Source organism: Schistocerca serialis, chromosome 2 (genome assembly GCF_023864345.2).
Source record: "Schistocerca serialis cubense isolate TAMUIC-IGC-003099 chromosome 2, iqSchSeri2.2, whole genome shotgun sequence".
NCBI lineage: Eukaryota > Metazoa > Arthropoda > Insecta > Orthoptera > Acrididae > Schistocerca > Schistocerca serialis.
In genome coordinates this window covers 659488227-659560315 of record NC_064639.1, presented here as the reverse complement: position 1 = coordinate 659560315, position 72089 = coordinate 659488227, and positions in this window count along the sequence as shown.

The window sequence follows — 72089 nt, the reverse complement described above, 5'->3', positions numbered from 1 at the left end:
GAAAAAGACTAATTGAGTTCTGTAACAAGTTTCGGCTAGTAACAGCAAATACCCTGTTCAAGAATCACAAGAGGAGAAGGTATACTTGGAAAAGGCCGGGAGATACGGGAAGATTTCAATTAGATTACATCATGGTCAGACAGAGATTCCGAAATCAGATACTGGATTGTAAGGCGTACCCAGGAGCAGATATAGACTCAGATCACAATATAGTAGTGATGAAGAGTAGGCTGAAGTTCAAGACATTAGTCAGGAAGAATCAATACGCAAAGAAGTGGGATACGGAAGTACTAAGGAATGACGAGATACGTTTGAAGTTCTCTAACGCTATAGATACAGCAATAAGGAATAGCGCAGTAGGCAGTACAGTTGAAGAGGAATGGACATCTCTAAAAAGGGCCATAACAGAAGTTGGGAAGGAAAACGTAGGTACAAAGAAGGTAGCTGCGAAGAAACCATGGGTAACAGAAGAAATACTTCAAATGATTGATGAAAGGAAGAAGTACAAACATGTTCCGGGAAAATGAGGAACACAGAAATACAAGTCGCTGAGGAATGAAATAAATAGGAAGTGCAGGGAAGCTAAGACGAAATGGCTGCAGAAAAAATGTGAAGACATCGAAAAAGATATGATTGTCGGATGGACAGACTCAGCATACAGGAAAGTCAAAACAACCTCTGATGACATTAAAAGCAACGGTGGTAACATTAAGAATGCAACGGGAATTCCACTGTTAAATGCAGAGGAGAGAGCAGATAGGTGGAAAGAATACATTGAAAGCCTCTATGAGGGTGAAGATTTGTCTGATGTGATAGAAGAAGAAACAGGAGTTGATATAGAAGAGTTAGGGGATCCACTATTGGAATTTAAAAGAGCTTTGGAGGACTTACGGTCAAATAAGGCAGAAGGGATGTATAACATTCCACCAGAATTTCTAAAATCATTGGGGAAAGTGGCAACAAAACGACTGTTCACGTTGGTGTGTAGAATATATGAGTCGGGCGACATACCATCTGACTTTCGGAAAAGCATCATCCACACAATTCCGAAGACGGCAAGAGCTCACAAGTGTGAGAATTATCACACAATCAGCTTAACAGCTCATGCAAGGAAGCTGCTTACAAGAATAATATACAGAAGAATGGAAAAGAAAATTGAGAATGAGCTAGGTGACGATCGGTTTGGCTTCAGGAAAAGTAAAGGGACGAGAGAGGCAATTCTGACGTTACGGCTAATAATGGAACCAATGCTAAAGAAAAATCGGACACTTTCATAGGATTTGTCGACCTGGACAGTCTAATGAGTACACAGTATGGTTTGAGAGTAAATCGGAGAAAGACGAAGGTAATGAGAAGTAGTAGAAATGAGAACAGCAAGAACGAAGTCAATGAAGTTAAGCAATTCTGCTACCTAGGCAGTAAAATAACCAATGACTGACGGAGCAAGGAGGACATCAAAAGCAGACTCGCTATGGCAAAAAAGGCATTTCTGGCCAAGAGAAGTCTACTAATATCAAATACCGGCCTTAATTTGAGGAAGAAATTTCTGAGGATGTACGTCGGGAGTACAGCATTGTATGGTAGTGAAACATGGACTGTGGGAAAACCGGAACAGAAGAGAATAGAAGCATTTGAGATGTGGTGCTACAGAGGAATGTAGAAAATTAGGTGGACTGATAAGGTAAGGAATGAGGAGGTTCTACGCAGAATCGGAGAGGAAAGGAATATGTGGAAAATACTGATAAGGAGAAGGGACAGGATGATAGGACATCTGCTAAGACATGAGGGAATGACTTCCATGGTACTAGAGGGAGTTGTAGAGGGCAAAAACTGTAGAGGAAGACAGAGATTGGAATATGTCAAGCAAATAATTGAGGACGTAGGTTGCCAGTGCTACTCTGAGATGAAGAGGTTAGCACAGGAAAGGAATTCGCGGCGGGCCGCATCAAACCAGTCAGTAGACGGATGACCAAAAAAAAAAATCGACAGAACTCATGGTTTCTTCGCGGCATAACAGTGCCCCCCATCGGCCTGCGTCCGTGGCGCTGTACATATTTCAAACAGCTGACCGTCTGGATGGTGGTGTATCGGGATACGATCATTGAGCTGGTGTAACAACCAATGTACTTCATTTGACCACGTGACGCGTTCCGGTTAATCCTCGCTCGAATCTTGATGACGTCATGTCCGCGCAGTTGCAATTGGTGACGTCGTTGGGTTAATATAGAAGGACGGCTGAATGGTGTACGTCGAAACACTTGTGTCTGCAACAGCAAAGTACTCTGACGTCAGATCTGCCAGTGATCGCCACCTATCCTCCTTTACAGAGTGGTAATCCTCCAGCGTCCGCGTTGTCTGATGGAGTGTGGACGGCCAACATGATGTTGGCTACTCGTGATCTCACTAACGTTCAGTCTATAGACGCCCACGACGGCGGCACTCGAACAGCAGTCCAGTTCTGCTATTTCCGAGATGCACAGGACCATAGCAAGTTGTCCTTTGTCCAAGTCGCTTACGTCAGTGGATTGTCCCACTCGCGGCACGACCCGTCGTTTGAGCGATTACCCATTCGTCACTGCTCCGCTTACGTGCCGCTACTAGGCAGTAGTCACGATAGCAGTGAGCAGCGCTTGTGGTATTGAGCTCACCAGTCTAGTTGTCTACTCCTATCCTACATGTGAACTGAGAGACATACAGTGGTCCGGCAAAACCGTATTCATGGCTGAATCAGTCCTCTACGGTAATGGGAGAAAGAAGGTGACTGCAACATCAAAGTTAACGTCCTACTATATGGGTTTATACCTGAAGTCGTATGTCAATCCATCTCCGAAATTCACTTTTTGCAAAATCTGATCTCTCATTTCTCTTCCATATGAGCACAGAAATACAGAAGTGTAAAAATAACCATTAGTTGTTCACCATAACATGAATTTAAATCTGAATTTTTGAATCAACTCATCTCCGAAATTCGCTTTTTATAAAAGAGGATCTTCCATTTATCTTCCATATGAATAGAATAGGTAGAAGTATAAAAATAATCGTTAGTTGTTCTCCACAAAGAGTTGTGAAGAAGGGTCCGTCTGGTCAGGGTAGTTTTGCTCTTTCCACACAACCCCTTCTAGTCTGTATTAGAAAATTACACGTCATGTTTCGTCGTGAACTAAATGGGTGGATTTCTTTTGTTACTGAGTATACGCTTTGCCCATAATTTCGCTATTAACTTTCAGTAAGCATATCTGGAGTTGCTACTTTTATTGTTTCGGTAGCACAATGTCTTTAGGTAATAACTGGCGACGAAGGCTCAACAGTTCCGACCGGCCGCCGTGTCATCCTCAGCCCGCATGGGTTAATGCATGCGGATATGGAGGGGCATGTGGTCAGCCCACCACTCTCCCGGCCGTATGTCAGTTTATGAGACGGGAGCCGCTACTTGTCAATCAAGTAGCTCCTCAATATACATCACAACAAGGGCTGAATGCACCCCGCTTGCGAACAGCGCTCGACAGACCGGATGGTCAGCCATCCAAGTGCTAGTCAAGCCCGACAGCGCTTAATTTGACGGGAACCGGTGTTGCCACTGCGTCAAGGCCGTTAGCCTTTACATAATAAAAAAAAATAAAAAAACTTTTAATCATAATTGTCTTAATATAATATTTAGTTATTGCTTGACGTAAAGATAAAAATATTTTCACTGTGTGACCACATAATGCAGAATGTTGGACTCATAAGAACTGTACGAATGCGACCACTGCCGCGAAGCACTCCACTCATGTGTAAAGTTATCTTTCTACTGTTCAATACGGTAATCATCTGACGAATTTCTTGTGTCATTCCTCGCTCAGTAACGAGTTTTCGAACAAATAAGTAGCTTCATGTGTAAACAGGTATTTAATGACCTAACAATAACGTACCACAGAGCTCTGAAGTTCATCTTACAAAAGTCTGTGTAACTATCGTAACAATATTTGAACATTATCATTCCCCAGGGGTACACAAAGATGGAACAGCCCTCGTCAATAACTACAGCTTTACAGCGGCAACACAATAAATATACTATTACATTGTTTCATTCTGCGTACTCTGAATACCCATTTATCCTCCATAGCTCTAAATAATTAAGCTGAGACGCAGGAGAAGAAAGTGAATAGCTTTTCTGTAACGTACAACTTGCGAAGTGTTCTTTTATTTATCTCGTCATAACATACAAAGAAAATATCCTGCAGTCCTTATTAATTGGACTTGTAGGTCGCATCAAAGAAATGCAGATTATACCTTCCACACTCGCTTATGACAGATGTTAATTATACCTATATTCTTCAATCCTTACTGCCAGTTTATTAACTACGACAGTGGTCATAGAATTGATTATATTTATTGCCGAAGCACTCACGAATAAACGATGTAGCGTTTAGATTCAATAGCTGAACGTCGAATTCATGAAAAGAAATGCAAGAAACTAATCTAAAACTACACAATAAAACACCTGAATCGAAACATTACCTAATAGTCTCCATAGTGTTTTCAGTAATTAGCTGAAAACCTCGAAGCCACTGTCACTAAGAAGACATAATGTAGATTCATTCATCTCTTTCAGTCAATAGAAGAGCTTTCTATATCAGTCATGATCTTAGTATTGATAACACCGGAATAACTCATGTCAAAGACAACGACAATGGCTGCAGCAAAGATGACGCTGAAGCTTCGTAAGTTCCCCGTTACTCCGTTTGCACCTACTTCAAGCTCAAGTTTCAGATTTAATTATAGTCGCTTTGTGGAAAATTAATATCCGACCACTTTTGTTGCTGTAAAACGTTCAAAGACGGTTTTAAAAACTTATAAAGATACGGGGAAGTACAGCTTCATCACCGACAGCTCGTTCCAATTTCCTATCAGGCATTTAATAATTTGAATTGGCTGATGGTACCCCGCTGACACAGATTAATTTCCGACCAAAGCGACCTAAAATAGCCCCGCGGCAATTTCCTGTCGGTGCACAGCCGGCATTAGGTACTTCCACAGCGACGGCGTGTCTGTCCAAGGGCTGTAGTTTTCTCTCCCACGCTTCAGGAGCTCCGTACTGATGATATGGCAGTCGCAGAGCTTGTCAGTATGAATGTACGGAAAATGCGCTCATGTTACAGAAGACGCGGCTCGCCACTGTACTGTGGAGAAATCCACAGTTCCGCAACTAAGCAGCTTGTTTCACAAAGCTTCCAAATGTACAGAGTAATTACAGAGTTTGCAATTCAGTACATGCAGAGCAAGATTTTCGCAATTCACTGAGAGCTCCTACGGTATTATTTCCTTAAAGTAGCGATTTCGGTGACATGAAAGTCACTAAAACTGAAATTTTATGAACTTAGATTCCTAATCATTGATGGGATGATAGCCATCATACGCTGAGTTTGCAGCAAGAAAACGAAAACAAAATTATTAATAGTGACGCTGATGATAACAGCGAATTGTAACACTAATATGAAATAGTCGGAAGAATTTCTTATAGAAATCCAACGTTTCATCCTCAACGGCAGAGGACGTCTTCAACGCCGATTTTAGCCTTCAATTTTTCTTGACTGTCTGGCTCACTACCGACTTTAATAGAATTCTGTTGTCATGTGCTCCTCTGCAGAGGCGTGACGTCACATGTTTCAGAAGTCCGTGCGCAGTTGTTCGTCGTCAGTTATTGTCAACTGTTGCTATCACCCTATTGTGGAAGAAGGGTACACATGTCCTTCAGCACCGGAATCCATATATGATTCAGTTCTCACCATCCTCTTTCCGATAAAAATTACTGGGTGTTTAGTAAACTCTTTGTCTCTCTCTTTAGCCTACCATGGTATTCGCTTGGGGCCGACAGTACTAGAGTCTTGTCAGATCAAATCCGTTGATCTCCTGGATGCCAAACGTGTTCCACAACAGCTGAACTATCTGCCACGGTGGTCATGGGTCCTTCAAAGAATCTTCAAGCCCTTTGAAGATGTGCTCAGATGATGGGGCCGAAACGTTAGCATTCATTTAAAATTCATCAGACCACGGCATCATAGCCCAGAATGTCTTAATCAGTGTGACATCTTCCGCCGTGCTGTAAATATTTGTATTATCTAAGTACTGAGCACCTAAAACAAATAAATAATGTGTCATATAAAATGCTTAAATTACTATAATGAGTATGAGGCAGTATGGCAGAAACGTTCATTGTTATTAGCATTTAATGTATTTTATGAGATAAGGCTGCTTACACTGAGGAATATTTTAGTGAGAACGGCACCGGTAGATGAAGCTTACTTATTTATTTTCGTGTTGGCGTATATTAGACAAACATCTCTTCCAGACCTCAACCATTATGACAGTAGCGGAGAATTTCCTTATCTCGATCTTGGGCATTAATAAGTATTAAAAATCATAACGGGCTTTCAGTATTGACGGTAATATTTGATCTGGAAAACGAAAGAATAAATTGTTTCCTGTAAGCATTTAATTTTGTCAATATAAACAACAGTGTGGTAAGGGTAAGAAGAAAATACCTCAGTCTGCCTAAGAGTGATCTACTGTGTGTAGAATGCAAATTTCCATGACCGTGATTTGCGCTGTATGTGAATTTTGTTGTGTGGGCATTATACCCGGGCCCTAGGTAGTAAGAGATGAAACGACAGGCACATAAATATGCCTGAGACAAATTCCTAATTCCCATGAAACTACATTCAACAAGTAATCCACTGTGTTCTGAGGAAAATTTTTCTTCATTGTACCCTTATATTTTTCATTAAGCAGGTTGTTCAAATGTGTGTGAAATCTTATGGGACTTAACTGCTAAGGTCATCAATCCCTAAGCATACACACTACTTAACCTAAATTATCATAAGGACAAACACACACTCCCATGCCCGAGGGAGTACTCGAACCTCCGTCGAGACCAGCCGCACAGTCCATGACTGCAGCCATTAAGCAGATTACGTACTTGAAGTACGGTTCAGGGTGATTTATAAAAGACACACCTACGGCTGTACTAATCTCTTCGGTGGGCTTTAACTACTATTTCGTGTATTACAAAACTTTCATCTCAAATAGAAGTCAGATCGTGGCCAATTTGCCGAAAATGGTGGATGTTCTAAGAAATCGTCCAACTAATCCCTCTGTTTTCCCACTGTCAAACGACCTACTTCGACAGCTGCATGAACCTATTTTTTGAGGCGGGGGGGAGGAGGGGAGTGGGGTAGAGGGTTGCTGCGAGCCATCAGGACTCATCTCCTGTGCCAACCTCTCAGAGCGTCACTTTCTCCTTACGCCCTCTGTCTTCCTTCTCAAATTTAACAGCCTACAGTTCTCATCAGTACCACGAAATTTACTTGCTGATTTCGTAATAGACGTTTCACATCCTGTTCTCTCTTCTTTTCTGTTTTCCATATGTTCCTTTCGTCGTCGGTTCTGCCCACAACTTCCTCATTCATTATAATACGAGTACGCCTGTCATTATTTGTCTGTGGCTCAATATCTCAAACGCTTCGATTCTCATTTCTTTCCGTTTTATACAGTGCATGATTCAACTCTATACGATACTGGGATGCAAACATACATCCTCAGAAATTTCTTGTTCAAATTATAGCTAACGTTTGATACTAGTACACTTCATTTTGCCAGGAACTCTGTCTTTGACTATGCTGGTCTGCATTTTATGCCCCCCCCCCCCCCCTTAACCCGTCCGGTTAGCCGAGCGTTCTAACGCACGGCTTTCTCGAGTGGGAAGGAGCACCTGGTCTCTGGCACGAATCCGCCCGGCGGACTTGTGTCGTGGTCCGGAGAGCCGACCAGTCTGTGGATGGTATTTAGGCGGTTTTCCATCTGCCTCGGCGAATGCGGTCTGGTTCCCCTTATTCCCCCTCGGCTAAACTATGTCGGCGATTGCTGCGCAATCCACGTACGCGTACGCCACCATTACTCTACCACGCAAACATAGGGACTACACTCGTCTGGTGTGAGACGTTCCTGGGGGAATAACCCTGGGTTTGGTGTGGGGCGGCGGAGGGGTGAAGTGGACTGTGGTAGTCGTCGTGGGGTTGTGGACCGCTGCGGCTGCGGCAGGGACGGAGCCTAACCGTCATTTCCAGTTCCCCGGTTAACATACAATAGACTACAATTCAATGCCCCCCCCATGCCTCGTCCATAATTTTGGTTCAAAGGTCTCAGACTTAATTCATTTCGCCTTCTTCGATGTCTCCAGTTTTGATGTAATCATGATCACTACTCTCATTTCTGCTACCCCTCACTGCCCCCATATTTCTTCATTGTACTCTAAGTCAGTAGTATGTGCCGAGCAGACTGTTCATTCCGGTCCATGTGTCCTTTTATTCTTTCAATGTCATCTGGGAATCTTATCATCGACGTTCTTTAATCCTGACATTTAACTCCTCTCCTGAGTCTATCTCTTATTTCCGTAATTGCTTCTTCGATATACAGATTGAAAAGAAGAGACAAACGTTGCAAACCCTGTCTGCAATCCTTTTTAATCCAGCACTTCCTTCTTTATCTCCACCCTTATTTTTCGTTCTTGGTTCTTATACATATTGTATATTACCCATCTTGCCCTATAACTTACACCAGTTATTCTGAAAATTTCCTTCATCTTTCTCCATATTATGTGGCCTAGCGCTTTCTCAAGGTCGAAAAAGTTTATGAAGGTATCTTGATTTCCTTTAAGTCTTGCTTCCATTAACAAGCACAAAATCAGACCGTCTTTCTGTTACCTATACCGTTCCAAAAGCCAAAATTATCGTCATCTAACAGTTCCTCAGTTTTTGTTTAATGACCTGAACATATATTTAAAAAAGTTCCCATTACAAATATCCCCTGCGTGCATTTTCGTAAAAATCGTGCAGCAGAGTAATACTTGTAAGATGGAGATTTTTAGTGTTCCGTACCTCCAATGGAGAAGACCAAGCCATTACAGGACCACTTTGTTGTCCGTTTGTGTCTCTGTCTTTTGAGACCCCTTTTTCTCAGGAATGGTGAGAGGTATTAAGCTGATATTTACGCCTTTTGGCGGTGTAAAAAAATTAATCTTTTAAGTCAATGTAATCAAATGATGTCACCTTTTATGCCACATGTTTTGAGGCAAACGAACTTATCAAAGCTGTAGGGTACTTTTGATGGAATCATGAAATTGAGCAAGAAGCTATGTTTCGCAGTACAAGTAAAGTAAAATATCCAGAAAATCCTTAAGTTCTAATTGTGTTACACAAGTTCTTTCATATGCCTGCTTTTGTCCGTCTGTCCGTCTATCCGTCTGTTGAGGTCTCTTCTTACCAGGAAGAGGCAGAGGTAACAAGTTGAAATACGAGGGGCGTTCAGAAAGTAAGCTCCGATCGGTCGCGAAATGGAAACGACTATGAAAATCCGATAAAGCTTTGCACAGATGTGTTGGGTAGTGTCTCTAGTATAACCCCAGTTAGCATCACGTCGCTCTTCTCATTTCTGAGCTCGCAGTGAGTGCGTAAAGATGTCTAGAAAATAGTGTCTGCCGCCAAGTACGAGGGCCTGGTGAGAAATTTCGCCTGAAGCTATGCAGCTAACATTACATAACTGTCGTGCTGTTTCTTCTTCAAGACAATTCTCAGCCGCATTCTGCAGGGGCAATGAAGATGCTCCTGCATCGTTTTCAAATGGAAATGTTGCATTACACACAATACAGTCCGCAATTGTCTCCCCCTGAGTTTCATCTCTGGTCACATGAACCGCTGTCTTTGAAGAGAACATTTTGACACAGACAACGAGGTGTAGGCCAGTGTGGAGAATTGGCGGAAAGCACTGGCGGCTGCCTTCTATGATGAGGCTATTGAAAAGTTGGTACAACGCTACGACAAAAGTCTAAGTCAGAACGGCGACTACGTAGAGAAGTAGCTGAAAGGTGTAGCTAATTGTTAGAAGTAAAACATTTCTGATGTTCACTGTGGTTTCAATTTGGCAATCAATCGGAGCTTACTTTCTGAACAGGCCTCCTATATCTCATATATTAAGGCCTATAACTCATGGGCATCGTAAAAACTTTAAGCTTTTAAGTCAAGCCAATCAATAGATACGGCCGTTTATGTCACATATGTTGATACTTGCAAACTCTCTCGTTAAATGCTATACATGAAAACCGTCATCTAGTCAGACAGCTGCGCGGAGTGGGCGCGCGATTAGAGGCGCCATGTCATGAATCCGGCGGCCACTCCCACCGGAGGTTCTAGTCCTCCCTCGGGTATGGGTGTGTGTGTTGTTCTTAGCGTAAGTTAGTTTAAGTGGTGTGTAAGTCTACGGACCCGTGACCTCAGCGGTTTGGTCCCATAGGAATTCACACACATTTGAACATCTAGTCAGACAGCTCACGATCAATGGAAATATATTAGACCTTGTAGCTACAAATAGGCCTGAACACATCGACCGCGTCAGTATAGAGACAGGAATTTGTGCCATGAAGTCATCAAGGAGACTATGCTTATTAAAGCTGGTAAATCAGTCAAGGAGGCTAAGCGAAAGTTCTGCTGGAAAGTGCAGATAATAAGTTGTCAGCATCTCACGTAGACATTGAATTGACATCATTTAATTCCAGTAAGATGAATGTAGAGGAATTATGGATCAAGTTTAAACGGACTGTAAATCCTGTCTTGGAGAAGTATGTGCCGAGTAAGTGGATTAAGGACGGAAAAGTCCCACCGTGATTTGACAACGAAGCTCGGATACACCTGTGGAAGAAACGGGTGTTGCGTTCTCGATTGAAACGCACAAATTACGACAGGCAAAAGTTAGTAGACATTCATGCAGCTGTTAAAAGACCCTTGCGCGAACTGTTCAAAAACTACCACCGTCATACTTTAGGAAAAGTCTTGCCGAGAACGTGAGAGAAATCACTAAGTCAATCTAAGGCTTCTATCCAGTCATCCGTTGACCAGTCTGGTATGCGTTGTTCGCACTCTAGGAAAACAGTCTCGCACGTTTGCATTGTGCTATTGGATAGTGCGGTCTCGCACACGTTTTACGCAACACGTTGCCGAAATTCACACAGCTAGAAAAACTGTCTGTATGTTGTAACCTCCACCTCACTTATCGACCTTAATGACAGTGAAAATTTAAACCGTGTGCACCTAATGGAAATTTGGGAAAAGCCATCGTCACCGAAGTTAATTTGTCGGTAAAGAGGGAAGAAAGGGTTACATCAAAATGAAAGGAAAAATGCAAATGCAAATGAAATTGGTGGTAATTAATTTTGAGAAAAGGGTAAAATTAATAAAGAAACTAAATGTGCGGGCGTTACGTTAACAATTAGTTGGCGTTAATTAGATATTTGAGATTTGGGGAAAATTACGGTCGCCAGTCCTATGGTCAACTACTATAATAACTGAAAATGAGAGATTAATGCACATATAATTAGCACTAAAAGCGTGGCAACTGAAGGTTGACACGTGCTGTGTGAAAACTGAATGTTTATCAGAAGTAATAAATTACGCTACACTCTGACTTAATTTATCAAAATCATTAATAAAACTGAAAAATTGAAAGTTAATTTAGTGACTGAAATTAATAGTGAACTTTGTTTCTGAAGCACTACGAAATTCAATAAAATAAGGTTAGCCTTGGGCTACCTCAACAATCATTTCAAAAGCTACTTGAATCTACGCAATTCAGAAATAAGAGATTTTACTTTGAACTTGAATTAAATGATTCTGAACAATTAACAATAGTAAAATTTAGTACGTACCAAGCTGAGCTGCAGTCACAGGTAAGCTAAAATATAGTAACAAAACTCGCACTCTTAATTTGTGCTTGTGTAATCTAAATATCGTAGCCAGCTATGAATACCTTAAAACTATGAAATTAAAGCAGTGATATGGAATAATATTTCTTTAATGCTGGCGTTTGAATTTCAACGACACTTGGGTTGTTTATGGAAAAGGAAGGGACCCTGCTTGGTAAAGCAATTGGGACAATGAGCAACAAAGGTTCATGCTAAGTTGCTGTATTTTGCTAATGAAACAGTTTGAAAAGCTGAGGTGTGCCATACATTTCTAAAAATTTACGTGCTTCCAGCCTTCCTTGTTGGTTGATTGAAGGTTTGAAGCCGTCGGTCGAGGAGGTGGCGACAGTCACTCATTGTCGGCCGTCGCTGTTGCAGAAGCTGGATGTTGGCGCGCCTTCTTCTCGACGCGGTCACCAGGCGAAACGGGCTCTTGATGTGCGCCAGCTAATGATTCCCGTCCGCGACACCGTGTCAGAAACTATTATAGCAAGTCGAGCGCAATTACATGCTGCCAAATCACGAAAGTGCGGCAAATCGCGGGAGCGTCACTCAACACACCTGCTCCAAGGCCCTACTCCCGCCAGATTCCCACTCTGCCCGCGCTCCACGCGGCAGAGTTAACACTACCAAAGATCCTAAACACTGTGGTTCTCCCCACGACCTACAGATGTAATCGTTCGATAGCATAGTTTTCCCTATGCCAGACCCAGCGTAAAAATACAAATAATATTTACAAAACAAACAAATTATACATCGACATAAATGCATATATATATATATATATATATATATATATATATATATATATATATATACAAATAGTAAAACAAATGCAATATATAAAGACACAGAAATGTCATATCTTCAGGTAACAAAATAAGGAAAAAATTATAGGACAATAGATGGAAATAGGAGGATATGCATTTCCGGCGTTACAATGGGTTCTGAATGTCTAATTTTGGAGACGACATTTACTACAATATTATGTACTAATCAATACCCACTCCCCCCTATGATCCATGGACTTTGACGTTGGCAGGGAGGCTTGTGTGTCTCAGTGAAACCGATAGCCGTAACATAGGTGCAACCATAGCGGAGGGCCACCTGTTGAGAGGCCAGGCAATCGTGTGGTTCCTGAAGATGGGCAGCGGCAGACTTTCCGGCAGCTGCAGAGCAACAGTCTGACTACTCAGACCTTGTATCATAACCAAAACGGACTTGCCGTGCTGCTACTACGAACGGCTGAAACCAAGGAGAAGCTAGAGCCATAATTTATCCCGAGGCCATGTAACATTTCTGTATGTTTAAATTCTCATGGCATGCTCGTAGGTAAAATATTCTGAAGGTAAAATAGTCCTACATTCAGATCTTCGGACGGGGAGTACTCAGGAAGCAGTCGTCACCAGGGGAAACAAAACAGGCTTTCTATGAATCGGAGCATGGAGTTTTGGAGTACTTAATCAAGAAAGTACGTTAGAAAATTTAGAAAGGGAAATGGATAGCTTAATGTTAGATATATTAGGAGTTACTGACGTTCGGTGGCTGGAGGGACAGCGCTTCTCGTCAGGTGATTACAGACTTATAAGTACAAAATAAAATAGGGACAATCCAGGAGCGGGTTTCATAATCGGTAAGAAAATAGGAATATGGGTAAGCTGCTATAAACAGCACAGTGAACGCAGAATTGTAGACGAAGTAGACACGAAGCCCACAACACTAAAGTAGTGCTAGTTTGTATGCCAACTAGCTCCGAAGATGACGAAAAGATTGAAGAAATCTATAATTATGAGAAAGACATTACTCAGTTAAGGGAGACGAAAACTTAATAGTGGTGGAGGACTATAATCTGACAGTAGGAAGGGGAAGAGAATGAAAAATAAGAGGTGAATATGGATTGTGGGAGAGGAATGAAAGACGAAGCCACATTTATTCATAACCAACATTTGGTTTAAGAATCTTGCACAAATGTTGTATACGTGGAGAAGATGTGGAGAGACCGTAAGGTATGAGACCGATTACATAATCATAAGACAGAGATTTCAGAAGCAGGTTTTAAACTGTAAGACATTTCCAGCGGCAGATGTGGACTCTGACCTCAATTTATTAATTATGAACTGCACATTAAAACTGAAGAAACTGCAGAAAGGTAGGAAATTAAGGAGATGGGACTTGGATAAATTGAAAGAACCAGAGGTTGTGGAGAGTTTCAGAGGAAGCATCAGGTAACGATTGACAAGAACAGGGGAAAGGAGTATAGTAGAAAACGAATGGGTAGCTTAGAGAGATAAAATCGTGAAGAGAGCACAGGATCAACTAGGCAAAAAGACAAGTCCTTGCACAAATCCTCGGATAACACAGAAGGTCCTGAATTTAATTAATGAAAGGAAGAAATTATAAAATGTCGTAAAAGAAGCTGACGAAAGAGAATAAAAACTCAAAAAATTTAGACTGACAGGTAGGGCAAAATGGCTAAACAGGTATGGCTAGAGGGCAAACTTAAGGATTTAGAGTCATTTACCACTAGGGACTGGATAGATAGCTCCCACAGGAAAATGGAAGGGGCCTTTGGAGAAAATAGAAGTAGCTTTATGAGTACCAAGATAGCAGATGAAAAATCAGTTCTAAGCAAAGAGTGAAAGCCGAAAGGTGGAAGGTGTATGTGTACAGATTTTACACAAGAGAGATGTACCTGAGAGCAATATTATGGAAATGTAATAGGACGTAGATGAAGATTAAAGGGGAGATACTGCGAGAGGAATGTGAGGAAGGGCCGGAAGACCTAAGCGGAAACAAGGTTCTAGGAAAACGAGGCATTCCGACAGAATTGCCGAGAACCTTGGGAGAAACAGCCATGTCAGAACTTTTCCATCTTGTGTGTAAGATGTACGAGAGAGGAAAATTGCGCTCGGACTTCAAGAAGAACATAGCAATTACATTTATAAAGAAATTAGGTGTTGAAATTTGCGAATATTACCGAACTATCAGTTTAATAAGTCATGGTTGCAAAATACTCAAACGAATTCCTTACAGAAGAATGGAAATGTTGGCAGAAGTCGACCTCGACGAAGATCAGTTTGGATTCCGGAGAAATCTAGGAATACGCGAAACAATACTGACCCTACGACTTGGTTAAAAAAAATGGTTCAAATGGCTCTGAGCACTATGCGACTTAACTTCTGAGGTTATCAGTCGCCTAGAACTTAGAACTAATTAAACCTAACTAACCTAAGGACATCACACACATCCATGCCCGAGGCAGGATTCGAACCTGCTCAGCTCCAGACTGCAGCGCCTAGAACCGCACGGCCACTCCAGCCGGCTCTACGACTTCTCTTAGAAATTAATGTAAGTAAAGTCAAACCGACGTTTATAGCATTTGGTTTGTAGACTTAGAAAAAGCTTTTGACAATGTCGACTTGTAATCAATCTTTAAATTTCTGAAAGTAGAAGGGGTAAAATATAGGGAGCAAGTGGGTATTTGCAACTTGTACAAAAACCGGAGGACAGTTGTAAGAGTGGAGGGGTATGAGAGGGAAAGGAGTGAAGCAGAGGTGTAGCCTATCCTTGATGTTATTCAAACTGTACTTTGAGGAAACAGTAAAGGAAAACAAAGAAAAATTTGGAGCAGGAATTAAAGACTAGATTTAAAATCTTCAAGGTTTGCGGATTACATCGTAATTCTGTCAGGACAACTAAGAACGTGGAAGAGCAGCTGAAGGAAATGGGCAGTGTCTTGAAAAGAGGGTGCAAAACAAGGATAATGGAATGCAGTCGAATTAAATCAGGTGATGCTGAGGGGATTCTATTGTTAAAGGAGACACCTAAAGTTATAGATGAGTTTTGCTGTTTGGGCAGTAAAATAACTGATGATTGTGTTGTACAAGTGCCGGATGTCAGTCTGTGCGGTGAAGTGCATTTGGTCGGTCAGTACTGGGCTGGTTAGTGCTGTTTGCGGATGATGCTGGAGTTGTTGTCCGAAGATGTTCCACATGTGCTCGACTGGAGACAGATCTGGTGACCGAGCAGGCTAAGGCAGCTTACCGACACTATGTAGGGCATGTTGGGTTACAACAGCGGTAGGTGAGTGATCCGTATTTTGTTGGAAGACATCCCCCAAAATTATGTTCATGAAAGGTGGCACCACAGGCTGAATCACCAGGTTCATTTACAAAATTTTCAGTCAGAGTGCGTGGGATAACGAGGAGAGTACTCCTGCTGTCATACGAAATCGAACCCTAGACAATAATTTCAAGTTTAGGTCCAGTGTGTCTAGCCAACACATGGACATCGTTGGCACTGATGCCTAAGCAATCTTCATCAGAAAATACAACTGACCTTCACTCTGCTGTTCAGTGAGCTTGCGATTGATACCGCTAAAGTCACAAGTGGTGCTGGTTTGGGGTTAGAGAAATGCATTCTGCAGGGGTCTGGCTCGCAGCTGTAACTGATTTGTGACAGCTCTTCTTGTCACTGTGGTGACAGCTGCTGCTCAAATTGGTGCTGGAGATGCAGTGCGATAAGCCAGAGTTCCACGCCTAACACGATGGCTTTCCTTATCGGTAGTGTCACGTGGGCGTCTGGACACCGGTCTCATTGCGACCGTACATTCTCGTGATCACCACCGCCAGCGATCATGTACAGTGACTACATTCCTGCTATCTCGTTCTGGAGAGTCGCGGAGAGACCATCCGCTTTTTCGAAGACCTATTACACGACTTCGTTCAGGCTCAGTGAGGTGCTGATGATAGCGTCTTTGCCACCTTAAAGGCATTGTTGACCAACGTTAACTCACCACGTCAATCTCGAAAGTAAGTAAAGCTCACGACTGTTATAGCACGTATTGAAAGCAAAGCTACTAGCGGCACTCTTATGTCAATGGTACGAAATCTGAACAGACATCATTTTTCAGATGCAGAAACTCGCTTATCATCTTTCGTTTATGTCGCACAGTTCCTTCAAAGTGCTGCGGTTTCTTCCATTAGTGTTGATTTAAGTGTGAGAAAGTCTTTTCTGAGAGAATTTGTGTGGAGTGTAGTCATGTATGGAAGCGAAACGTGTGTGATAAACAATTAGACGAGAAGAGAATAAATGCTTTGGAAATGTGGTGCTACAGGAGAATGCAGAAGATTAGATGGTAGATGGCGTAACTAATGAGGAAGTACTGAAGAGAAATGAGGAGACAAGAAATGCGTGTCAGAATTTGACTAAAAGAAGGGACATACCGTGAGACATCAATGGGTCGTGAATTAGTAACTGAGGTAAGTGTGGGGAGCAAAAATCTTAGAGAGAGACGAAGACACGATGAGAGTAAGCAGATTTAGAGGAATGTAGCTTTCAGCTGTTATTCGAAGGAGAAGAAGTTGGAATAATGGCAGAATAGCATGGAGAGCTACATGAAACCAGTCTTCAGACTGAAGACCAAATCTACAAAAATTAGTGAATGTACCTTTTTCAATCAAGTGGTATTTTTAGAACTATCTTGATCTGTATAGTGCTGCATTAATCTTTTATGTCTGAAACGTAAGTTTTACGATTGTATTTGAACGCAACAGTGTTCAGCCTGCCTTCACTGTCTTCTGCTAACTCACTCCTCTGCTGCCTTTCACCCTGATAAGTATAACTGTTATTTCATCGTTCGACAAATGTAACCCCTCAATTATCACTACCACAGTCTGCAAAATCTAGTCTCTAGTCCGTAAATTCGTCGCCAAGGAGTTCTACTCTCATCACTGTTTTTCACAGACTATAGTGGGAGTAATTTGCCTCGTCTTTGTATCGCATCTTCATAGTCGTCGTTCCAGCCACCACTCGCTCTAGAACTGGGCGTCGCTTGCTGACGTCTCGCGGTATGTGCCTCCTCCCCAGACATAGGTCACTGTCGTCACTCATACCATCAGTCGCCCGTTTTGCAACTTCGTTCTCCCCTCATAATTGTCCACATCCATCTCATCTTTCAGATAATCTGTATTGTCCCACAGCATATGTGAACAATGTACCATCACTTCAACAGAATCCTGACAATAGAAAACACTTCAACGTTCGTCATCTATGCAGTCCATTCCTCAGTCACTACCATGATAACGAGATCCCCCAGCCATCAGTTTTCCGCCCATCCTTCCTTCCGTTCATATCTGTACCATTGTGCCTCAGCGTTTCTCCTATGCAGCAGCCATTTCAACAACACCAGCAACAGCATAATGAACACAACGTGGGCCCAGACTTCGTATTGATGGCCGATAATGCTCACTCAACCTCAAAGGGCGGCTGATATTTTCTTAGAAATGGAAGATCATGCACGTATGGCATGTCCTGCTCACTCTCCCGATTTCAATCCCATAGAGCATGTCTGGGATGTACTAGGGAGATGGGTTGCAGCACGTCAGCATCCATCAACCACTCTCCAAGACCTGTGAGCAGCTCTGGAGGAGGAATGGACGTTACTGCCTCAACATGAGACTGTTGACGTTATAAGTATCATGCACCCTCGTTATCAGGTTCGTATTGTTGCCAGAGGTGATCAGACCCCATACTGAGGACGTTAACCAGTTGTTTAGGATGTGTGTGATAATCCGTTAAGTTGAAAAAAAAAAAAAAACCAAAATGTTTGTGTACAGTTATGCAATTTCGAGTTGATTACGTTCTGTATTCTTTAGATTGTTTCTGTTTTACTATCACCTGTTTCTACTGTTTTGTGGCAAAATAAACGCATAAACGCCACCTCGTAAAACTTTTTGTTGTTGCTTTAATTTTGAACACCAGTGTAGACAGGATCTTTAAGACGAGATTCCGTGAACATTTATTGAACTTAAAATATTAGATCATACACAACTCCAGATGTTCTGAACGTTTACAAGTTAGCTGGAAACGATAGTAGACTTCTAAAAGACAAGCTGTTCAATAAGAATCTGAATTGCGATCTCATGTAACCTGTTATATAATAGGTCTCGCAAGTTACTAGCTGTTTCCTCTTCCTTATTTTTGTTCCATACCCAATTTTTATTCATATAAATCCAATTTGTAACCTTCTATAGACTTTATTGAACTCTTTTAACCCAACATCTGTTTTGTAATATTCGTTAATTTTTACTTTCTTTTAATACTCAGTATTTCTCTGCTTTTATCTTAGGCGCTGTGATCTACTTTTTGAAACTGTGCTATCTATTCACATATTTCACTTGTATTTCGGGCGTTTGGTTGAATCTTCATCTCATGACGTGTTTTTGATGAATCTCACTTCTTTATTTTAATGATTCACTCATATAGCTTTATGCTTAGCTTAGTCAAGGAGTTTCCGACAGTTGTGCCCTCTGTGCTCTTTCCGCTGCACTCTCGCGGACCACATGTGCTTATTTCGCACTAGTTCCAATGTGGCCGCCTTGAAGACAGTTTATTTCCAAAATTTTCTGACTTAAGCGATGTGCATTTGGCTCTACTCTGACCTTCATACGATGGTGTTCATGAGTTCCAAGGTAATTATCTGTTACATTTGTCGATTTTTTAATGCCCTTACTTTTATTTTTATATTTTTATAATTATTTAATTACAGTCTTGTTTCAGTGAATCTAGTCGGTCAGAAATGCCTTTAGGTGGTTCATTTACCATCAGTTCTGACTGACCGTGTTTCCAGTCAGTTATATGAAATGCTGTTTATAGCTTGCCGGGAGTGTTGTTTTGTTCCCACGTTGTCTGAAAAAAAGTAATTTTTTAATTCAGCTTAGAACAATGACCTATGATTATACTTTCGTAAGACTCTGCACTTGCTTTTCTTTTCTTTTTAGATAAAATCTGATGACGCGTTAACCTAGCGAAACGCGCTACTTCCGATAAAAATAACTTTGCACCTGAGATTCTTTCTTTTCCGTATCCATCAGTCTATCACGGAGTGGAATAGCCTTTACAAAAACACACATGTTCACGAAAAACGCTGAAATCGCTTCGAACAGAACTACAGAATTCCTTTCTACAGCATTGAAATCTCAATCAAGATACCATTCCTATAAAATTGTCACCATGTTTGTGACACATTTATCAACTGACTTACCGTCATTTGTTCGTGAAACTGTTTATTACAGCACTAACAAGAGATACAGACTGACTAAAAATAAGTACGTTACTTCATCTGTAGAGACAGCTATACAATGAACATACGAGACAAGCAGAAAAAAGACCGTCTATTTATTATAGATGAGAAATATATATTATTATGGTACTGTGTACCAAACTAAAGAGTTCTCGAGAGTTAAACGAAAAGATTAGCCCAGCATGAATTACTTTTACCAACATTACTATTTGTCTCAGCTTATTTAATGAGGAATTTGGGTATTAATATTTCTAGAGAAAATATTTGAGAAGCCTAGCAAGGAATCGGCAAGAGTGAAGAAAGTATCTGATTTGGGTTGCGATTGCCGTTTTTGCGAGATACAAAATGTAATACAAGATTGATTGTGTAATAATAGTTACTCAAAAGAATCGACATTAAAGTGCATGTGATAATGATATATAATGTACATATTTGGAATATTTAAAACTTGTATAACATATTTTTAAATAAATAATGGTCAAACGTAGGTATTTTTTCAACCGAGGTAGTTGGTCCTGTGACAGAGTTGAAATAGGATTAAGTGAATTACATCTTACGGTCTTTTTCTGTTTGTGAGTAGTTGGGTAAGGTCGGTGTGCTATTGTGCGGCCAGTGAGACGCACATGGGTTAAGTGATGATACAGTGTCTAATTCTTTTGGAATTACACATATCAGGGTTTTGTCTACTGCTTCAAAAGTGAGTAATCGCGGAATAATAGTATAGACATCCACTGCTCAACTGTGCTTTAAAAAAAATGGAACACAACAAATAGCCGTGATTTAACTGTTTAAAAGTTAGGAACTTATTTAGATCATCTGTTTCTAGCACTAGACAATGTCTTTGGTATTCCTTATGCGTTGCCTGCTGTAACTCACTTTTTACGAAACCGAAAAGATGCGCCTGATGGAAGTGTTTCTGGACTTAAAACAGCTCCAATGAATTAACAGTAAAACACTGTATTTGTAAAAACGGTCAAAGCATTTTTCGATAACTTACCCTTGTAGACAACCGACATTATATTAATCTTTGTTCTGTGAATGTACACTCGCCTCAACTGTGCTAATTACGATCAAATTTTGTTTCTTCATCCTCTCTTACCAGCGGCACGCTACAGATGTAATTGTCTCCATTGTAAGCTTTTTGCCGATTATAAATGGGTCACATTCTGTCAAACTTGCATTTTTATTTTTTAAATGATCTACCTTTCTCTTCTCCTGTTTCAGTTATGGTAAATGACGTCTGGTCATTTAATTTAAGTCGGTGTTGACACAACAATGGACTATTATAAGCGCTCTATCGATATTTTTTATCTACTGCTCCGTTGTGCGTCACCAATCAGCTATCGCATGTAATTAAAGCAAAACATGGGACGACAATGTGGTTTAGCGAGCACTCTAGGAATGTTTCGATGCGTGCGTTATGTATAAAGAATTGCGTTGCTTGTGTCGGAGATCGAGGTCTAATGTGAAATAAGTCTCAAACACATGAAATTTTACTTTTCCTCTTCGAACAGATTTACGAAAATAGTGATTCTACTACATTTCTGATATGTTGAAACTCATTTATTGTGCTAGTATGGTGCTGTTTATAGTCTGACTAATGTGACGGTGATTGATTGGTCACTGATGCCAGACATCATTGAGTGATGTTTCTCTGTTCGGAACAATTGACGGGACACTATCTGTAAAACGTCACGTCGGTAACTGTATTCTAATTGGATTTCACGTGAATGAAGCCTAGAAACATGTATGTAAAGCACTACATAAATAAGGCAAGGAGCAAGGCGGAGAGGAATCACGATAGTAAACAAGTTCAACCAGCCAGTTCTAAAATCGATTAGAAAAGCTAACAGTGTAACAGGTACAGGCCTAGACTAGAGCACAGGTATATACTGGCGTACAATAATATGGCGTGGCGATCTTGAGGTGAGCTCTTGTCGTCCACCCGGAATCTATTCCATCCAAGAGATGATTAATGTTATAGTAAAAGTCGCAACTGAAAAGTGCATAAACAGAACTCCACTTGTATTTCACTTGTTCCGGGTGCTGCTCCTGTCTAGCAACACAGTGGCGTGAGCAACGAACTGGCCGCTGAGGCGGTATCATTCTTACTGTTGGCGGTGTCTTAGACATGAAGTCCGCATTCTTGAAGTTTAAATGGTTGAGTGAAGTAACTTTGCATTTTGCTAGGTGATGTATAAAGACGATGCAACCTGTAGCATCTGGTTTTCTACTTTCTCTTTCGCTGCTATCAAGTCAATGAACTAGTTCAAGTGCTGTGCGTGGCACTCTGTAAACAATACATATACAGTATAAGAATACTACAGTAACCTAAGGGTAACACGGCCTCTGTGACACAATCTAAAGTCACATGCAGTCAAGTCCATATTTCAGAAAAAAAGTTTAATGCCTAACATGATTAATGACCAAACAAGTAATGCACTAGGGATATACAGCTTGTTGCCCGCGCAAGTAACTGGAACATGCAATTACTCTAATTCCCATTTCTACATCTTTTATATGTAAACCACCAATTCTCAACGGCGTTTCAACTTCCTGGCGACCCGCTCAAAGCTACCTAGAAGTACCTAACCCCATTGTTCTAAAAAACTTTCCCGAAGATTTTTCATTCATCTGACGGGCTCTTGGTCGTTCCATTATTGTCTCAGAGATTCGCCATTCCTGAACTCACAGCTATCACAAGTATGAACCCAATTCAACAAAAATGAACAATAAATTATAGTTTGATTAATTCTCAGCAAACTCTCTGTTGTATTTTAAGTATCACAAGTATGAACCCAATCCAACAAAAATGAACAATAAATTATAGTTTGATTAATTCTCAGCAAACTCTCTGTTGTATTTTAAGCGATCAAACTAAAATTGAATGAAATGAATGAAAATTGCTTGTAACTAGTATAAAGTGACTCCTTTATATCCACCTGAGACGAAAGTAAAGAAACTATGAGTAAAAGCTAGAAAACTATGAGCTAATGCTAGACCCGTAACTTAGAAAAAAAAGAAAGAAGTGGTCCTCAATAAAACCACATATCTATTTAATATATTCTAACCAAAAAAATTCAAAAAAATGTTCAGGTGTGTGTGAAATCTTATGGGACTTAACTGCGAAGGTCATCAGTCCCTAAGCTTACACACTACTTAACCTAAATTATCCTGCGGACAAACACACACACCCATGCCCGAGGGAGGACTCGAACTTCCGCCGGGACCAGCCGAATGACTAACAATTTGTTATGACACTGCGTGATTTTTATGTATGTGTTAATAATGGTTTTATTTCAGAACAGCATAATACAGGACTTACATGATATGATACAAACGAACCATTTTTCCATTCTATCTGTATCTGACGAGTGCACGCCGTCTCCTTTAAATGAAACCAACTTATTCCGAAGCCCGTAACTACTTTCTGCTTCGCCGGCCTGGGACTCCGTATCCCTACCTCCCTACAAGGGGTCCTGACTTAGACGACCGACCCTTCCTTCCTACGTGGGGCCCGGTTCATCTTATGTCAACATGGAACATCATACGTCGACAGTTAACTTTTAGACTGTACAAAGTAATAACAAAATATCTCTTTTAACACACATGTTGATATGTGATTCTTTCTTCTTAGTTACACTAACAATACATGACTTAGTGAAATTGCTTTAATCTAAGAACAAGGAATTTAGTTATTTGTTTTCAAACAAAATGTATAGATCACAATTGTAAGTTTCCTATTCATGGAAAGAACTTAAATCTCCTATATTCCAGACTATGTGCACTGTATAATCGTCTCATCTGTGCTAAATACAATATGGTTTTCTTTGGTTCTTTCACACTTAACAGCGCCACAATGCAGATGAGTTGTTGTTGTTGTGGTCTTCAGTCCAGAGATTGGTTTGATGCAGCTCTCCATTCCACTCAATCCTGTGCAAGCTTCTTCATTTACAAGTAACTACTGCACCCTACTTCCTTCTGAATCTGCGTAGTTTATCCTTCTCTTGGTCTCCCTCTACTATTTTCACCCTCCACGCTGCCCTCCAGTGCTAAATTGGTGATCCCTTGATGCCTCAGAACATGTCCTACCAACCGATCCCTTCTTCTAGACAATTTCTGCCACAAATTCCTCTTCTCCCCAATTCTATTCAGTACCTCCTCATTAGTTATGTGATCTACCAATCTAATCTTCAGTTACCTACTGTAGCACCACATTTCTCTTCGTGTCTAAACTATTTATCGTCCACGTTTCACATCCATACATGGCTACACTCCAAACAAATACTTTGAGAAAAGGCTTCCTGACACTTAAATCTGTACTCGATGTTAACATATTTCTCTTCTTCAGAAACGCTTCTCTTGACATTGCCAGACCTCATTTCATATCTACCCTACTTTGACCATCATCAGTTATTTTGCTTCCCAAATAGCAAAACTCATCTACTATATCTCATTCCTAATCTAATACCAACAGCATCACCTGATTGAATTAGACTATATTCCATTATCGTCCTTTCGCATTAGTAGATGTTCATCTTATAGCCTTCCTTCAAGAACTGTCCATTCCGCTCAAATGCTCTTCCAGGATATTTGCTGTCTCTGACAGAATTACAGTGTCATCGGCGAACCTCAAAGTTTTTATTTATTATCAATGGATTTTAATTCCTACTCCAAAATTTTCCTTTGTTTCCCATACTGCTTACTCAGTGTGTAGATTGAATAATGTAGATGTAAGTGTCTCTAGTGTAAGCTTTTTGTCAATAATATTACATTCACTTTCCGTTAAATTGCATTTTTATTTGTGAATAGAACTTTCCGTTCTCCTGTTTCAAATGTGTTTAGTAAATTATTTTTTACCATATAATTTAAGTTGGAAGCGACATACTTGGTGATGTAACCATTGAGCGCCGTAAGCTCTCTTATTTGATCTTCGTATTTACAACTTCTCTCTATGTAGTCTTCCCTTTCTTCTGTACATGCTGTTCCAGCTTTGTTATTTTTTTCTTCACTGAAAACATTTCGATATTTAGTATCTTATTCTTGAAAAGATTTCCTTCTGTTATATATGATTTTTATCCTTTTCTAGTTCTTGCTTTAGGACTGTAACCCGTGCTACTATCGATTTTTCTTCCAGAAATATTAGAATATCTCTCTTGAAACTTCCTGGCAGATTAAAACTGTGTGCCCGACCGAGACTCGAACTCGGGACCTTTGCCTTTCGCGGGCAAGTGCTCTACCAACTGAGCTACCGAAGCACGACTCACGCCCGGTACTCACAGCTTTACTTCTGCCAGTACCTCGTCTCCTATCCTCCAACCTTTACAGAAGCTCTCCTGCGAACCTTGCAGAACTAGCACTCCTGAAAGAAAGGATATTGCGGAGACATGGCTTAGCCACAGCCTGGGGGACGTTTCCAGAATGAGATTTTCACTCTGCAGCGGAGTGTGCGCTGATATGAAACTTCCTGGCAGATTAAAACTGTGTGCCCGACCGAGACTCGAACTCGGGACCTTTGCCTTTCGCGGGCAAGTGCTCTACCAACTGAGCTACCGAAGCACGACTCACGCCCGGTACTCACAGCTTTACTTCTGCCAGTACCTCGTCTCCTACCTTCCAAACTTTACAGAAGCTCTCCTGCGAACCTTGCAGAACTAGCACTCCTGAAAGAAAGGATATTGCGGAGACATGGCTTAGCCACAGCCTGGGGGACGTTTCCAGAATGAGATTTTCACTCTGCAGCGGAGTGTGCGCTGATATGAAACTTCCTGGCAGATTAAAATTGTGTGCCCGACCGAGACTCGAACTCGGGACCTTTGCCTTTCGCGGGCAAGTGCTCTACCAACTGAGCTACCGAAGCACGACTCACGCCCGGTACTCACAGCTTTACTTCTGCCAGTACCTCGTCTCCTACCTTCCAAACTTTACAGAAGCTCTCCTGCGAACCTTGCAGAACTAGCACTCCTGAAAGAAAGGATATTGCGGAGACATGGCTTAGCCACAGCCTGGGGGACGTTTCCAGAATGAGATTTTCACTCTGCAGCGGAGTGTGCGCTGATATGAAACTTCCTGGCAGATTAAAACTGTGTGCCCGACCGAGACTCGAACTCGGGACCTTTGCCTTTCGCGGGCAAGTGCTCTACCAACTGAGCTACCGAAGCACGACTCACGCCCGGTACTCACAGCTTTACTTCTGCCAGTACCTCGTCTCCTACCTTCCAAACTTTACAGAAGCTCTCCTGCGAACCTTGCAGAACTAGCACTCCTGAAAGAAAGGATATTGCGGAGACATGGCTTAGCCACAGCCTGGGGGACGTTTCCAGAATGAGATTTTCACTCTGCAGCGGAGTGTGCGCTGATATGAAACTTCCTGGCAGATTAAAACTGTGTGCCCGACCGAGACTCGAACTCGGGACCTTTGCCTTTCGCGGGCAAGTGCTCTACCAACTGAGATACCGAAGCACGACTCACGCCCGGTACTCACAGCTTTACTTCTGCCAGTACCTCTGCCAGGAAGTTTCATATCAGCGCACACTCCGCTGCAGAGTGAAAATCTCATTCCGGAAACGTCCCCCAGGCTGTGGCTAAGCCATGTCTCCGCAATATCCTTTCTTTCAGGAGTGCTAGTTCTGCAAGGTTCGCAGGAGAGCTTCTGTAAAGTTTGGAAGGTAGGAGACGAGGTACTGGCAGAAGTAAAGCTGTGAGTACCGGGCGTGAGTCGTGCTTCGGTAGCTCAGTTGGTAGAGCACTTGCCCGCGAAAGGCAAAGGTCCCGAGTTCGAGTCTCGGTCGGGCACACAGTTTTAATCTGCCAGGAAGTTTCATATCAGCGCACACTCCGCTGCAGAGTGAAAATCTCATTCTGGAAACGTCCCCCAGGCTGTGGCTAAGCCATGTCTCCGCAATATCCTTTCTTTCAGGAGTGCTAGTTCTGCAAGGTTCGCAGGAGAGCTTATGTAAAGTTTGGAAGGTAGGAGACGAGGTACTGGCAGAAGTAAAGCTGTGAGTACCGGGCGTGAGTCGTGCTTCGGTAGCTCAGTTGGTAGAGCACTTGCCCGCGAAAGGCAAAGGTCCCGAGTTCGAGTCTCGGTCGGGCACACAGTTTTAATCTGCCAGGAAGTTTCATATCAGCGCACACTCCGCTGCAGAGTGAAAATCTCATTCTGGAAACGTCCCCCAGGCTGTGGCTAAGCCATGTCTCCGCAATATCCTTTCTTTCAGGAGTGCTAGTTCTGCAAGGTTCGCAGGAGAGCTTCTGTAAAGTTTGGAAGGTAGGAGACGAGGTACTGGCAGAAGTAAAGCAGTGAGTACCGGGCGTGAGTCGTGCTTCGGTAGCTCAGTTGGTAGAGCACTTGCCCGCGAAAGGCAAAGGTCCCGAGTTCGAGTCTCGGTCGGGCACACAGTTTTAATCTGCCAGGAAGTTTCATATCAGCGCACACTCCGCTGCAGAGTGAAAATCTCATTCTGGAAACGTCCCCCAGGCTGTGGCTAAGCCATGTCTCCGCAATATCCTTTCTCTCAGGAGTGCTAGTTCTGCAAGGTTCGCAGGAGAGCATCTGTAAAGTTTGGAAGGTAGGAGACGAGGTACTGGCAGAAGTAAAGCTGTGAGTACCGAGCGTGAGTCGTGCTTCGGTAGCTCAGTTGGTAGAGCACTTGCCCGCGAAAGGCAAAGGTCCCGAGTTCGAGTCGCGGTCGGGCACACAGTTTTAATCTGCCAGGAAGTTTCATATCAGCGCACACTCCGCTGCAGAGTGAAAATCTCATTCTGGAAACGTCCCCCAGGCTGTGGCTAAGCCATGTCTCCGCAATATCCTTTCTTTCAGGAGTGCTAGTTCAGCAAGGTTTGCAGGAGAGCTTCTGTAAAGTTTGGAAGGTAGGAGACGAGGTACTGGCAGAAGTAAAGCTGTGAGTACCGGGCGTGAGTCGTGCTTCGGTGGCTCAGTTGGTAGAGCACTTGCCCGCGAAAGGCAAATGTCCCGAGTTCGAGTCTCGGTCGGGCACACAGTTTTAATCTGCCAGGAAGATTCATATCAGCGCACACTCCGCTGCAGAGTGAAAATCTCATTCTGGAAACGTCCCCCAGGCTGTGGCTAAGCCATGTCTCCGCAATATCCTTTCTTTCAGGAGTGCTAGTTCTGCAAGGTTCGCAGGAGAGCTTCTGTAAAGTTTGGAAGGTAGGAGACGAGGTACTGGCAGAAGTAAAGCTGTGAGTACCGGGCGTGAGTCGTGCTTCGGTAGCTCAGTTGGTAGAGCACTGGCCCGCGAAAGGCAAGGGTCCCGAGTTCGAGTCTCGGTCGGGCACACAGTTTTAATCTGCCAGGAAGTTTCATATCAGCGCACACTCCGCTGCAGAGTGAAAATCTCATTCTGGAAACGTCCCCCAGGCTGTGGCTAAGCCATGTCTCCGCAATATCCTTTCTTTCAGGAGTGCTAGTTCAGCAAGGTTCGCAGGAGAGCTTCTGTAAAGTTTGGAAGGTAGGAGACGAGGTACTGGCAGAAGTAAAGCTGTGAGTACCGGGCGTGAGTCGTGCTTCGGTAGCTCAGTTGGTAGAGCACTTGCCCGCGAAAGGCAAAGGTCCCGAGTTCGAGTCTCGGTCGGGCACACAGTTTTAATCTGCCAGGAAGTTTCATATCAGCGCACACTCCGCTGCAGAGTGAAAATCTCATTCTGGAAACGTCCCCCAGGCTGTGGCTAAGCCATGTCTCCGCAATATCCTTTCTTTCAGGAGTGCTAGTTCAGCAAGGTTTGCAGGAGAGCTTCTGTAAAGTTTGGAAGGTAGGAGACGAGGTACTGGCAGAAGTAAAGCTGTGAGTACCGGGCGTGAGTCGTGCTTCGGTAGCTCAGTTGGTAGAGCACTTGCCCGCGAAAGGCAAAGGTCCCGAGTTCGAGTCTCGGTCGGGCACACAGTTTTAATCTGCCAGGAAGTTTCATATCAGCGCACACTCCGCTGCAGAGTGAAAATCTCATTCTGGAAACGTCCCCCAGGCTGTGGCTAAGCCATGTCTCCGCAATATCCTTTCTTTCAGGAGTGCTAGTTCAGCAAGGTTCGCAGGAGAGCTTCTGTAAAGTTTGGAAGGTAGGAGACGAGGTACTGGCAGAAGTAAAGCTGTGAGTACCGGGCGTGAGTCGTGCTTCGGTAGCTCAGTTGGTAGAGCACTTGCCCGCGAAAGGCAAAGGTCCCGAGTTCGAGTCTCGGTCGGGCACACAGTTTTAATCTGCCAGGAAGTTTCATATCAGCGCACACTCCGCTGCAGAGTGAAAATCTCATTCTGGAGAATATCTCTCTTGTTTACCTGTTTTCATATATTCGCTAGAGGTATACAAAAAAATTCACCTACTCTTATCCATTATTTCTGATATTTCTCTGTACGTTTGTAGATCTCTTCATTACTTCTCATTTTCCAGCCATCCTTACTTCGTATTGCACCCATTAATTTTCTAATAATCTGTCTTTCAAGTACCTCTATTCTGTCCAGCTTCACCGTTAGGCATTCACACCCATGTAAACATTTCATTCGTACCATTGAGGTATAGTGTTTTAGTTTTGTTTCTCTAGATATGCATTTCTTGTTCTAAATATATTTTGCAGAGCACATGCTCTCATTATTTTGTTAACACTTACTTCCACTGTACATTTTTCTTGTCCGTTCTGATGTGTAGTTCGTTATTTATGTTTATTTATCACTCCATTTTACCTCTGAGAGCACTGCAAAACTGTCAATAAAAGTCAGGTTGTTTACCCTAACTCCATCTGTTTACCTTCCTAAAATTACTTGTTAATTTTTCTGATTTTTTAGATTCAAATTCCTGATACTTTTTTCTCTAGAACGCAGTTAAACAGTAAAGGTGATAAACCATCCCCTTTTCTAACACCAGTTTTTATTTCCAAAGGGTAATATAGTTCCGCTGTAAATTTTAAAGATACATACCAGGAAAAAAAAATTGCATTTGTTTATATGTAACAGGGGAACAAATTTAATGCGTGCACTCACTGTGTATGTTATTCGCCTATGTAAGGCCATCGTTCCTAATAACTTGTTTCTCTAAGACAAATACTAAATTGGAAGTCAATCCTCATGTATGATTAGGGTACATTTATGTCTTAGCTAACGATACCTCTACGGTTTTCATTTAATAATTACACGTAATTGGTTCAGTATTTATTCACTGGTTCTCCGTTAGGCCGCTATATCATTTAGTTAACATTTTTTATGAAGCAATGCTTTGGCTCACAACCTAACCATTATGTCGTAAAGCGACCTGCTGTCAATTAGTTCTCCAATTAATTATTTGTCTAATGAAAAATTAAACTCCATTTGTCTGTTATCATGAAGCATGCGGAAGAGTTCGAATTGCTTGATGTTGTTAGCCATTGAAACAACTGTACGACAAATGAGTTGCAACAGACTTATAAATGAAATTTTATGCAAAATATATTAAGCCCTTAAATTTATTCTGTATCATAGTGTATGGTTTTTGTGTCCAGGAAATTTACAAATGGAAATAGGTAAGCTTACATTTTAAAATTAATAATCGCTGGTACAAAATTAATGCTGTTTTAGGGACAATAATCGTAGAAAATGAGAAACAGGTTACTGAAAATACGTGACCATGAAAATAAATCGTACTTGACACAGTTATTGTAGTAAAACGTTCGAGCAAATATTTTTTGAACGTAGTACAGGGAATTAGTGCGGCTACTTAAAAAGAAGAAATATTGCAATTTCACCAATTAGCAGGACCCAAAAAACGTCACTTACTCAGAATAAGGACAAATTCAGAAAACTGTTAGCTTTAACGTTTTTCGTATGACATGTATTCCTTATATGTTGTCTATGTGATCCATAACTTCTGCGGAGTAGTTTCCACAAAGACATTGTAGTGTGTTAATGTGTAATCCTTAAGTAACAAAAATACTTAAATGAGTAATGACAGCTACCAGATTCACCGATTACATCTTTCTGTAAAGATTATTAAGGGGATGTACTCGACATCCGTTCATCATAACAGTAAGAATCTTTTCATGACTCTCACCAACTTATAAATTAAACGACAAAGATTTGAGTCTCAAAATATAAGGACATTATGTTGTGCGAAATGATACGAAATTGTTGCTAGTGTTTAACTTCTTTGATCGATTAAAAGCAATCGCAGTCAAAATGTAGAAAGACAAATTAGTTTTTTCGGTGTTCATTGAGACAGTTGTTGAAGAAAACGAGAGTCACGGCCCCTGCTTTAGGGGTTGTCTCGTTTCACTGGAAAAAACTGTTTTATCAATATAGGCTTCTCTATACGGTTGCAGCACCTCCTTGCCGTTCTCTTGACAGCAGGTGGCCCTCGCCGGGTGTGGCACACGGGAACTATCTCACTGGCACATTTACCAGAGGGCGTGGCGACTGCTCCATCGATAAACAAGCCACGTCGGAGTGAAATCCGGAAATCCCCACCCCTCGCTATCACGTCGGGAGGCTTCACTCGCCACCAAAGAGAATCATTGATTGCAAACCACACTGAACTAGAAGTTCTACACACCACAGTGAACGCATTCAGTAAATTACAAACATTTTTAAATTAATTACCCTTACAAACTTGTCTAATTTATTTGCCAATCTGGTAAAAGCCACTGGGAACATACAGGGTCGTTTTGTCACACCTGTGAGAAATAAATAACTCAGGAATAAACAAACTTTATTGAAAATATCTGCTATGGGGAGCCGTAGATATGTAGCTATGCATTTTACTCGGTCATTAGTACTGTGTCCAAATGGCATTTCTTATTTTTGAAACATCGCTCGCATAATGGACATATATAATACACTCCTGGAAATTGAAATAAGAACACCGTGAATTCATTGTCCCAGGAGGGGGAAACTTTATTGACACATTCCTGGGGTCAGATACATCACATGATCACACTGACAGAACCACAGGCACATAGACACAGGCAACAGAGCATGCACAATGTCGGCACTAGTACAGTGTATATCCACCTTTCGCAGCAATGCAGGCTGCTATTCTCCCATGGAGACGATCGTAGAGATGCTGGACGTAGTCCTGTGGAACGGCTTGCCATGCCATTTCCACCTGGCGCCTCAGTTGGACCAGCGTTCGTGCTAGACGTGCAGACCGCGTGAGACGACGCTTCATCCAGTCCCAAACATGCTCAATGGGGGACAGATCCGGAGATCTTGCTGGCCAGGGTAGTTGACTTACACCTTCTAGAGCACGTTGGGTGGCACGGGATACATGCGGACGTGCATTGCCCTGTTGGAACAGCAAGTTCCCTTGCCGGTCTAGGAATGGTAGAACGATGGGTTCGATGACGGTTTGGATGTACCGTGCACTATTCAGTGTCCCCTCGACGATCACCATTGGTGTACGGCCAGTGTAGGAGATCTCTCCCCACACCATGATGCCGGGTGTTGGCCCTGTGTGCCTCGGTCGTATGCAGTCCTGATTGTGGCGCTCACCTGCACGGCGCCAAACGCGCATACGACCATCATTGGCACCAAGGCAGAAGCGACTCTCATCGCTGAAGACGACACGTCTCCATTCGTCCCTCCATTCACGCCTGTCGCGACACCACTGGAGGCGGGCTGCACGATGTTGGGGCGTGAGCGGAAGACGGCTTAACGGTGTGCGGGACCGTAGCCCAGCTTCATGGAGTCGGTTGCGAATGGTCCTCGCCGATACCCCAGGAGCAACAGAGTCCCTAATTTGCTGGGAAGTGGCGGTGCGGTCCCCTACGGCACTGCGTAGGATCCTACGGTCTTGGCGTGCATCCGTGCGTCGCTGCGTTCCGGTCCCAGGTCGACGGGCACGTGCACCTTCCGCCGACCACTGGCGACAACATCGATGTCCTGTGGAGACCTCACGCCCCACGTGTTGAGCAATTCGGCGGTACGTCCACCCGGCCTCCCGCATGCCCACTATACGCCCTCGCTCAAAGTCCGTCAACTGCACATACGGTTCACGTCCACGCTGTCGCGGCATGCTACCAGTGTTAAAGACTGCGATGGAGCTCCGTATGCCACGGCAAACTGGCTGACACTGACGGCGGCGGTGCACAAATGCTGCGCAGCTAGCGCCATTCGACGGCCAACACCGCGGTTCCTGGTGTGTCCGCTGTGCCGTGCGTGTGATCATTGCTTGTACAGCCCTCTCGCAGTGTCCGGAGCAAGTATGGTGGGTCTGACACACCGGTGTCAATGTGTTCTTTTTTCCATTTCCAGGAGTGTAGTTCCAGTCCCAAAGAAAGCAGGTGTTGACAGATATGAAAATTACCGAATTGTCAGTTTAATAAACCACGGCTGCAAAATACTAACACGTATTCTTTACAGACGAATGGAAAAACTGGTAGAAGCTGACCTCGGGGAAGATCAGTTTGGATTCCGTAGAAATGTTGGAACACGTGAGGCAAAACTGTTCTTACGACTTATCTTAGAAGAAAGATCAAGGAAAGTCAAACCTACGTTTGCAGCATTTGTAAACTTAGAGAAAGCATTTAACAATATTAATTGGAATAGCCTTTTTTTAAATTATGAAGGTGGCAGGGGTAAAATACAGGGAGCGAAAGGCTATTTACAATTTGTGCAGAGACCAGAGGCAGTTATAAGAGTCGAGGGGCATGAAAGGGAGGCTGTGGTTGGGAAGGGAGTGAGACAGGGTTGGAGCCTATGCCCGATGTTATTCAATCTGTATATTGAGCAAGCAGTAAAGGAAACAAAAGAAAAATTTGGAGTAGGTATTAAAATCCATGGAGAAGAATAAAAGCTTTGAGGTTCGCCGATGACATTTTAATTCTGTCAGAGACAGCAAAGGACTTGGAAGAGCAGTTGAACGGAATGGGCAGTGTCTTGGAAAGAGGATCGAAGATGAACATCAACAGAAGCAAAAGGAGGATAATTGAATGCAGTCGAATTAAATCGGGTGATGCTGCGGGAATTGAATTAGGAAATGAGACAATTCAAGTAGTAAATGAGTTTTGCTATTTGGGAAGCAGCCGCGCGGGTTTAGCCGAGCGGTCCAAGGCGCTGCAGTCATGGACTGTGCGGCTGGTCCCGGCGGAGGTTCGAGTCCTCCCTCGGGCATGGGTGTGTGTGTTTATCCGCAGGATAATTTAGGTTAAGTAGTGTGTAAGCTTAAGGACTTATGACCTTAGCAGTTAAATCCCATAAGATTTCACACACATTTGAAAATTTGTGGAGCAAAATAACTGATGATGGTCGAAGTAGAGAGGATATAAAATGTAGACTGGCAATGGCAAGGGAAGCGTTTCTGAAGAAGAGAAATTTGTTAACATCGAGTATAGATTTAAGTGTCAGGAAGTCGTTTCTGAAAGTATTTGTATGGAGTGTGGCCATGTATGGAAGTGAAACGTGAACGATAAATAGTTTGGACAAGAAGACAATAGAAGCATTCGAAATGTGATGCTACAGAAGAATGCTGAAGATTAGATGGGTAGATCACATAACTAATGAGGATGTATTGAATAGAATTAGAGAGAAGAGAAATTTGTGGCGCACCTTCACTAGAAGAAGGGATCGGTTGGTAGAACATGTTCTGAGGCATCAAGGGATCACCAATTAAGTACTGGAGGGCAGCGTGGGGGGTAAAAATCGTAGAGAGAGACCAAGAGATGAATACACTAAGCAGATTCAGAAGGATGTAGGTTGCAGTATGTACTGGGAGATGAAGAAGCATGCACAGCATAGAGTAGCATTGAGAGCTGCATCCAACCAGTCTCTGGACTGAAGACCACAACAACAATGGGTAAATCGTGATAACTGCTAATCGCACATACGCTTCGAAGTGCAGTACGTAAGGCAATAAAACGTGAGCTACGAGAAAATGGGAGAAGACGAATCTGAATGCATTTTAGTTAGGTGTTAAGAGGGCAGCTAAAATTATTGAAAGTTACAGGTATCGAGAAGAACAGCTATAAGGCAAACCATTATGAGGACAGGTGACATATTGAAAATGCATGTGCTATGCCATGCATCAGTGGCCATCATTGAGTTGGAGTAGAGGCAACATTAAACGATCTGATCAACGTTAAAATCTGCAAAATACATAAACGTGGATTTTGCGTGTGATGAGAAGGTGGATATGGAGATATTAGCACCAAACAGGCCGAAATGGGGGAAGGTAGAGGTTAACAGCTAAAAAAAAAAAGAGAGGAAAAGAGAGAGTCAGACACATGTATATGCGTTACATATGCCTTAATCTCCCTTAATTTCTTACTCAACCTTAACAACAAGGACATAACAGCACTGTTCACTGCATAACAGGTGGGATGAATGCTAACACATTTTTCTCTTATTGTTATTGACTTCGACCACCCGTGAGAGGATTCGTCAGCGTGCAGTCTGCATGTTGCACATCTATCAGTATGCCACAATTGAGTTCAGTGCATCAATGGCTATTTACAGTCCAGAAGTGTACCTTAAGCCACCCGCGAATGATCCGTGAAAGCTTTCGTGGCCGAGAAAATAGCCGATTTTTGTGACTTCACATTATGGAATTTCTCGTTTCACAGCATTCTGAAGCTTAAAATAGTGGATATAAAAATTCATAAGCGCTTTTTGGGGAGGAGCGTTGCCAATGAGATGCAAGTCTGCTATCTACGTGACAAGCAGTAATTGGTACACGCCGCTTCGGATTAAGTTGCTTTTCGTGGAAGCTCGCGTACGTGCTCGCGCGCGCGCTTGTGTGTGTGTGTGTGTGTGTGTGTGTGTGTGTGTGTGTGTGTGTGTGTGTGTGTGTGTGAGTGAGTGTGTGTGTGTGTGTGAATAAAATTTCTCAGTTTGTAGTCCTTTTAAATGCGCACACTGAATATTAGACTCCAGCTTTGATTACATATCAGCTAATGCTTACAGTGGAGTTTCACTTTAAGTGCAAATGAAGAATCTAAGTAATCTCAAATGAAGAATCTAAGTGTTAGAGATTCTCTTTCCAACTCACTATTTCCTCGTGGTATCGATCCGCTGGATGAAATGAGGTTCAATTTTTTTCCTTCACATCGCTCAGTCATCGGGCTTACATAGCGCTAGTTTCATTACATTTATGAAGTTACTTTACGTACTGTCACAGAGCAAAATAGATTTAAATTATATTTATTAGTAGTTTTTTTCATTCCTGATGCTTTGACGCCCCAGGTTCCATGGATTTATTAACCCATAAGACGGGGTCGCCAGTCAGCACGGTGACCAGTGAACGGTCCAGACGCCTAATGACGTAAGAAAGGGGAGGATGGTCCCTCCAGTTTGCTAAGAAGAAACGGATAACAGGATATTTTGAAGGAGTTACGGAATTCGGTCGGAAAATGTACTAACAAACAGGAAAGACTTGGATAAATACAATCTTTAATTTCTCGTTGTAGCAAAACTGAATATGTGATCTCTATGAATGTACACTATGCCTGACGGTCATACAACCATGGAGGGAGCTACGGGGCTTAATTCAGAGACGCGAAAAGAGCCAGAGCAGAACTACGCAAGTCATAGCCCCCTCGGGCCAGACTTGCACGGAGATCCCTCCTTGACCGCCTTCTGAACTGAAATCCCCAACCGGGCGCCGCCGATACCGCCTTTATAGACAGCGTTGACCCCTTACACGTTGGCGTCTGGCCACCGCCATTCCGGCCCTCGTATGTTACCGTACGGGGTTGCCGCCAACGCTTGAGTTGCGCCTCGGGCTTCACCATATGACCTCACGTCATATCTCTTGAGTCTACGACACTTTTCCGGTCAACGCCAATCCTGCGGTGTCGCCTTTGTATTCTCAGTAAAACTTACTCATTCTGGCATCTGTTCTGCCGCCTGTTAGGCGTTTAATGTTTTAAATGCGCTACACCTACCCCCTTAGGGAGAAATTTGTAGACGCTGTCTTCAGCAAGTACAAATTTTTATACAACATTCTTACATGTTTCATTCATTCCTTATAATGAGAAGCATACACATTTGGTTTACACTATTACTTCGACATACATAAATGCTTACAGTTTTCCATAAATCGATCGTCTCTGTAAAAGAACACATTTACATTTCACACTTTACACCATTGTTACATTCTTATACATACATTTCATTTCACAATAGGGGTCATCGCATATCATGATTACACTTTTCTTTTATAATCACTGTTACAATCAACTTCATCATCAATTTATATATTGTTGCACTCTTCATAACATGATTACAATTTCATTTCATGGCAAAGGAAAGACTTAACCATTTCCTTTCTGTTTTCGCTTCCTTCCAGGTTAACATTTTGATAGACATTATGTTCACATTTTCAGCGCTTGTCCACCGAGTGAGGTGGCGCAGTGGTTAGCACACTGGACTCGCATTCTGGAGTACGACGGTTCAGACACGCGTTCGGCCATCCTGATTTAGGTTTCCCATGATTTCCCTAAATCGTTTCAGGCAAATGCCGAGATGGTTCCTTTGAAAGTGCACGGCCGACTTCCTTCCCCTTAATCCCGTAATCCGCTGGGACCGATGGTCCCTCCAAATGAACCAATCAATCAGCGCTTTTCCATTTTAACACTTTGACAGACACTTCGTCTCACATCACTTCGCACATGCGTTGCAGGTACTACAGGTCTATCAAAATTTACCTTTTTACGGTCTCCCGATGTCTTCCTTGTAGGACGATACCTCTACATCTCTATCTGGGTACTAATTTACGATAGAGTTTTTAACACATATTTTCCTGCAACAGTCATCACCCTTCGTTTTGAATACTATTTCGAAATAGTCCTTATAACATTTGCAGTACTTGCATAGGTAACTAATAATTACTATTAACACCACATCAGAGCCCATGAAACTTCAGAGGGAAAACTGACTTAACTTGAAACTGCTGAATGCACTTTTTTCCCGATTCTCAGTTTCACTCTGCAACTCATCCAACGTACGTCCTGCAGCAGTTAGGTCATCTGGCTGCCTAACTACAGGATTTATCAGCAAACCTAACATAAATTCTCTTATATTTTTTCTTTAGTTGTTTACTGCTCAGCAATCTATATCCATACTCAAATTTGGCACAATGTCACTACCAAAGACATTTGTTCGGGTTATACGTTCAGATTGTATCACCATTTGAGGTGCATATCCACGACGTTTACCTAAAAATTTCAGTTTCCCTGTAATTCGGAGCACGGTGTTTGTGGGTCACAAATGACGGTGATGCCCTGATCCACCGGGGCAGCAAACAGCCATTCATTACTACCTAGTGCTGTCCACAGACTTTCGTTCAGTACTACTAACTTTTGCACGCAATCTTTCGGATCTTCTCGCATTGACTGCAGCACCTTCGCCGCACATCTCTCATGATCAGACGTAAACAAGAGGATGAAAACCTGTTTGTATATTCTGAAGCTCTGATATACTGTTTTACACTACAAACTGCTCGTTGTTTAACTTCGCATACCGCCGTTTCGCGTCATCAGTTAGCAGTAGCACTTTCTCAGGGGCAATATACATACACTACTGGCCATTAAAATTGCTACACCACGAAGATGACGTGCTTCAATTATTCTGATAAACTGATAACCGCTGTCGCCCGTAAGTGAGACAGGGAACTGCTTATTCTTGATGTCTTCTTTTATCAGTTCTAGATACTTCATCATTTGTAGTGGATTGATCAGATGCGACTGCAGAATGCCCTTCTGTACGTTAACAATTGCTGATATTAACATATCTAATTGCCGCTGTAGCACATTGAATATGCCTGTGAGTTGTATTAGCTGTTCATTAACAGTGATCAAAATGACTGTATTGGTCAACCGTTTGTCAGTGCTGTTCTCAAGTTCTACTATGTGCCGGCTTAATTGATTCATTCCGTGCGTGATAATCTCTTCATTTTTTGCTATGGCGTATACCGTCTGGTTAAAATTAGTCAAGGTCGCTTTACCTCGCCCACGAAATGTAAGATCCCTTGTTCCTTTATACGGGTTTCTTGCCGTGCTAATTGTTCAGTTAGTCCCTGCACCTTTTCAATTTTTCCTATGCGCCAATTTAATACAAATTCTGCAGTTTTACTCTCTGCTGCACTCATGTTCAGTGACGCTAATCCATCCTTAAAATAAGTAAGCCGGCCGGTGTGGCCGTGCGGTTCTGGGCGCTTCAGTCTGGAACCGCGTGACCGCTACGGTCGCTGGTTCGAATCCTGCCTCGGGCATGGATGGGTGTGATGTCCTTAGGTTAGCTAGGTTAAAGTAGTTCTAAGTTCTAGGGGGCTGATGACCACAGATGTTAAGTGCCATAGTGCTCCGAGCCCTTTGAACCAAGCCAAAATATGTAATTGCTCACCTCGAGAGAACCTCGGTGTGAGCAAATTTTTCCTTCGGTCCCATCAAGATGAAATAACAATTTTACAAATTACATTGTAATTGTTATCGTATATAGTAAGGGTGACGTCTGGAACTTCGTTAGATGCGTATTCGGTACTTGTCTGGTGTGCTCAATCCCTATGAGCAGGTCGATGCAATACACTGGCGATGCAATACGCTGGCGCTGCAACACGACGCCGACATCTGGAATTAGAAAAACTCCTTCAATCTATTGACATGAACACTAGATACTTGTTTCGTTTCAGGCAGATTGCCACATTAGACCCCTTTGTTCGTACTACTGTCTACGGTTCTTGCCAATGCGTATCTAACTTAAGCGATCTGCCTCTTCATACGCTCTCATCAAACAACAGAACCCTGCCCCCACAACGAAATTCCGTGGGATTCTTCGTTCTGTCATAGTATTCCTCATTCTTTATTTTACATTGCGCATTATGCTCTCTCGCACACCAATGCATTTCTTGCCTGCGCTCCTTTAGCTCTGCCACATAGTCGTCAAAATTATACCTCATTGCAGCCGGAACTTTCTGCAGTATCCCTAGAATATTACATTTACTCATTTGGTGTATATCCTGTCGCACTTTGCGATGCCGTATTATTTACAAAAACTGCAAATGGAACCCAGCTGTCCCAGTTTGTCTGCGCTTTATTCACCTAATGGCTCGCAAACGTTCGGTGCGACCTTTCTATCGCTCTGTTTCTTTGGGGGTGGTAGCTGGTGGTCTGAATCTTTTCAATATGCTACAGTTAACATACTCTTTTCATGGTTTCGCTCATGAAATTACTTCTCATATCACTCAGCAATGCTGACAGTACCCCATACCTCAGTATAATCTTCTCAATTAGCACGTGTGCTGCTGTATCGGCATCTTGCCTGTCAAAAGGTTCAGCTACCATAAACTTCGTCAGCGCGTGTTGAAACGTTAGAATATACGTGTTTCCATTGTCCATCTGATGGAATGGACCACTATATCAATATTGCACCTTTCTAAAACGTGCTCAGGTGTTTTCCTGATTTCTAGAGGCACTTTAATGTTTTTTTCCGAGTGAGCTTGTTGTTTTGACAACTTTTGCACTTTCGTATGTATTCCTCTATATTTCTTCATACCGTTCCACACACGGTATTTCTTTATTCGATTATAGGTCCTTCCTATCGTGGAACTGTTTTAATATCGCGGTTTTTTCGCCTCCGCTTATCTCTTCTGCCATTATCGGCTCAGATATGTCTCGTTTCCTGATACACTTTTCTTTATCACTTACAAATATACTCTTTCACAGTCCTCGCCTCAGCTGTTTCGTGTCCGGTGTCCTTGACAGCCGCGCCTGCTGCCTGTTCGTATGCTTCAAAAATCCCGCTGTGTTTGCCTGCCTGTAGGTGCCTGACATGAACTACGGCTTCCGTGTCTGTCGTATCCTGACCTAGGCAACTGGTGCCTTCTGGTAGCGCATCCGCCGCCCAGACGTCTCTTACTCGCGAGAGCGCGTCGGCCACTTGGTTCCCTTTGCCACTGTTGTACACTATTTGATAAACGAACTCCTCCAGCTTCAACCTAAACATCATCAGTCTGGATGAAGGACCTGATATACTACCTATCCATGTTAGAGGTTTATGGTCAGTACAAATCAAGAACCTTCTGCCAAATACATAGAGTCTAAAATATTTCATGGCCCAACAAATGGCCAACGCCTCCCTTTCTATCCTACTCTACCCTCTTTCCGCCGTGTTTAGCGTCCTTAAGGCGTACGCAACAGGTGAGTCACTTCTAATTATTCCCTAACTCAACAAAGTTCCGATGCTAGTTTGGCTAGCGTCAGTCGTAATTTACAGTCCTTTTCAAAGTATGGATATTGCAGTAAAGGTGGACTTATCAGCTTCTCCTTCAAATACAGATATGCGTTCTCTTGCTCAACACTGAAGCTGTAAGGCACCTCTTTCCTTACTAGCTCGTGTAGCAGATTTGCGATTTTGCTGAAGTTGCTTGTGGAACGTGGTAGTATCCCATAAGGCCTTGACACACCTTTAATTGCTTTGTTGTTCTCGGCTAAGGATCTCTATTACCTTGACCTTCTGTGGGTGTGGCCTCAAGTCCTCGGCATATATAATATGGCCCAAGTAGCACACTTCTTTTCGCAAAAATTCGCACTTGTCCACCTATAATTTCAAATTGTGGAGTCTCAGTCTTTCAAATATCTCTGCCAGTCGCCCATTGTGTTCCTGTACGGAGGAGGCGAATATGACCACGTCGTACAGGTATATGAACAGCTTATCACCTTGAAACCCCGTCATAATGGAGTTCATCAATCTCTGGAACGTACTTGGAGCTACTTTGAGCCCCATGGGCATTCTTTTGTACTCATAATGCCCATGCAGCGAGCTGAAATTCGTATTTTCTCGATCCTTTTCGTTTAATAAAACCTGATAATAGCCCTTCCGCAAATCCAGGGTCGAGAAGTACTTCTCCTTTCCAAGACCATCAAGAATTTCGTCAGTTCTTGGTAACGTATGAACTGAATTTAGAGAGATCTCATTCAGTTGCCTGTAGTCTGCGACTATTCTCTACTTTTGCTTTCCCCTAGCATCTTTCTTTTTAGGCAAAATTATTAACGGAAAGCTCCACCCACTCTCGCTTTGTACTATAATGTCATCCGCTCACATTTTCTCAATTTCACGCTGGAGTATCTCCTTTTGTGCTTGCGGTATTCTGTAGGGCAACGATCATGTCACCCTACCTTTCGCTTCTGGCAGCAGTTTAATTTAGTGCCTGATACTATCTGTGTATGACAATTTGTCTCACGGGAAATGGAAAATATGACTGTACATGGTACTCTATAATTGCTGCCCTTTGTTCCGCATTCAAATGACCGAAGCGAATATTTTCCTTTAGAATACTTACTCTCACCTTCACCTATGGGTTATTTTTGTGGACACTATTCACTGTGAAGGATTTTCTCAACAATTCCAGCTTTAGATCTGCTTTGGCTACTACCTGTGCGCATTCTACTGACACACTTCTTTGTGGTATTCAGCATATTTATTACACTTTCTCTCGATTTACCAATGCCTCTAGTAGATACAGGCGCTTTGTGATCTCCTGTTTCCGAATGGTAGCTTCCTTCATTCCGTTTGCTTCTATTTTTATCTGACACACCCGTTCCTCTGGGAGTCCAACTGCTATCGTTGAAACACTGCTAACGTTTGGTTTCCGCCCTTTTCGCTTCTCTCCGGCAATCCCTGCCACCTGCCGTTGTTGTGTTTCAACTGCTAATAACTTTCTGCCAGTGCTCACTCTCACCTTTCCACCTGTTTCTCGCTTCGTGCTGAAGCCTTTGTTGAAAGAATCTTTTCTCTCTTTTGATGTTACTGTGCGGAGCTCATCTGGTGACTCCTTTTTCATCTCGTGACGCACCTTTCACTCAACGTCTGAGATTTTCCCAAAAGATCTCTGTCTTTCCTGCACTTGCGCAATCGTATTACGAGTCCCGGACTTCTAAACCTAACTGAAATGTGCGGAGCTCACACTCTTGCTCCGTCTTCATTCCGATCCGTTCCCCGTGGAGCCACAGGCTTCCGGTGGCATAATTGATTACGACACTATTTTCCTTGGAAAATTCTCGGCCCACCAGCCCGTCAAACGAAATATCAATATCTTCCCCGATGCTATGGAAGCAATGCGTCACTCGCATTCCGCTGCCCACTCGTAATCCGAGGTTTACTGTGGTCTCTGTCCTTGCAACTGTATAAGCGATTCCCCGAATCCTGCCCTACGTTTAGCTGCATTACATTTTCCCCCGCCTTTTATTTCCCTCACTAGGCTTATCTGCGCCCCATTATCAATGAGAAACCTCAGGCGATCATTAATACCTTCCTCACAGACCAGTTCTACTAAATTATTTTTTGCTTTAGCAGTTTACTGTTAATACTTCCCCAGGCAACACGTAAGGTGACTGCATTTTTACGCCTTTACTTAGTTTGTCTGGATTTTACCTTTCCCATACGCCTTCTGTGCATGGAAAGCACTCTCTGGGCAGTCTCTCGCCTAAAGACATTTAAAGCACGTTACAGATTTATTCTGCAGACGTGGTCCCCTGTGACCCGGATAATTACATCGTGAGCGTTTTACTACTCGCCCTTGGTCAGTTTCCTTGCAATTTCCTGGTGCAACCGGTCCTACATTTCGTATTACTTTTCCGCTACTACAGTCTCGCTTCTTGTGGCTTGGCTTCCCGCACTTGAAGCACTTCGAGGCCTTCTTCTCATTTCGCGGCACTGCACCAGCGCCTCAGGCGATCATCTTATCTCTAGAAGAGTCTAACGCGCTCTCCTCTGCCAGAGCGGTCTCTATAGCTGCTGCCGGCCGGTGTGGCCGTGCGGTTAAAGGCGCTTCGGTCTGGAACCGCGTGACCGCTACGGTCGCAGGTTCGAATCCTGCCTCGGGCATGGTTGTGTGTGATGTCCTTAGGTTAGTTAGGTTTACTTAGTTCTAAGTTCTAGGCGACTGATGGCCTCAGAAGTTAAGTCGCATAGTGCTCAGGGGCATTTTCTATAGCTGCTGCTAGCGCTAGCTGTTCACCGCGCACTCGCACTATGGTCTTTATCCTATCGTCATAAGTGCCCTTGATAAACACAGCTCGGCTTAATTTAAACTCAACAGCAAGGCTACCTTCTAATTCTGTTTCTCTCATGGTGTCTCTAATAACCCCCTTGAAGTGGTGTTGCATTGTATATTACCTTGAGCCCCACTGTACTGTACTTTCCCCACGCTCTTGCTGACTATGAACAATTGGTAATCGTAGTAATCAAGTGTCCTTTTGCTGCCGTAATCTTCTACTAATATGGCTCGGACATCTCGCCAAGTGGCGCTTAGGTCTCTAACAGTTTACTGCTTGCTGAGCCCACTAACTAAGTCTTAGCAAATTTCAAAAGAATATCATGCATCTCTGGCACAACCGCCGGCCGGAGTGGCCGTGCGGTTCTAGGCGCTACAGTCTGAAACCGAGCCACCGCTACGGTAGCAGGTTCGGATGCTGCCTCGGGCATGGATGTGTGTGATGCCCTTAGGTTAGTTAGGTTTAAGTAGTTCTAAGTTCTAGGGGACTGATGACCTCAACTGTTAAGTCCCATAGTGCTCAGAGCCATCTGAGCCATCTGGTACAACCATTTCAAATGTTAAATCGCAACTGTCGAGGAACCAATTTAGAGTGTTCCTAGCCCCATTGAAAGACTGGAAATTTAATTTTAGCAAATCTGACAAATTAACAACTTGCCTAATAGGTTGCTAATATGCATCAGTGCCTGCGCTTTAAACATTATCGCCGTCGTGTGGTAATTTTTGTTTCCGTGCGCCGTCCGCTACAGAGCGTTAACCTTGTGCCACCGGCCGTCGTCGCCGCTGCCGTTGCTGTTGACGTGTGCCTTCCGCTGTTCTGCGCCGCCGTCTGCAACCTCGGGCGTCTGTCTGTGGTGCCGCCGCCGTGGCCTGCCACGCGCCGTGTTTTGCCAGGGACATCGTCGGTCGTCGCCGATGCCGCTGCGCCGCTGCACCGCCTCTGCGTCGCCTGATACTGCGCGCTGCCCGCCCCGCGTGCCGCATTTGCTGGTTGCCATCACACCGTCGTCCGCGGCCTGGCGCCGCTTTCTGCAACTGATGATGCCACTGCACCACGCCTGTGCGCCGTCTGTGACCACGTGCCGCTGTCGGCAGCTCCTGGCCACCTTCCGGGATGTCCGCTTCGATCCCGGGCACCGTCCGTCTGCTGCTGTTGTTGAGGCTACAGCGTTAGGTCCCGGCCTCTTCTCCTTTTTCGAGAGCTCTTTTGCTCTCCTGCCTCCTGGTTCTGTCGCTGGCCTGCGAACCGGTTACCGAAGTAATATACATGAGGAGTCTCAAAACCGGTCCGTCATTTTGCGTGACTTTAGGCTGAGTAGGTTCGATATTTCGAATAATGTGACCTATTCCTACAATCGTGGCGTGATAAATGCACGCTTATCCACGATGAACACATGCCATCACATTTTCTGTATAGGGTGAAACGAAATTCGCCCACTCTAGCTTCGCAGCGAGACTCCTCACACATCAGTGTTAAGAAAATATCTGTCACCAAATTTCTTCCGGCGAGTGCATCCGGACGTTAAAGAGTGGCAATCTCACAACACTGTATCAACACGTATGGTAACTATCCCTGACAGCACAGTTTAATAGTACTGCACAGTTGGCGCTGTGGCTAGAGTTTCGGGTTGGCATGCAGAAGGGCGACGGTTCGATCCTGGGTAGTCCAAGTGATACGGTATCTGGCATATTAATCGTCAACAGCGATTGTAGTGAGTCCTTTGGAAAAAAAATTGTTCAAATGGCTCTGAGCACTATGGGACTCAACTGCTGAGGTCATTAGTCCCCTAGAACTTAGAACTAGTTAAACCTAACTAACCTAAGGACATCACAAACATCCATGACCGAGGCAGGATTCGAACCTGCGACCGTAGCGGTCTTCCGAGTCCTTTGGAAAAAAATTGCACTTACATACGACCGTCGTAGAAATGGAACATTGACCAGCTTTGAAAGGTACCCTTTCCACGTCGTGGGCTCGAATTTCTTCGCATCACTTCCTCTACTAGAAGCGAAACCTATTTTCTTTGTACCCTCCTCTAATGGTCACATAGATTAATACCAACTATTATTCTTGCCTTGTTCGGGTCAATTACATTTCGTTAGGATCTTACATTACCCGTCCGACTAGCAACGTGCTTTACGAACAATGTCCAAACTATTTGTATGTGTTATCACCATGGTCCCACTAATTTTTTCAACTGTCTATTTCTTATTTGTCTCACCATGTATTTGTTCTCTTCAGCGTTACGAAATATTGTACATTTAGGGCACATGTGACATAAAAAACGGTGTATATTACAGTAAGAAATGTCAGAATGAAATTAGCAACAAAAAAAAAAAAAATGCATCCCAACCCAGGATTAAACCCTCGACCTCCTGCATGCTAATTCGAAACTCTATCCACTCCACTCTTTAACCTTTTTCTGCCGCATATACTCGCCAGATGAAATTTTGTGACAGACATTTTTTTATCGCTGGCATGTGAGAAGTCACGCTGCGATTTCCGAGTGAGAGAATTTCGCTTCATCCTGTATAGGACGTGGCCAGTAAGCGTTCCAGACGCCTGGAGACATAATAAAGGGGAGGATGGTCCCTCAAGTAGGAGTTATGGTACTCGGTCGGAAAAAAACGAACAAATAGGGAAGGCTTGGATATCTACAACCTTTAATTGCTCTTTGGAGCCAAACTCAATAAGTGACCTCTATGAATGCACAGCATTGGTCATACAGCCATGGAGGGAGCTACGAGGCTAATTCAGAACCGCGCCAGAGCAAAACCGCGCAAGTCCAAGCCCCGGGACTGTCTTGCACGGAGGTCGATCCTGGATCGCATTCTGAACTCAATTCTCCCTCCCCCCGTCGGGCACCGCCGCTACTGCTTTTGTACGTAGCGTCGACCCCTTCCACGTTGGCGTCTGGCCACCGGCCTGCCGGTCAACGAATTTTACCATATAAGGTTACTGCCAACGCTTGAGTTGCGCCTCGCGCTTCGCCATGTGACCTCACGTGATACCTCGTGAGTCTACGTCACTTTTCCGGTAAACACCCGTCCTGTGGCATCGCCTTTGTATTCGCAATAAAACCTACTCGTTCTGGCTTCTGTTCTACTGCGAACGCGAGTAGCAGGAGCAGGACAGGAACGATAGCTGAACACTTTCGCGACTTTGACAATTTATCATGTTCCTGGGAACCAAACAACTGTCTTTTCGGCCGTTTTAAAACGTCCTTCCTCGTGTTTGGACTGGTTTTACTGGAAGAAAAGTGCCACTATTTTTTGCAAACGCTTGATGTCAATAACCATGTTTGTGGAACATTATTGGCCCTCGAATGTAATATGCAAGCCATGTCTAGTAGGAGAGGGTAGGACTATACGGCTTGTCGATGAGTGGTGCCTGTGTGCAGACCTGCTCGAGGATTCTGGTGGACATATTTTCTTCCTGATGCGAGTAAAAATACACTGACTGTTCCTCTATAGCTGCTTGCTTAGGCTGTCTCGTCCATGACCCGTAAGGCTTTCGAACTGCAACAACTCGTGTCCCGTCGGACTGAGACAGTTTTCAGCCGGGACGCCGGATTATTGTAGCTATCATGTGGCTGCCCAGAAAATCAGTGTGAAAACTCGTCGATAGACGACGTTGCCTAACCGTCCACTGACTCCCCTCTCTTGCAGTAAGTGCAGGAGCCGAAGTTTCTCTTACTTGGCCTCTTCTCTTGCTTTATGCCAGTTGCTCTTGGTTGCCCTTTTTTTATAATTGTGTCATACTTTTGGCGCGAAAGGTGTGGCGTGGTTCCCTCAATTCTGCTTTAATGTTATTAGTCACACTTATCCGGTGGGCATGGACAGTTAGTGTATTCAGGACAGAAAACTTCTGGGTTGGGTGGCTGTACCTCTACGCTTGCATGAACAGGCTGGTGTTCAAATGGTTCAAATGGCTCTGAGCACTATGGGACTTAACATCTGTAGTCATCAGTCCCCTAGAACTTAGAACGACTTAAACCTAACTTATCTAAGGACATCACACACATCCATGCCCGAGGCAGGATTCGAACCTGCTACCGTAGCGGTGGCTCGGTTTCAGGCTGTAGCGCCTAGAACCGCACGGCCACTCCGGCCGGCGGTTGTGCCACAGATGCATGATATTCTTTTGAAATTTGCTAAGACTTAGATAGTGGGCTCAGCAAGCAGTAAACTGTTAGAGATCTAAGCGCCAATTGGCGAGATGTCCGAGCCATATTAGTAGAAGAATACGGCAGCAAAAGGACACTTGATTACTACGATTCCCCTGCTTTTCCATCCTCCCTGACCTCTCCCTCGGCAGGCCCGAACCTGAGACCGTAGCAGTCGCGCGGTTCCGGACTGAGCGCCTAGAACCGCGAGACCACCGCGGCCGGCACAGGCTGGTGTGCATTGGTTTCTGGTACCCTTTGAGAGCCAGTCCGTCACTGACAGTTCTACATACATCCAATTCCAAAACTGGTATCGTATCATTGTTTGTGGCTTCGTGAGTGAACTGTATATTCTTATGCATGTTGTTGAACTGCTGGAGGAAGATTCTCAGGTCTCCTTCCTCGTGTGGCCAGACAAGAAATACGTCATTCACAAACCACAGGAGAAATGGTGCAGAAGGTAGGGTCGTTTGCTCGAAAGCTTCCACTGAGAGGTCCGCAGCCATTGGGAAGAGAAAGGAGACCACTGCCACTCCATGTAACTTATCGTAATATTTTCCCTGCCAGGTGAAGTGCGTTGATGAGAGGCACAACGGCAATAAATCATTGATATCAGGTGGGATCTCATAAGAATGGTCTCGTTTGTAAGTACATTGCCGAAAATAGACATAATATCAAAATCAACCATGTCAGTTGGCTATATCTGCTGTTTGTACAAAGTGCTAAGAATCGTTCACGTAAAAGTCTGTTAAACTATCAACACAATTTACAATCCAGATGTTTTGCTATATAATAGGTAGGCAAATCGTTTCCATTCACTATAGGCCTCAGTGCATACTCTTATCTGTATAGTTTAGGTACCCCATAAATTGTATGTGCTACTGGAACTATGGTGGTGAGTCTCTTGGCTGTGTCAGGATGAGCTCTTCGAGTGATTTAAGAAGGCCTCCGTATACTTGACTTGGATCATTGCTTACAGGGTTGCACAAGAGCTCATCAGTTTTCGTTTCATATTTTGAGGTGTCTGTCACAACCGTAGCGATACCTTTCTCCATGTGCAGAACCACAATAGCTCCGAATAAAAGTCTCTCGGTGTACATGCCACGTCAGTTCAGGATAAAACTCCAAGCTTTCGACCACTACCTCCATGGTCGTCGTCAGGGCTAAAACTGACTGTCATGAATTTTTTTTCCTTTATTGTTATTTAACACCTTACATAAGGTAGGCTGGCAACAGCACACTCTGCTCTTCAGCTACATGTTTTACAAAAGGAAAAAAAAACAATGGAGACACAGAAGATACAGAATATAGTGGGGGACAAAAAACAGTAGACACAGTAACGAAAAAACACGAAGCCGTTCACACACGAAGACAACCAAAGAAACTGTTAGCACTGAACACGGACACTGATGATGCAGACGACACGTGAACGATGGAGGGTGGGCGGCGAAAACACTGAGGCACAAACACAACGGAACACACACTTAACCAATGGCGATGATCTCCGGCGCACGAATGTCCACTTAACGTGTGCGAGTCCGGGGACCTGCCAAGAGGGGAAGAAGGTGTTGGGGGAGGGAGAGGGGAGAGCAGAGATGCCAATGGGAGGGGAGATGGGGGGAGGAATGAAGGTATGGGGGGTAGGGGAAGCCCAGGGGAGGAGGGGGGAGGAAGGGAGGAGGGAGGGAAGGGAGAACAAAGGGAGAGAGGGTGCCCTGAGGGAAAAACACAGGATGTGGTAGGGGAGGATCAAAGTTGATAGGAAGGGTAGATGGAGGGGAGGAGGGCATCATCAGGGAGGGGGAGCTGGTGGAAGCCACTCTGGGAGAGGGTAAGGATAATGGGGAGATGGAGAACAGGTGGGGTGTGGAAATACAGGCGCGGCAGCGGGCGGGGGTGGGAGATGATGTGAGAGACAAGCAGGTGAGGAGGATCTTGTTTACGGGAGGTGTAGAGGATCTGCATCCGTTCCAGGAAAAGGGGGACGTGGGGGAACAGAATAAGGTCGTACAGGATCCGTGTGGGGGGAGGGGAGACAAATGCAATAGGTGAGGCGAAGAGCATGGTGTTCGAGGATTTGAAGGGATTTGTAAAAGGTAGGAGGGGCGGAGATCAAGGCAGGATGGGCATAGCAGAGGATAGGGCAGATGAGGGATTTATAGGTGTGGGGGATGGTGGAGGGGTCCAGACCCAATTTACGGCCAGAAAGAAACTTGAGGAGACAAAGTCGGGAGTGTGCCTCGGCTTGGATTGTCTAGAGATGGGGGGGGGGGTCCAAGAGAGGCGACGGTCAAGGGTGACACCAAGGTACTTAAGGGTGGGGGTGAGGGCGATAGGATGGCTATAGATAGTGACATAGAAGTCGAGGAGGTGGACGGAAGGGGTGGTTTAGCCTACAATGATCGCCTGCGTTTTGGAAGGATTGACCTTGAGCAACCACTGGTTGCACCAAGTGGTGAACTGGACAATATGGGATTGGAGAAGGTGTTGGGAGCGCTGCAGGGTGGGGGCGAGGGCAAGTAATGTGGTGTCATCGGCGTACTGGAGAAAAAAGATGGGGGGGGGGGAGGGGTGAAGGCGGCGGCATGTCCGCCGTATACAAATGGTACAGAAGAGGGGAGAGGACGGAACCTTGGGGCACACCGGCGGGGGGGAAAAGGTGTAGGAATCCGTGTTATGGATGGTGACATAGGACGGACGTTGGGAAAGAAAGGACTCGATCAGATGGACGTAGTTAATAGGAAGGGCGAAGGTTTGGAGCTTCAAGAGAAGACTGGAATGCCACACACGGTGGTAGGCTCGTTCTAGGTCGAGGGAGAGGAAGATAGCGGAGCGACGGGAATTGAGCTGTTCGGAGAGGAGATGAGTGAGATGAAGGAGAAGATCAGCGGCAGAGAACGACGGCCAAAAGCTGCACTGGGTAACAGGAAGGAGGCGGTGCTGGCGGAGATGCTGGTGGATGCGTTGGGTAAGGATGGATTCCAGGACCTTGCTGAAGACCGAGGTAAGGCTGATGGGACGGTAGGAGGAGACAGCGGACGGCGGTTTGTCAGGTTTAAGGAACATCAGGATGTGGGAGGTTATCCACAGGTCGGGGTAGTAGCCGGTGGACAGGACTACATTATAGAGCCTGGCCAGAGTGGAGAGGAAGGAGGCAGGAGCTTCACGAAGGGGGCATAGGTGACACGATCGTGACCATGAGTGGTGTTGCGTTTCGTGCAGAGTGTAGCCATGATATGCTGAGTAGTGATGGGGGCATTGAGTTCGGTGTGTGAAATGTTGTCCAAGTACTGGAAACCAGGAACAAGGGGATAGACTTAGGTGTCAGTTCGATCGTGGACTTCTGGGAAGAGGGAGTAATCAAACTGGGGATCGGTTGGGATGGTAAAGACATTGGAGAGGTAGAAGACAAAGTGATTGGCCTTACTAAGGTTGTCAGGGAAGGGTTGATTATCACGAAGGAGAGGATTGTAAGGAGGGGGTTTAGATTCGGTAAGGCGGTGGAAGGCTGGCCTGTACTTGGATGAGTTGATAGGAAGTGTATTCTGTTGCCAGTCCCAGCGTTTATAACTGTGAGCCGTCATGAACTGCTTTTTTTTTCCTTTATTGAATTTCGATTCCACCCAAAAGGAGGGGGGGGGGGGGGCTGGCAACAGCTTATTACGCTGCTCTGCAGCCTACAGTCTTTTTAAATGTATGAAGAAGTTAAGAAACAATAAAAGCAGGCGATAAAACAGTGACTTAAATTGTAAAACGGCGGAAAGTTGTGTAAAGTTAAAACATATAGCAAAGGGTTGGCAAAGCGAATAAAATATACAGGAAGCAGACAGGTAACATAGTAGACAGACCATTAAAAAAAACATGGCGACAGTGTGGTTTCTGTTCGCAAGAGATATAAAACCACACCCAGCGACAGTATGATGTCCGTTCACAACACTTCGGAAAATACACGCAACACTGAACACGCATTGTTAACACTGCACTAAAATGTCGGCACAAAGAGGACACACCATAGCCTAGGGCAGATGGGGGGGGGGGGGTGAACCTGGACAGATGAGGGGGAAAACAAGGAGGGAGGAGAGGAAAAACGAAAAGGAGGGGAACCAAAGGAGGGAGAGGGCTCATAAGGGGGGGGGGACTGGCAGGGCAGACACGAGAGGGAATGGGAAAAGGCAGAGGAGGGTAATGCAAAAGGACTTTGGGGAGAGAAGGGGTCAGAGAGAGGGTAGGTTGGGAAAATAGGGAGAGGGAGCCCGGGAAGAGGACAGAGGAAAAGAGGAGGGATGAGGATCAGAGTTGATAGGAGGGATAAATGGAGGGAGAGAGGGCATCATCCGGGAGGGAGAGTTGATTGAAGCCACCTTGGGAAAGGAGATAAAGGGAGTAGAGATGGAGGGTTGGGGGTACACAACAGTGAAGACATTTCAGGGGGTGGGGATGGGAGAGAAGAAGAGCAACAAGGGGGTGAGTGGGGATCAAGGTGGTGGGAGGTGTAATGGTTCAAATGGGTCTGAGCATCAGTCCCCTAGAACTTAGGTTGGGGGAAGCGAGGAGAACATCGGGGTTGGAGTTACTTTCAGGACGGGTGTGGGAGAGGAACAAGGTCACCACGGAGGGTGGAAAGGAACTGATGCCACCACCGAAGGGTGGCAGGATCACGGCTGTGGATGTTGAGGTCAGCGGCGATCACATAGGTGGAGGAGGTACGGACAACAGGGGAAATGAAGTCAAAGGGGAGAGTAGCAGCGGGGCAGATATAGATAGTGGCACAGGTGATGGTGAAGGAGAGAAAAAATAGGCTGAGGAGAAGGTGTTCAGTCGGGTGATTGAGGAGGGGTTATGGCTGGACTGGGAGATGCCTGAGGTGGCCTATAGCGACCCCACCTCGGGCTAGGGGAAGGGGATTGTCAGTGCGGTTAAGGAGATAAGGGGAGGTGAGGACAACATGGTGGGGTTGGAGGAAGGTTTCATTAAGGATGAAGGAGTCAACCTGGTGCTGGGAGAGGGTATGATTGAAGAGGTATTTGTTTGCAGGGAGGTCGTGAACTGGCGATGCTCCCACTTTTATATGCAAAGGAAGGCTTCTGATTGGTTGGAATACGTCATAGCAACAGGGATATGGCGCGTAGTTAAGTGGTGCCCTCTACTTCCATAGACGTTGTTTCTATCCCGCGTTGCTTGCAGCGCCATCCCTTGAATCAGGAGGTAAAGTGCGGGAAGTTTTCCTCTGCGATTTTTCTTTATCCACTGCACTCTTGCAGGTGTTGCTAAGTGCGTAACCATTGTCTCTGTTAAATTTGTTATCGCTAAGTCTAATTTCCACTGCTTCCCGGATCACAGAGACCCAGTAATTCGATGCGTGGGCTATTACTCTAGTTTCTTCAAATAAAATCCAATGCTTGTTAAGCAGGCTATGCTCAGCCACCGCTGATTTTTCAAAATAGCTGTATTTCAGGTGGCGCTGGTGCTCGATGCAACGGTCGGCAACGGTTCTTACCGACTAGCCCTCGCAATTCCTGCCGTATTCGCAAGGAGTACTATAGATTCCCAGCACCCTTAAGCCGAGACTATCTTTGACTGGTCTCAACATTTCCTTAATCTTCCTAGGTGGTCCGAAAACTGGTTTTATTCCTTGCCGCTTTAGGACTCTGCCTATCCTGCTTGTTGTAGCACCGCAAAATGGAGGCCGTGCTATGTGTTGGTCCTCTTCTTCTTTATGGACGGCATTGTGTATTACTTTCTTGGACAATATTGATTTAATTTCACCGGCAGATTAACCATTCCTCTTGAAAACAGTCGTCAAATGGTTAATCTCGGGACCGAGGTGGTCCTTGTCGGAAATAGTCCTGGCTTTGTGTACTGAAGTATTCAGCATAACTCTCTTCTGAGACGGGTGATGGAACCTGTGGCTATTCAGATAAAAGTCTGTATGCGTTGGCTTCCTGTACACAGAATGGCCCAGTCATCCATCCGGTTTTCGCTCCACCAACACATCTAAAAAGGGTAACTTCCCTTCCTTCTCTACCTCCATTGTAAATTTTATGTTTGGATCTACGCCATCGAAATGTTCGACGAACTGCTGCAGTATGTCATGTGGCCATATTAAACAGGTGTTTCTTCAGCATTACTTCTTGAAGGCAGTGAGTCATGGGTGTACCAAATTTCGTTAAATTGCTACGGACATTCCTGAGTTACGTTTTTACGTCAGTGCTTTCCATCTTAACTTTCAACCGAAAGGGTGTTAGGTGTGCCCTACAGTCAATGTGATTTAATTTTCCCTATAGCATGTGATAGGCTTCCTATGTTTCGGAGATATTTCTTCAGGGGTTACAGAGACATGTTGACATGTCACAGTCTTGGCATCCATTCGCTCCCTTTCTCTCCTAGGGTTGTACTGTTATCGGCACTGTCAACGAGACGAGTAACCTGAAAAACTTATATGAATGGTTATCGAATATTTTACAAGTCACACCTGCTCAACCCCAACCTCTACGCCTATGTCTGTCAAAGCTAATTACCCCAACAGCACTTTTATGCCAGTAAGTATACAACCAATGTGTCAAGAATGTATAAAATTTGCTTGAAATTCATCCTTAAAAGAGAACACGGCATACATCTGTATGATAATCTCTAACTGGGTAAGTAGCCTATAGGTAAATTCTCAGATATACATCTATACAAAATCCTGAATGACCACCGATATTAAAGTTTTGAACATGGCTGCGTGGTCAGTGACCGTTTGCAAAGAAAGCATAACAGCCATAGCAGCCCTCGGTCGCAGAAAAGGAGTCTTTTGACCTAGGTTTCGGCACTGCTATCAGTGCCTTCATCAGAAAAAAAACTCTCAAATTGGCCTATAAAATAATTACAAAATTATGGGAAAAAATTTCAGTACAAGTACGGGCTAGTAGTACAAGAAAGAAACTGTTCTTACACGTCTGGTATTAAGCTTAAAATTAAGTGATAAAGCTTTAGTCACAAAATTTGTAAAAGTGAATACATGGAAGGCAAGCCACTATGGGCTGCTCACGTGCATCGAGCTACAGGTAGCGCCAGACAGGCGACGCGTTAGCAACTGCGGGCAGGTGAACATTACACCAAAGGTGCCATCTAGTAGCTGCGAATACAGACAGGCTACTTAACATTCAAAATGCAGACAGACGAATCTTGCGATGAACATTATTTATTACGTGAAGAAAAAGGCAATGATTTTATCTGACAACAGAAGACACGCTAACAGACTGTCTACATAAGAGCTTATAAATACAGTTTAAACGTTGAAAACGCCATTTTAGAAATACAAAGGGAGCTGAAGAACTCAGCGAGCTGAAAAGAATGGTATAACATGAAATGCAGTAAAATTAAACTTATGAGTCGACATAGATAGAAAAAATGTTTCGGTAACTACAAGGTGGAACACGAAATCAGATATCAGGTAAGGGCTTTATACCATTGGAGAAACTTTTATTACATAATTGTGGTTCCTCATTATGAATGAGGCCATAATTATGAGAAAGATGTTTAAAAATTTCTAATTTTTCGATAACATCTAATCTACGGTCTTTCTTCTCATTGTGCAAAATGTTGATATCGTGAACAGCTTTGGGTGCGTGACCTGTAATCAGATGGTCGTCGGCAAAAGAATTCTGGGTGCTAGTGCCATTTTTTAAAAAATTATGTTCTTTGTATCTGTAATGGCACATCATGTTTGTCCAATGTAGTAAGAAGAGCAAGTGTCGCAAAAATTCTTATAGACACCAAAGTTTTCCAAAGGGGAATGGGTCGATTTCAAATTGTGAATAAAATTTCTTTTCAAACTATTAGTGGTTGAAAACACGACATTACATTTGTATTTATTGCGAAGAAGACGTTAAATCTGATAGGAGATGTTACCCAAGAAAGAAATAGAAGAGAACTACTTATTTTGGTTGGACTCAGTGATATAGTAACTCTTTTAACAGTTCTCTTTTTGAGGATGTCGTCAACTATGGCAGGTTCGTCTTCGTTATTAACTGCTATAGTTTTGATCAAATTAATTTCTTCCTCGGATTCTTCCTTCGAGAGTGGAATAGAAGTATCGTGTGAATAGGAGAATGAAAGAAAGCGTATTTTATGAGATCGAAGGTGCACGGAAGACGCAGGTACGATCTGATCGGTGTTTCCTTACGAAAACCATTAAAAGAAATTTTTTCTTCTACTGTTAGCAATAAGTCAGGAGACTTCAGTTGCTGGGCCTTGTTTTCGAGTTCAGCGGTGAAGAATATTGTCTCGCGAAGTTCATTAGAGAGATTGCAAATACGGTCAATACCGTCAGCAGGTCCTTTGTGGAAGACTAAATTATCATCAACTTATCCGAAATAGGAGAGAATATCCACCCCTGTAGCTGAGAATCAGTTGAAGAACTTTTCTTCCAGGAAGTTAATGAAAATGTCTGCAAGGATACCAGACAACGGATATCCCATAGCGAGAACATCGAATTGCTAATACAGCTGTTCATTAAATTCAAAGTAGTTGTATTTGACAACAACTGTGATTAGATTTCAGTGATTTCGTCATCTGCATGTTCTTTTTCGAAATTGCGTAATTTTTTTCTACGATCCTGAGCATTTCTTGCACGGGGACGTTTGTATAAGGATTTTTGATGTTTAGTGAAAAGAACTTGGTATTTGGGCTGCATTCTAAATTTTATAAACTAGGGCGCGACTACTGGGGATGGAATTATTGTTCTCAAAGGCGAAAGATTTTTTTAGAGTTTCATGCAGAAATTTGACTAAATCATGGTACGCGCTTTGCATACTACTAAAAATCGGATGGTTAGTCTTGTGAACTTTCATGTGAGAACGAAGTTTCGGGGACCGAGGTTTCATGTTAATAAACATTTTCTTATGAAAAGGTTTGAGTAAAAATTTTGCGTCACTGGTAGTTGACCGGACTTCTTTTAGTAGTTCCGGAATCGGGTATTCATGTAGTTCCACAGTATTATTTTCACTAAAACATATAAGATTTTAGAAATGTGTACAGAATTTTTGGAAATAACCAAAGAACAACCTTCGTCAGGCTTGGTTATTAAAGTATCAGAATATTTAAGTTTATTATTCATAGATTTAATCAGTTTCCTATTGCTATGCACAACATTGTTATGCACAACATTTTGTAAATACAGTGTTTTCTACTGAGAATGTTGGCTACGTCAAAGGCAATTCTGGTCTGACATGAATTATCCATTTTTGTACAATCGAGATCAATGTTTAGGTTGACAAATAACTTTTCTGTTACACTTTTGTCTGACAGGTTGAGCATGATATTGTATTTTAGGCCTTTCTCAAGTAAGGCAGTTAAATTCTGCGTAAAAATTGTTAGTCTCATTTAAAATTCTTTTATAAAATACTTGACTCCTTTTATGAAAAGTAATTTGAGAAAATTTTTCAGCAGGAAGCAGACAGAGAAGTGTACTAAGCTTCTCTCCGCGCCTACGATGTATGCTTCGTCTACAAATTTCTAAATGTGCATTAATCTATGTCCATAAATTGTCAATGTTAAGATTATAATTCATACGTAAGATTTTTTGAGCTCTGCGTATTTGTAAGATGCCTCTTCATTGAGAACATCTTTCTCAGCATGTAGCCTTTTAACATGATGAGAAATGATATTTTCAACTACTGGTGAAGAAAAGCTTCGGAATTTTCTTACAATTTGCGCAGTTAATATAGGATTTCACATAATTAGGGTCTATGCACCTTTTTTCACATATCTTATTAAACTGAATGGCCATACCTGTAGTTAGCAGCTTTTTCTTTAAATCTTTATATATAAAGGCAGCCTTGGATGGTTGGTCAGGCAGAAATCTTCAAGCTTTGAAAATGGCTGCGAGGTCAGCGACCTATTACAAAGTAAAAATAACAGCAACAGCAGCCATCAGTCGCAAAAAAGGAATCTTTTGACCTAGGTCTCGGCACTGCTATCAGTGCCTTCATCAGAAATAAAACTCCCAAATTTGCCTACAGCGTAATTACAAAATTATAGGAAAGAAAAGAATTTAAGTGTAAGTACTGGCTAGTAGTAGGGCAAGAAAGAAACAGTACTTACTTGTCACGTATTAAACTAAAAATCAAAGATAAAGCTTTAGTCGCAAAATTTATAGAACAGAACACATAAAAGGCAAGTCACTATGGGCTGCTCACGTGCTTCGATCTACAGGTAGCGTCACACGGAGGTCCCCGAGTTAGCAATTGGGGACTGGTGAACATTACACCAAGAGTGTATGTAGTAGCAGTGAGTACAAACAGGCTACTTAACATTGGAAACATTGACAGACGAATGTTACGATAAATATTACATTAATTTTGAATGCATTATGGGAACAGCAGTGATCAATGTCTTATAAATAATTACTATTAAAAACAGTCTTGATCACGATTTATTTAACAAGGTGACCAGTTTCGACCACTACTGTGGTCATCTTCAAACCATTGAGTAGGAACCTCTTTCTGTTGGAGAATCACTACTAAGTAGTGATTCTCCAACAGAAAGAGGTTCCTACTCAATGGTTTGAAGATGACCACAGTAGTGGTCGAAACTGGTCACCTTGTTAAATAAATCGTGATCAAGACTGTTTTTAATAGTAATTAAATATTATATTGTACATGATGTAAAAGGCAGTAGTCTTTTCTGACAGCAGCAGACACGGTAGCAAATTGTCTACGTAAGAGCTGAAAAATACAGCTTGAAAGCTGAATAAGCTGTTTTAGAAATTCAAAGGAAGCTGAATAACTTAGGTACCAGACTATGGACATGGTCCATTGCACCGACATCACAACATTACCGTCACAAAACCTTAATAAGTCATTAAAGACACCGATGTAGGAAGGAGGTGAAACCCAGTCTTCACTGGCGAACTCAGCACTACCCATCAAATGCAAATTAGAAATGTGGACCGAACTGTGCGCACATCATCCTCCATAAAAAGAGGAAGAACCAACAACGAATAATATTTTTAAAAAATTATGGGATAGAGGGACTCTGGACAACAGCCCGTACCAGATCAACAGTGTGAGTGCTTACAGATTATCCAGAACGTTCTAGTGGCAGCCCCGAGTGAATGGCGACATACCAGCCACTGCGAGTGCACAGCAAAGCACTGGTACTCACAGAATAGCGGTTACGTCGCTGACAGCGACTAGGTGGGAAGAGCAGTAGATTAACCACATCCCGCATACTGATACGCAACCAGGAAAGGATAGAGTCCCCAGTTACAACTAAACGATAGACATTAACAACCACAGCATAAAACATTACATATAGCACAATGAAGCCCTGACGGTCCCTGGCGCAAGAGCATAGAAGGAAGATAGAAAAGTACACGTACCACCCCTCTCCCTCCACTGCCTCCCTTTGTCACTGCAGATGGGAAGACATCATAAACAACATGTCAAGATGCATACAACGGGCGAAACAGAGCAAAAACATACGTGGATAGCAGGGATAATGGAACGAAGCCGTTGCAAGACAATCAAAGTTAGACAAAATACTGCGATGTCGCTGCTCAGTCTGGCTATTAAATTCGTGCTGGAGATACAATGTATAACGAATCGAGGCTGCGTCTTTATCCCTCCCTGTGCAGAATTTTTAAGATATTGGATCAGCCGGTTACTGAGTTGCTTGCTCACGTAAATGAATATTAAATGTGGACCCAGAATTGATTAAACTTAAGTGTTCTCTATACCTGACATCGAAACCACAGCCAGTCTGCCCCGAATGTCGTGCAGGGCACTCATTGCTAGGGGCATAATACACACTCGTGGTGCGGTATTTTAGACAGGAAGCCTCCTCTCCATGCTTAAGTCTTTCACCCAACTTCCCAAGAATGAATAAGTCCGGCCTTATAGTCTTTCCTTAGAGCTGGTTTCTTATTTTTTTCAGAGAACCTACCAAAGTGCGTAATTCTGTGATAACCACAGTACTTTTCTCTCATTTCCTCTATCCTCTGTAACGTAAATGCCATCACCATCATACCGTTGCCAGGTACCAGAACCTGTTTTTTTTCATAATATGCCTTTATTGATATTATTGACGAATTTGTCATATCTATTAACATGAGGAGTACGAAGGGAAACCTGATACACTACCAAAGACCTCCACGCATAGCTGAACGTTGTGAGTCTGTGCAGCATACCTCGGTGAGCCGTTCTTTATCATCCGTTTTTCACCCCTACTCCTACGGGAGGTAGATGATTCTTACCCTCACAGTGCAGCTTTCCAGATAGCAAGTGCTATGTTTATCAAGTATGGTTGAAATCGAACCAGTCATTCAGGTGGGCGTGTGGAACGTACATGAATACATACATACATACAATCATTTTTAGAAATATGTAGATAGAATAGTAGTAGCAGTGGTAGTGTTAGTACTGCTAGAATTAAGCTTATTACTTGTCAGTGCTGTTACTCATACTCTTATTAGATGTATTCAGATCATTTTTCATTCGTTAATACCACTTGATAAGTATTTACGATGGTAAAATTATTGTCATTTCTTAAGTAACTGCAATGAACAACCAAAGAAACTGGTACACCTGCCTAGTATAGTGTAGGGCACACGCGAGCTAGCAGAATTGTGTAACACGACATGGAATAGGCTGGGTAGTGTCTGAAGTAGCGCTAGAGGGAACTAACACCATTAATCCTGCAGGGCTGTCCATAAATCCGTAAGAGTACGAGTGAGTGGAGATCTCTTCTGAAGTGCACGTTGCAAGGCATCGCAGATATGCTCAATAATGTTCTTGTCTGGGGAGTTTGGTGGCCACCGGAAGTGTTTGAACTTGTTCCTGGAGCCACCCTGTAGCGATTCTGGACGTGTGGGGTATCGCATTGTCGTTCTGGTATTGCCCATGTCTAACGGAATACCCAAAGGACATGAATGGTTGTAGATGATCAGACAAGATGCTTACGTACGTGTCGCCTGTCAGAATCGTATCTAGACACATCATGGATCACATATCACTCCAACTGCACAAGCTCCACACCATTACAGAGCCCACACCATCTTTAATAGTCCCCTGCTGACATACAGGTTCCATGGATTCATGAGGTTGTCTCCGTACCGTACACGTGCATCCACTCGTCACAATTTGAAACGAGGCTGGTCCGGTCAGGCAACATATTTCCAGTCATCAAGAGTCCTATGTAAGTGTTGACGGGCCCAGGCGAGGCGTAAAGCTTTGTACTGTACAGTCGTCAAGGGTACACTGGTGGACATTCGGCTCCGAAAGCCCATATCGATGATGTTTCATTGAATGGTTCTCACGCTGACACTTGTTGATGGCCCAGCACTGAAATCTGCAGCAGTTTATGGAAGGGGTGCGCTTCTCTCACGTTGAACGATTCTGTTCAGTCGCTGTAGATCCCTTTCTTGCAGGATCTTTTTTCCGGCCACAATGATGTCACAGATTTGGTGTTTTAGCGGATTCCTGATATTCACGGTACAACCCCTGTATCAGTACCTATGAAATGCTTAGTCCCATCGATTGTGCGCCGACAATAACACCATGTTCTAACTCACTCAAATCTTGATAACCTGCCATTGTAACAGCAGTAACCGGTCTAACAACTGCGCCAGGCACTTTTTGTCTTATATAGCCGTCGCCGACCGCAGTACCTTATTCTTCGTATTTACATATCTCTGTATTTGAATATCCATGCCTATGCCAGTTTCTTTGGCGCTTGAGTGTGTCACTGCGTGTATGAGACCCTGGTTCGATGTAACAGCATATACTGATCGGGCTAGATTAATAAATAAAATATACAGACACGTGAGAAGTCTATGCTGGCAGTTGACAGATTTATCAATCTGATGGCGTACAGGTGTACCGCATACACACAAATTTGTGAATCATTCCAATGTGAGTCGGAGTGCTGCTCCTCTGGCGAGATGCGTGGGATAAGTTGTTGCGTAGTAATGTACTGAGGGAATGGTAGAGGAAAGGGATATGCAAGGCACTACATCTAAGGGGATTCATAGACGTAGGACGTTTGACAGTGTCTGGATACCTGCGGCTAATCTTCGAGCAGCTTAGTCTGGAACACGGGCGCCGTGATCCGACCAGCAGACCGGGCCGGGCCTGGCTGCGCTGCACTCGGCTGGCAGAGTGTCAGCTGTGCTTTACGGCGATAGCGCCGGCACAGGGAACAGCAGCGGGGGCGGCCGGCCATATTTCACGCCATTACAGCGCCGTGTCGCGCGGGGTCAGGGGTCAGCCGCGGCAGGCAGAGACACAGCACGGGAACGGCGCGCTGCCGTCGCCTTTTGTTTAGGCGGGGATTTGAGGCGGCCAACGTACATCTTTCTCAAAATGTCACACTATACCTGCACTCGTAGTATCCTTACAAACAGCTACTTCCAGTTTTTAGTAATTCTTTTCATTTTCAGATAGCTGCACTCTCCCAAATGTTATTTATATTGGAGGTATCCAAATATGACAACGTCAGGTGTAGCCAATAATTGATTTAAGTAAGATTACTGGTAACAGTGTAGCCTTGTCAAAGGTGGGAATGGACTTGGAAGAGTAACTGAACGACATTTGTAATGAATTTAGTAGTAGGTGCAATATAAACATCAATAAAAGAAAAAGAGTGGTAAAAGAATGTAGACAAAATACGTCAGGTGATGCTGAGGAAATTAGAGCAGGAAATAAGACACTAAAATTACTAGATGATATTTGTTATTTGTGCAGAAAAATAACTGACGATAAATGAGATATAAAAAAATTGGTTCAAATGGCTCTGAGCACTATGGGACTTAAAATCTATGGTCATCAGCCCCCGAGAACTTAGAACTACTTAAACCTAACTACCTAAGGACGGCACACAACACCCACTCATCACGAGGCAGAGAAAATGCCTAACCCCGCCGGGAATCGAACCCGGGAACCCGGGCGTGGGAAGCAAGAACTCTACCGGACGACCACGAGCCGCGGACAGTTGAGGTATAGAATAGGTAAAATGCAGACTAGGAACAGCATGAAAACGTTTCTGAAAAACAGAAATTTATTAATGTTACTTATATTTACATGACAGGGAGTCGTATCTTAAGGTATTTACACTGTAGGCTTGTACTGAAATAATACGTGACAACAAACGCTTAAGATAAAAGGAGAATAGAAGCTTTTGAAATGTGGTGGTATAAAGTAATTGTGATTATTAGGTAACTATTCGGAATAATGGAAGTGATAAGGTTTAATACATAACTAAAATGAGAAGGTTCTAATAGGAAATAGGGGAAAAGAAATTTATGGAACAAAGAGACTGTACGGGATTTTCAGGAACAGTCCGGTAAACTTGTAAAGGTATTGTAGGGTAGGTTGTGCTGAGAAGCAACTGTTAAGAAAGAACAATCGATATGTTGGATTGCTTCCGAATTAATTAGCACTGAAAGTAGCCGCTCCGGCCGTTACGAGTGCAAACTCAAGCGCTTCGTTTGGTTTCCTAAAACCGAACAAGAGAGCGATACAAAAACTGGTCATGGGCCAAAGGTAGAGCGATCTCGGACGTTATCATCTACTCTCTGAGAAAATTGTGTTTGTCGGGACGCTTGAATTTGCTGGCGCAATGACCTCATTGGCTAACTCCTACAATAATTAACTCAGACACGGCGCAACGTTTCGAATTTTTTTTCTTAAGAGTTAAATCTCACCAGAACCTACTCTGCAGACCACTCACAGGTTTTCCAGACTGTCTCTGACCACCGTGTATAAGAATGGACTGGTTAATAAGACACAGAATCATATTCAGTGCATCTTACATATAAGTAAACGGGGTTGTATTCTGATATGTTGTTTCCATCCATCGTAGTGTGCTTTTACAGCCCGTTACGATTAAGACTTCGTCACTTTTTCTGTAGGTAACCACTTCTAGAAATGCTAACATATCATCAGTGAAATCGCACACTTCATTGTGAATAGTACACAGGGGTTGGAAAAAATATCGAAACACCGTGAGAAATGCATCTTTGAACGCAAATGCAAAAAATAGACAAGCCTGTGGATCGAGCTGCTATGTTTGACCACAGACGCCACCTTTGCAGTCTTCTATATGTTTCGCCAGACGGTCTGAGAAGGGTTCTTTGTATTTGCGAGTACATTACGTCAAAGCTAACTGTATTCGAACGTAGGCAGACATGTGGCGCTCGTATGATGTATACTTCCGGGAACAAGGGAGACAGCTGGCCGAAGTGGCCGGGCGGTTCTACGCGCTTCAGTCCGGAACCGCGCGACTGCTACGGTCGCAGGTTCGAATCCTGCCTCGGGCATGGATGTGTGTGATGTCCTTAGGTTAAGTATGTTTAAGTAGTTCTAAGTTCTATTGGACTGAAGACTTCAGATGTTAAGTACCATAGGTTCCATAGTGCTCGGGGCCACTTGAACCAAGGGAGACACCGTATCGAAGATTTATACCGCATACGGGAAAGCGGAACAATAACAACCACTAAGTCACAATGCGGACGAAAGTGTATGTACAGTGATCGTGACAGACGGCCATTGTAGAAGATGGTGATGAATAATAAGAGAACGTCAGCTGCAAAACTGAATGTCCCATTCGCGAAGCCTGTCGGTACCAAAACAACACAAAGGGAGCTCCATAAACAGTGAACTGGGGCCGAGTAGGAATTCCAAAATCACTCATCAGTGATGCAAACGCCCGGAACAGGAGAACTAGTGCCAAACCTATAAAACTTGGACTATGAAGCAATGAAGGAAGTCACTTGTACGAACGAGCCTTGTTGCACACGGTTACCAACTTCCCGCGGAGTGTACGTCCAAAGAGCGAATCACGGCAGTGTTCGGTGATGATTTTGGCAATTATGCCGTGGTACTTCATAACTACTCTGCAAGGTCGAGTTACTGCCAAGAATAATGTTATTATTTGGGCTGATTAGGTTAACAAACATACTCTCCTGGAAATGGAAAAAAGAACACATTTACACCGGTGTGTCAGACCCACCATACTTGCTCCGGACACTGCGAGAGGGCTGTACAAGCAATGATCACACGCACGGCACAGCGGACGCACCAGGAACCGCGGTGTTGGCCGTCGAATGGCGCTAGCTGCGCAGCATTTGTGCACCGCCGCCGTCAGTGTCAGCCAGTATGCCGTGGCATACGGAGCTCCATCGCAGTCTTTAACACTGGTAGCATGCCGCGACAGCGTGGAAGTGAACCGTATGTGCAGTTGACGGACTTTGAGCGAGGGCGTATAGTGGGCATGCGGGAGGCCGGGTGGACGTACCGCCGAATTGCTCAACACATGGGGCGTGAGGTCTCCACAGTACATCGATGTTGTCGCCAGTGGTCGGCGGAAGGTGCACGTGCCCGTCGACCTGGGACCGGACAGTAGCGACGCACGGATGCACGCCAAGACCGTAGGATCCTACGCAGTGCCGTAGGGGACCGCACCGCCACTTCCCAGCAAATTAGGGACACTGTTGCTCCTGGGGTATCGGCGAGGACCATTCGCAACCGTCTCCATGAAGCTGGGCTACGGTCCCGCACACCGGTAGGCCGTCTTCCGCTCACGCCCCAACATCGTGCAGCCCGCCTCCAGTGGTGTCGCGACAGGCGTGAATGGAGGGACGAATGGAGACGTGTCATCTTCAGCGATGAGAGTCGCTTCTGCCTTGGTGCCAATGATGGTCGTATGCGTGTTTGGCACCGTGCAGGTGAGCGCCACAATCAGGACTGCATACGACCGAGGCACACAGGGCCAACATCCGGCATCATGGTGTGGGGAGCGATCTCCTACACTGGCCGTACACCACTGGTGATCGTCGAGGGGACACTGAATAGTGCACGGTACATCCAAACCGTCATCGAACCCATCGTTCTACCATTCCTAGACCGGCAAGGGAACTTGCTGTTCCAACAGGACAGTGCACGTCCGCATGTATCCCGTGCCACCCAACGTGCTCTAGAAGGTGTAAGTCAACTACCCTGGCCAGCAAGATCTCCGGATCTGTCCCCCATTGAGCATGTTTGGGACTGGATGAAGCGTCGTCTCACGCGGTCTGCACGTCCAGCACGAACGCTGGTCCAACTGAGGCGCCAGGTGGAAATGGCATGGCAAGCCGTTCCACAGGACTACATCCAGCATCTCTACGATCGTCTCCATGGGAGAATAGCAGCCTGCATTGCTGCGAAAGGTGGATATACACTGTACTAGTGCCGACATTGTGCATGCTCTGTTGCCTGTGTCTATGTGCCTGTGGTTCTGTCAGTGTGATCATGTGATGTACCTGACCCCAGGAATGTGTCAATAAAGTTTCCCCTTCCTGGGACAATGAATTCACGGTGTTCTTATTTCAATTTCCAGGAGTGTATGTTCCTCATAGGCGATGTGTTTCATGTAGCCAGTAACGGTTTTATGAGAACGAGAATGAATTGTCGCATCTGGTGAAACAGGAAGAGGGATGTAGAGTCTTAAGTCATGGAATGACAGGACATCTTAAAATCTAAGGAGCTTTTCCCCACGCTTTTGGTATGAGAGTAGATCTCACGCAGACGATAGACTAAGGCATAGCGTGAGACGAGATAGGAGAGAGAAACTGTAATTGGTCAGATCACATGTAGCACATTTTGCTTTCCCTCGACTCCTAAGGATCGCGAATTGAACCTAAATGCGTGAGTGCGTGCGGAGCAGTGGCGGACGGAGAGGTGAATGCTGGGAGAAGTATGGATGTTGGCAGTAAGTGCCCCTGCGTGTCCATACATCAGAAATATTTTACTCCTCCCAAGCAGTCTAGTGCATAGCAATGGGAAGACATCTCTTCTTACTATTTTATTCAGTCATCAGGGGTTGATGGAAACACGCCACATGCCTTCCTCCGGCGCGACTGCGATAGGTCGCTGCTGTTCTTGGGGAGATGGAATTTACGCGATGTTTGGTTGCGGTTCTGTCGCGTTCGTGTTTCTTACTTGGTTCAGTCAATCATACAGACGTTTGCAGGCGTTTTTCCATCTCACAATGTCGTAGAATTCAACAACAGTATCACCGGTTGCCCATCCCTTGGCAGGCCATGATCTGACTTTGTTAATAGTGTTTGTAGTAGAGGACGGTAACTAACTCACAAGCACGTTTCTTAGGTGGCCCTGCAAGGTATGGGAGGGGATAATTTTTTCTACCATCTTATATGTAATGAGTGAGTCTCCCATCGCCATGAGCGTAGTCCTGTTGTCTTTATAGTCATTGTGTTAGGGGGACCATTGCATACCGTTTAACGTGTTTGGTACTCATACATTTATTCTTTGTCTTGGAGTTATCATGAGTTTTCAACTGGTTCAAGTAAGTGATTGTATCTTAAAAAATAAGGATCATTTGTGATCCATGCAAATCTCCTATCGCTGATGCTAAAGCCAACCGCCAGCCTATTCCAGGTCACCTTCCACCACATGCTCGCTGGAATTCGCTTCCCTTGCGTAACTTTTGATAATTATCGTCTGAATCGCAATTTGATGACTGAAGCTAAGTTTCCAACCAGCAAGAAGGGAAGAGAGATATGGAGAGGTATAACATTTCATTTACTCTATCCTGCTAGAAGCTATTTTAGACACATTATACAATTTAAAGAGACCCTTCACTTAGTTATTTCTACCAGGATGTGTGGTAAAGAAGCATGTTTTATGCGATAATTTTGCGAAACAGGAGGATTTCAGGATGTTTCCGTTTGGTGAGGTTTGATTGGGCTGTGCGCGGCTCGTGTTCGTGCCGTCATTGCGGGACATCTTTTCTTGGCGGTACTCCCGTCTCGTTTCTTATTCGATTTACTGGCGTCACTAATTTGCTGGCCCGCCTGCACGTGAGTGGCAGCAGCAGCGCTAATGATAAGAACACTGTCGTACTATCTTTGGAGCGACCGCTGGGATTTCCGGGTTGTGGTCTGCAGGGAGTTCGGTCGGGATGGAGCTCCAGTGAGGTCTGCATAGCGAGTACTCGCCCGACTGCTGGCGACACAAATGCACTGTCCAACGGAGATTTGAGCAGGGACGACCGTTGGTTGGTTGGTTGTTCGATCGGTCGTCTCACCGGGCGACGTGTATTTGGTCGTCCGAGCGCTTCTGGGCCCCTTCAATTGGTCATCTTGCGGGATGTGGGTTGGTTCCTTCCTTGTGCAGAGATGTCGGATGGCCAATGGGCAAGTGTTCCCTCCGCATGGTTGCGTTCGAGCCAGTGTCTCTACGTCTTCGTGCGTCCAAAGGCAGTCGGGACAGAGCAGCAGTGAGGTCCGGACAGCCATGACTTGCCCGTCTGATGCGACACACATGACTTGAGTGGGGACGACCTTGATTGGTCGTTCGGTCTCTCGTCTTATCGGACGACGTGTATTTGGTCGCCGACTGCATCTGGGTTCCCTGTGTGTGTCGGCTGAAGTGACCGAGCGGTTAAAGGCGCTACAGTCTGGAACCGCACGACCGCTACGGTCGCAGGTTCGAATCCTGCCTCGGCCATGGATGTGTGTGACGTCCTTAGGTTAGTTAGGTTTAAGTAGTTCTAAGTTCTAGGGGACTTATGACCACAGTAGTTGAGTCCTATGGTGCTCAGAGCCATTCTGCCCTGTGTGTGTCGGCTTGTGATTCCTCCTAGTTTTTCCACAGTGACTGGTTTTAACATTGTTAGAGTTGTTTTTGGAAGTGTTTCGCGAAACCGTGAGTAAATTGTGTGGTTTTTACTGAGCAGCTATTTTAATGCAGTCTGCGTGCTGGATTGAGTGAGTCGGTTGGGACGGAGCACCAAGCAAGTCTCCGCGGCGCGGGCCAGGCCGGGGACACTGGCGGCTTGCACGCGCTGTCTGATCGAGGGGCGTTAGATGCGAGAGCGACAAGTCCGTTGCCCACTGAAGCTGGCCGCTGAGGCTGAGTGACCAGTTAATCTGTCATGAACCTCAACTATCGTGACATCGCTTCGGTCATTTGCGGGTTGTTGCCCCTTGGCCGTTCAGGCTTCCAGCGTCATATGATGTGTTGGAGACGGTGAAATCCTGCAGCCGTCTTCCTATGTTGTGATTAATTATTAATTCGACTGCTACTTGTCAGCGAAGGGCACCAGCGGTATTTTCTGCCCTGTGGCCGTTAACGGTCCAGTTACCTGTCCTGATGGTTAGCGTAGTTTGTAGGCAGTGTGCCTTTTCCTCGTCGTCTTGTTACTGCCCAGCAAGACGTGTAGCTCGACAGGCTGTAAGTTGTTTAGTTCATATTTGCTTAGGGTGTTTATTGTTCCCCTGGCTGTTTTTAGACGCCAATTTATGGAGGCGTGGTGCTGCTTTTATTCTCGTCCTCAGCCGATATTCTCCATCGTTATGCCATTGGTCACAAAGAGAATTGGTTAAATTGCTGATCGGTCCTTGGGTCGTCCATAGTTTGGACTGCCGTCCGATTACCTAATGTCAACACTTGGCTGCCTGTTTCACCTCACCTTACGTTTGAGCTACCTTCCCTGGCCGACCCTTGGAACAATTCTGAGCTCCACGTGTTCTGTTGGTTTTAAATTGGGATTTTCATTATGGTTGAAGTATTATTCGAAGCCTTAGGCCATGTATTAATTCAGTTTTTTTTAACTTTACATATAGGCCTTCATCCGTGTTAAAATTTTGAGCATTTATTTATTTAAGAAAAAGTACTCTTAAAAGTTGTTTTATTTGAAATTGTTTGTAAGCCAGGCGTTAAGCCGTAAGTTGTTCCGTGTGTTATGTGTGGCCTTCTGCCGAGGATTTGCGTGAACCCCTTAATAAGGCCTTCAGCCTTGTGTATTCTCTAAAGGAATTTTTTTTTACCGTGATGCAAAGGGTTTATCCCAAATTATTTATCTGACTTGTTGTTCAGGCATTCAGCCGTTGTTTCAAATTTGTTTGTGGCCATCAGCCGTGTAATAAGTTAATCAGGCTTCGGCGGTTCTTTTGTAAGTTCAAAAAGAAATATCTTGCTCAGAAAAATTGTTTGTTAATGTGCCTTAGTTATAGTTCTCCTTCAGACGTCTAGTGTAGACCTTCAGCCGCTAATTGTGTTCATTGCATGTTTTTTTGAAGTTTTACCTTCTGCTTTTAATTGCTTTTGATTTTTAAGCCAGGCCTTCAGCCGTTCTCGTGTTTGGTGCGGTTTTGGGGCTTTAGCCCAGAAAGCCTCTCAAGTTTTCCTTAACTAAGCATTCAGCCGTATTGTTTGATTGTGATGTTTCAAGCCAATGTGTACATAAGTGGTACTTACAAAATAAAGTTTTATGTTTGATTGTGCAACCCAGAGTATCTGTTTACGGCCCCATCCACCACCTTAAACTTATCCTGTACGCCCTCTGGTTACTACCAATCAGGTGTCAAGTGGTAGCGCAGCGTAGTTACGGTTGAGATATTGCCATTACAGTTACTTTTGACTGGAATTGTGTTTCTGTTAGTGTTGCTGTCTGAACCACAATTTGACGGCTAATCCTAATGTGTAAATTCCTTTCAGCGTTACAGAGTTTCATGTGTTCTTTTTGTTCTTGTTAATTGTTCAAAAGGGTATATGTGGTGTGCAACTGAACTAGTAAATGTTCATGTTATCCGGTAATAATAAGCGCCTTTTTCCGATTGTTTGTGTTGATGTACGGTATGGTTGAAGGAATACGGTAAAGGATTGAGGTCGCACCACGCTTGATAATTTCCTACTTACCACGAAAGCTAAGACGATAGTTTGGGACACAATGAACTAGGAATGGCAACCGTCCGGCGTAGACCATGTTCCAGCTTGTGGGTTTGGAGATAACGACAGGGCCGGACCTGAGCGAAACAAGTGCCGAATTGTGGAAAAACAAATAGGACATGGATCACCAAAAGGTACCCGGAAAGTAACGCGGCACCTGCCTTCAGTGTATGAACGAAAGAAGGCGAGGAAGACAATGAAAGATCTCTTGCAACCCCAAGAATGTCCTTTGTCGAGATAGAATCGCTGTCACCGTCACATCGGCCACTCCGGCCTCTCCCTCGCTAAATGAAATGCTTGCACTCTTGTTGCAAAGGCAAAATGCGTTTGATGAGCTGTTAAATGAAAAATTAGATGATCAGAATAAAACTCTTCCTGGTGTCCAACAGGGAGTAGATAAAAGCATGAAACCAAGGAGTCAATGCATCAAGAGGCGAAATAGATAAGGGAAGAGCTTACTGTGTTCAGTAAATGGGACGACTGGATAGACGCAAAAGATAGTGAGGTGCAAGAGAACAGACAAGGAGGTGTCAGAATGCCTTGGAGGTGGCATATTGGCAACCTGTTAACTGGCAGTGAGATCGGACTTGACGACCATTGATGGCAACAGGGTTTGAAAAGTCATTGCGGAATTTATGGAGAAAAACAAGAAATTATCACCCGCCAGCAAGTCACACAGCAAGACGCTCTGTTGCAGAAAAGAAGGGCACTAATGGAAGTAGCTCGCAACATTTGTGTAGTACTTTTCAATGAATCGAACGATACTCAGACTGCGAGCATGGAGATTGCGTGAAAGAGTCTGTCAATCCTGAAAGTTGCGGTTCCACTGAAGTTCAGAATGAAGTTTAAGGGAGACAATGTGGTCAGTGACGCAATGAGTATAGCGGGAGTAGATGGTAAACAGTGGGAGGTATTTCTGCGAAGGGGTGAGTGCGTTCCATCAGCAGCGAAGCCGAATGGTAAAAGTTTAACCTGTGTAAAACAACAGAAAGGTATTGTGAAACTGCAGAAAAGAGGCGCTGGCGCACGAAATGCGAAGCAGTTAAACAGAAATCTTCCAAGTTTTGAGTCTGTCTGTGTGATTTTACTTTGCGGAACACTTCTCTCTCGATGCAGATATGTGTGTGCGTCAGTGCCAGAAGTCGTCGATAGTGAGCGTGCAGCTTGGTGACACAAAATCGTGATAATGACTTCGTTAAAAACATAGATTGAGGGCTTGTCTTGCAAATGATGAAACGCATTACTGATAGTGCACTTACGGCGCGCGATCGTTGCGTCATCAAACCGACAGCTTCCACCGTCCTTAAGAGGCTGTAAAGAATGTAAAAGTTTTAATCATTAACATAGAACAGTACTATGCATTTTAGCACAAAATATGAACGTATTTGAGGTAA